General features: G+C 33.4%; 3 protein-coding genes across 5 annotated transcripts in view; all 3 read right to left on the bottom strand.

Annotated features, from left to right (window-relative positions):
• Positions 1-6,260, bottom strand: part of LOC122403588 (meiosis-specific coiled-coil domain-containing protein MEIOC-like) — a 9,790-nt gene extending 3,530 nt beyond the window's left edge. Inside the window, exons 1-5 of one of the 2 annotated variants that reach the window (XM_043407188.1) lie at positions 6,071-6,260; positions 5,353-5,475; positions 2,985-4,020; positions 2,101-2,594; positions 1,851-2,016 (exon numbers count right to left, since the gene is read on the bottom strand). In XM_043407188.1, coding sequence (XP_043263123.1) covers positions 1,851-2,016; positions 2,101-2,594; positions 2,985-4,020; positions 5,353-5,475; positions 6,071-6,136 — 1,885 coding nt within the window. In that variant the 5' untranslated portion in view covers positions 6,137-6,260. Of the gene's footprint in view, positions 1-1,850; positions 2,017-2,100; positions 4,021-5,352; positions 5,476-6,070 lie in introns of both variants that reach the window. The other variant, XM_043407187.1, reaches the window with a different exon arrangement.
• A 1,363-nt stretch (positions 6,261-7,623) lies between these two features.
• LOC122403610 (FGFR1 oncogene partner 2 homolog) lies at positions 7,624-9,620 on the bottom strand. Of its 2 annotated transcripts, none has more exons than XM_043407222.1 (5): positions 9,494-9,620; positions 9,133-9,180; positions 8,853-8,987; positions 8,280-8,531; positions 7,624-7,958 (listed from the first exon to the last, which is right to left on the bottom strand). In XM_043407222.1, the coding sequence occupies exons 3-5, from the start codon at positions 8,985-8,987 to the stop codon at positions 7,731-7,733; spliced, it is 615 nt and encodes a 204-aa protein (XP_043263157.1). In that variant the 5' UTR covers positions 9,133-9,180; positions 9,494-9,620; the 3' UTR covers positions 7,624-7,730. The 2 variants fall into 2 exon arrangements, with proteins under 2 accessions (XP_043263157.1, XP_043263158.1); XM_043407223.1 differs by lacking the exon at positions 9,494-9,620 and adding an exon at positions 9,311-9,339.
• Positions 9,621-32,525: 22,905 nt separating this feature from the next.
• LOC122403614 (single-minded homolog 2) lies at positions 32,526-70,107 on the bottom strand. Its single transcript, XM_043407228.1, has 10 exons — positions 69,918-70,107; positions 64,472-64,557; positions 62,258-62,347; positions 61,848-62,069; positions 51,023-51,234; positions 47,688-47,794; positions 36,848-37,330; positions 33,883-34,547; positions 33,560-33,804; positions 32,526-32,595 (listed from the first exon to the last, which is right to left on the bottom strand). Exons 1-10 carry the CDS (start codon positions 70,090-70,092, stop codon positions 32,526-32,528), a joined length of 2,355 nt encoding a protein of 784 aa, XP_043263163.1. The 5' UTR covers positions 70,093-70,107.
• Positions 70,108-72,089: the final 1,982 nt, after the last annotated feature.

The following is a 72,089-nucleotide window of genomic DNA, read 5'->3' as shown; positions in this document are numbered from 1 at the left end:
ACGAACACATTGCTTCGAGACTGTAAACTCTTAGAAGAAACAAAGACACGTATTATCAAATTAACCAAAGAACAATGGAAAAAATTGGCCATTTTTGGACATGGTTGCAATAAAAGTTTTTTTACAGGATAGGTTCTTATGGTTCTTGGGGAATTCGAAATGCATAATTATTTATGCACACAAATATTGTATACAAGGTGTACGGCGACCCCTGGGGAAAATTTTAATAGGAGATTCTAGACACCAAGATAAAACGAAAATCAAGAACACTAATTTGTTGATCGAGGCTTCGTTAAAAAGTTATTAACGTTCAAAGTTCCGCTAGCACTGAATTTTTTTGTAGAAAGTGGGTAGGATTTCGGGGGTAGATCTATTCACCAAAAATTATTGTAATTGACCACCGCAACCGAAAATAATTTTTCCAGAACGATTTGAAATTTTTTTTCAAATTTGAAAAATTTAGGCACCTTACTGAATTTTTTCTCGAAAGTGCGAAGGATTTCGAGAGTATGTCTATCCACCAAAAATGATTGTAATTGACCCCCGCAACTGAAAATAATTTTTCCAGAACGATTTGAAATTTTTTATTTTTGTCGAAAAATTTCACAGCTTCTCGAATTTTTTTCTCGAAAGTGGGTAGAATTTCGAAATTATGTCTATTCACCAAAACTGATTGTAATTGACCCCCACAACTGAAAATAATATTTCCAGAACGATTTGAAATTTTTTAATTTCATTTTTTAATAACTTTTTAATGAAGCTTCAGTCAAGAAATTGATATTCTTGATTTTCGTCTTATTTTGGCCTCTAGAATCTCCCATTAAAATTTTTCCCAATGGTGGCCGAACACCCTGTATAAGTTACCACTTACAATGAATATCCACTAATCTTCTCCGAAATCTGAAGAAATAGAAATTAGAAGTGTTGTTATTACTCTTCGAAAGGAAAAAATGTTGATTCAACAAATTGCGAATAAATTAAAATTATCATACCCACAATTAAACAAAGTGGGCAATCTGTTTTAGTTTGGGTATGTTTCTCCTTCGATGAAACCGGAAATTTTAAACAAAGGATATAAAATGATTCTAAAAGAACACATGATACTATTTAGACTTCGACTTATTGGCAACAATTTCATTTTACAACAATATAGCGATCCAAAACACACATCGATATTGTTTAAAAATTATTTAAATGAGAAAGAGGAGTACTAAAAACAATGATATAACCACCATAGTCGCCATTTGAACTCTGTTCTATACTTTGTATAGTAGAATCAAAAACTAGGCTTCTAGGTCCAAGAAACATCTCTGAAATCTATTACAGGATAGTTGGAAAAAATATACAGAAAGAAACAGCGGTAAAATTGATAACTAGAATACTGAAGATTTTCACCACTTCTACTATACTTCTAATAAAACTTCTGCGAATCTAAATACCAATAACTGAGAGCTCAAATTACTTTAGCAACGTCGACCATCTCGCACGTACACAAAGTTTAATTGACTGAATTGAACTATGTCGTTATCGTTCGCCCGTGTTACGCGCAGGGAAGGCAAGTAAAGACTAGCGCACCTAAAAGGGGGAAAGTAGCATGATGTGTGGAGGCCTTCGTTATCTCGTACCGTGCAAAATGGTGGGAGAAGGAATGGAACAATAGGAACATTTGCTGCTTCTCTCCCTACTCTGTACGGTACGAGGGTAATAGTGGGGCCCCACATCATGTCTTCCCCCACTTCTCGAATTTGGCGTGTAACTTTTTTCTAGCCAGACTGTTGGCGTATATAAGTACATATAGACACCCATTCGTAAAGGGTTAAAGTATTAAATAAATAAACATATGTACATACCATTGCCATTATATACAAGAATATATGGTGGATTTTCATTCTGGCGTTTAGTGGCATTTGCGATTTCTCTTTTACGACATTCCTGGACGAATTTGATTGCCTCCAACCAATACTCCATAGCCTTGTGAACGCGTTGATTCATAGTGGTCCCTCGCAGTCGTTCCATCTGTTAAAAAAGCATAGAATTTGTATATTAATATTATTTTATCACTATCAATATAAAAAAAAAAACAAATGTCTATTTAATTACCTTTGCTATTAAAGTTATGACACGTGCATGTTCTCTTAAATAGTCAACAATTAAACGATCTACGCGCGATGGATTTCCTTGGAGGCGAGGAATAGGTATATTGTTTGCACTTGTTACTCTCTTGCCAGGGAAATGAGCAGCCAATCCAGCTTCGCATTTCTTTCGCTCTTTTTCTAATTGTTTAAATTGTTCGTAAGTTTGTTCCAATCTAAAATGTAGTATACTCGAAGGAGCTGTACGTCTAGCTGCTCCACTTCCATTTCTAAGACTTAAACCTCCACCATAGAGTACAGAAAATAGACGCGGAGCTGGAAGCGGTACAGGAACTGGCATTACTGGTGGGAATACTCCAGATCTTACTGTACTTGGATTTGGTACTATTCCTGAATTGAAGAGGACTTCGGCCGATGAAATACCAGGGGTACTTTGTATTCTGGGTATATGATGTTGTTGTTTCACAATGTAATTAAAACTCTCCTTGTTCATCGAAGACCCTGCAATTCGATTGGTCAAATGACTCATGGAAGGCAAAGCTATTTCTTTGGTAAGATCAAATCCTTTCATTTTATATGCGTTAGTGCTATTAGGCTGCTTTAAATCGTGATACGATGTAGAAGTCTGTGGTAACATTTTCAAAGTCTCGCCGTTATTGGCAGTGTAATGTTGATAATTGTGGTATCCATATTTTGCAATTGATTGATGAGTGTGACGAGAACTTAGATTTTTTGGAAAACCAATCGGCGAATATGTCTTAGTTTCGATAGTCTTTGATTTTGGACTGATAATTTTCAATAAATTATTATCGATTCTATAATCGTTATTTGAAAGACAATTTTCATTCGTGTCTAAGCTATTGATTGACGATGCGGTGAAGTCATTTATACCTGGATAATAGTCAATTAGTTGTTTGTATTCTTGGTCCACAGCTTGTTCCAATTTATAACTACGAGCTTGTTGCTGCAGAAATTGAAATTGTTCGTTTGGTATAGAGATATTAGCCATGCTTAATCTACCCGAATCTTGTAAATCTTTATAGTCGCTGGCGTTACTGCGTTGTATATTATTTCCAAAACAATTATGCAAATTTGTATCGGCGGGAGAAAAATGTTGTAATGGAGAATTTGAGAGAAAGCCAGAATCGATACTCAAATCAGTCATTGCTGAACTTGGTCTGTAACTTTGATTATTGGCAGTCATACTATACAATTCATGCATAGTAGCCGTAGGATTATTATATGTATTAGAAGTTCCATTTTGTCCAATATTATTGTGATACTCTAGTTCGTTAAGAGTAATTGGGTCAGCTATATTAAAATTGAGATCCGGGTTTGTGCAATTTTGTATACGTTCGTAATTTCCGAACAAGTCTGACGTACATCCAGTAGTCGACAAATTTTCTGACCAGTTGGTAGTCTGTTTACTCGAATTTGTCTCATTCATTGTTGTTAACAAATCATTACATAGAGGCATAATACTTCCACTAATACAGGAATTTTCATCATTCGGACGTAATATGTATGACTGTGAATCAGATGGGTATGTATTTAGATATGCATTAACCCCATTATTATATAAATTTCCTTGGTCTGGTACTTGTCCCATGCATGTATTAAGACTCAATGTTTTAAGTTCTCCACAAAGATTGTTATAATTGCATTCAAGTTTAGTGTTATTAGAAACACTGTTTTGTAATTTGTTGAATGTAGAATGCATATTAAAATGATCTATGGTTGTAAGATCGAGGTCTGTGTTGTTCTCCATGATCGAAGACTGTGTTTCTGAATGATACTGAATATTGCAATTGTAGCTATTACTATGAGCATTGTCACCAACAATCGAATCATCATCAAGAATTTTAGAGACCAAATCATTGACCATAGGATTATTTAAATCCTGACTATCTTCGTCTTTTACATTCATCTATACAAATAAAGTATTAAAAAAATTATATTAGTATTGTAATAAGATTTTTATTTTAAATAATCTTGAAACAATATATTTAACTGCCACATTTTGCTATAAATTATCTTTGACCATTCAAACCTAGGACACCTTGTATAAGCATGTACACTATATGAATTTTTATTATACTCAATTTGAATATATTTCTTTTTATGCAAGGCAAATATTGTGAAATAATTAAATATAAATATTTCAAATAATTGTTATATTTAATTCAATAATATGAAATGAAATTTACTGTATGTTGATAGATTATTCTTTGAAATATTGTCACATTTGACAAATGAATTTGGTAAATAAAAGATAAGACAATTCTTGATATTTTTATCTAAGTAGTTATTTTCTAATATATGAATTGTTAACAAAGCAATTAAGATACATATAATGAATATAATATCATGCTATATTCTTATATTTTACTATACAGAGTGACCCAAAATTAGTGGTACAAATAGAGTAAAGGAGATTCTATGGTCAAAATAAGATGAAAATCAAAAATAACAAGGCTCTATTTTGGGGAAAAATGCATTCAAAAATATAGATGGCTATTGTGATTGGAATACAATGTTAGGTACTTTTCACTATCAACAATTACCTCTACCTCAAACTGTTATTAGGAATGAAAATATCTACAATGAATATAATAGCAATACTAGTGAATTAAACATTTTAGTTTTATCAAATTTAGTTTGTTATTTGATCAGTTTATTTTAATTGAAAAATTGTTTAAAATGTCGATCATTTTTGTGTATAGAAAATTAGACTGTGTAAATTTAATTATGTTAAACTTCTTGCACTACATTTTGCATTTTAATTTATTCAAATGCTGAGATGATTCTCAATTCTAATTGATAATGGTTTGTTATGTTTCTACAACGAACTACATCTTTTATGTGCTCCCATATGTATAGATCTAAGGATGTTAATTTCTGATTCAGAAATTAGTATACATCATGTTTTATCTAATGGATATATAAATATCTTTTAATAATGAATTCATTGCTTAAAGTATCTAAGTATAATATACCATTTAGAATGGTCTACCACTTATGATAAAAAGTAAGGACCCACAATTTTGGTATTGATTATCTCGGTTTACACATTTGTACTCCATTTTTTTTAAAAGTATTTTCCTGTTATAATAAAAGGATTTTCAATTGCCCAATAATGTGAATTGATTGTCAAAATTTGTTGAATGTATTTTTCTCTAAAACAAAGCCTCCAATGCATTAGAGAAGAAAGAATTCTTCTATATTATATAAACTTCCTTTGCTGTTATAAGTTCCTTACATTTTTCTGTGTGTTATATTCCATTAAGTCATAGTTCCAATAATTATATTCTGCATTGCATTGGTCAACTGGATAATTGTTTCGTGGTTCCAACATACTAATGTTGCGTTCGACCATGTTGTTCTATAAAAAAGAAAGGAGTCAAGTTCATATTTTGAACAAATTCTAGTAAAAAAAACAGCATTACATTTCAACAATATAGAAATATGATTGATTGTATAAATTTTTATTTGTTTCCTTAAAACTTTTTCCATTGCACGAATGTATTACAAATTTCGTTTTATGAGTACCATTATAAAATAACTGTCATGAAAATATCATGCTAAAGCAATTATACACGCGTAAACATGGATTATGACATGGACATAATTCCAGTATAGTAAAAATCTGTTTCTTCGTTAACAATCTACGTTCAGCACCGACAATTTTAAATCGGAGTTCATCGTGAGTAAAGTTACAGTATCATAAGCATTAGCAAAGAGCTACAATCGGGTAACTTTTATTAATTAAATTATCAAGTAATCGAAAGAATTTTTCTTCTATGTATTAAATGTAATAATTTTTTTTTCTCATCGACTAAATAGCATCTCTTAAACAATACAATTGCACATTTTTGTGCACATTATGTTGGGACTATCGCGCTGTGGCTTATAGCATAGGAAGATGAACGTCACATTTTCTACGATGAAGGCAAAGATGGATAGACGCGGTCGCTTACCTTATTAACACTAAAACCATTGTTGCCGATAATTGCAGCCAAATTGTGCACCTCGGACAGAGCCATTTGTTAAAGATCACTAAATATCACCTCCACTCCTTGCCATCACCCTTTCACTTGTGCGTCTGCTTACCAGCAGTATATACACCCACACTGACCTACACTCTCTTTTAAACGCAACTCGCTAACATCTCACGATGCACATTAACGGTGCTGCTATGGGAGGATAGAATGTAGATGGAACTGCGGTTATTATACTATATATGCATGCATATACACTGTATGCCTTGTAAAGTTGAGCGCATCGAGTACAGATAACGAATATCGAATACACAATGTTACTCGTTCAATTACTGTTGAGCTTTCGCACAGTATAATTTTTATTCCCTGAATGTGAATATTTAAGTAAAAATGATCGTTCTTCAATTGTTTCAGAAATACGAGAAGTAAATGATTTCTCTTTCCCCTAGACAGCATACCTATTATTACTAAACTTTTTAAGCGCATGCGCACAAGTGCGTGAGTATTCGAATCGGAGTTGGGCAAAATTTTATTCGGTTGACGGATAATAGACAAATATCAAGAATAAACATACAGCGCAAGTTCGTTAGGAATGCATGTCTTTTCCTACCACTCTTCCTCACTCCTGCTTTCGGAAGGAGAGAAATAATTAAATAAGGCTAGAAACAAGAAAGAAACAATTGCACGAAATCATGTCTTCCCTACGTAACACTTCGATTCCGACCCGTGAGTTCCTAACAAATTTTGACTGGATTCATCATTAATGAACAAATATCTATTTGAATAAGAATTTATTTGAATAACACACTCGGATAAACATTGTTTTTTATTATATGTTGAGTTAGAAAATTTATTGCTGTTTAAAAGATTTATCTATGATGCATAACTAAATTCTTCATCAAGGCAAACGATGACATTGTACCGTATTATACCTTAAAAATACATATTAAATTTATGGATACTTCCTTAAGATATTCAGACTATGGAGTTTATCTACAAAATATTTTATAATTCGTAGATGCTCGATTATTTTGTAATATATAGAAATAAAATTAAATAAAATAATTTTATTACTTTCACTTTCGCTATTTTCCGCAGTCCTTGTTGTGTTCCTAATGAACGAAAAAGTAACATTAGACGAAACGAATTGTTATTCATATTATTATTTGGATAAAGGTTGCAAAATTATTCGAATAAATCTTGTTATTTATGCAAATGAATTATTCGAATAAATGATAACAGAAATTTGTTACGAAAAACGAATAATTATTCTATAGATAAAATATGTGATTGAATAGAATTTATTTGGAAAACTATGAGATAAATTTTGATTCAAAACAATTCGAATAATGTTCAACTTTGGTTAGAATATTTCGAACTCATTAAGAAATATAGAATGTATATTTAAAAATTATCTTTATTTTAAGTGAAATTGGGACATTAAATAAAAAGGAAGACTCAAAAATACTTTTATTTAACAAAATTCATTAAGAACATTTAATGTGTACATATCATACCTTGCACGTGCACTTTATTACATGTAAGTTTACGATTTTTTTTTTATACTAATTACGTTACAAAATACGAAATAAATAATATGAACTTAATTTTAAGAGTAGTATCCATTGTAAAGTTTTTTTCAAAGCGCTACTGGATCCGTTTGAACGGTTTTATTTTCTGCTTCCGTTTCTTTATTAAGGGAACCATATTTATTTGCAATATTAATTATTTCTCGTAGTGTAGAATTTTCTTTTTTTAACTTATAATACATCTCCTTTTCTTTCAACTCGCTTTCCTCGTCTAAGGCAACTGCAGTTTTCATTATTGCGGTCATTTCATTGATTTTCTCTGCTTGACTTGTAATTATCTATAAATTTACATATAAATTATATGTAATTATAACAATTAGTAATATTTTAAATTAAATTTCGTATATCAATACATAGGATAGACGATATCAATACAATTGTACATAGTTTATTTTGCATTTTATTTTAAATTGAAGAGCAAGTATATGTATATGTTTGAAAATGAAATGGATTCAACAACATGAAATTAAATACAAATGATCAGATAATTTCCTAAAGGATAATTATAGACCGGTTAATTCCACATGTATGTTATTAAATAAAACTTTTATTGTAATTATTATAGTAGTATACGGTAGATATAATTGTAAACAACTTACATTAGCATATCTTGCATTATCTAATGAAGGAGTATCTGTTTTGCATAAACGTAATAAAGATGCTGTCTGTTTTCTATATTTAGACATTATTAATTCAAGAGCATGCTGATGATCTTCCAATGTATTTTTCAATTCCTTATTTTCTGCTTCTACTTCTTGCAAATATTTATTCTCTCTTTGTATACCTGCGATTAATTGTAAGTGTGGCCTCTGTTTCGCTTCGTTGTTTAAAAATTCTATCCCATCCTGGTACTATGAATACATAATACAAAATATCAAAAATGACATTTGATTTCTGTAATTAATTGTCATCATCATTTTTTTAAAGTATCCCGTCAGCATCACATTATCAAAGGAATAAATTAAATTAACAATAACATAACATAACCAAAATTAACATAAACAAAAGTATTAATATTTGTTTATACCATATTATTGTTTAAAATCATACTTTATGAATTTTCAATTAAAAATGACATTTAAACAAATTATTTGGATGCTGATCTTTACGAGTAAAATAAGTAAAAATGAATTAAAAGAATTAATAGTAAATTAGAAGTATAAATTCTTCACCTGTTTTATGTTATCAATTTGAGCACAAACTGATTCTATTTCACTTATCAAATTGTCCGCTGTATTTTCATGATCTGATATTCTAATTACTAATTTTTTAGCATCCAATATGATTTGTTGGAAAGTTAGCGACATCTGTAAATGTATACGTGTCAATATTAAATTAGAATATTTGAAACCTTTATTGTTAAAATTAAGTTTGCTCATCTTGTAACTCTATAGTAGTTTTTAAGCGTAGAATAAAACGTTAAAACATTTGATAAATAAATAAGTTTAGTACCTTTATTATAAAGTTCTAAATTATCATTAGTCAGTGCAAGCTTCCCATCTGAAAAAATATCTAATATTATAAATATAATTTATAATAAAAAGAGGAAGATAGATACACATTAGAAATGAATACGTGTATGAATATTTTTCATTTATTAGATAGAAATAATTGCAATATTTGGACATACTTTTCAATATGTTGCCTTTACTTTTCAACAATATAATTAAATTTTGCAATTTGTTAGTAAGAAGTTCAGTTTTGTGAGTGGCTAAAAATTGACGACTATGAAATAGGTTATGTTCGTGTCGAAACTGTCAAATTTGTGTCTTATAACATTTTTAACGGTAGTATTCATGCCAATTGCACTTACCTCTTGATAATAAGAAATTTATGGTATAAATTTTAGTGATATTATAATTATTATTTTATTTAGTTTTCACTTTACGAAGAATGACCGAGATCGACGTTGAATGAAAACATCTTTGTTAGCTATACAATTACGATTGTTTATTTTCAATCACTTCCGTAAGATCATCGGTTTACCAATGGTGAAAGGCTTAAATTCTTACGTCATATAGGTAAATATGCATTATACATTATAGAACAATGTTTGGCAACGATAATGTTTTTCTTTATTGTAAAGTCAACACATTTTTTTCCTATTATTAATGATTGTTTCTATTTATCATCTTATATATTATCATGGTATGAATAAATAACGTGTTATACATACAGAGTGTTCAGCCACTTCTGGGGAAAATTTTAATGAGAGGTTCTAGGAGTCAAAATAAGACGAAAATCAAGAATACCAATTTGTTGATTGAGGCTTTGTTAAAAAGTTATTAATGTTTAAAGTTCCGCCTGTAGAACGGCAATCTGTGAACAGTTGTGTTCGCGTGATAGTGGTTCTCATTCGGTATGAGAAACTTTACTTACTGATGTATCAACAGTCTTACAGTTTTGTGAATGAGAACCATTATCGCGCGTACACATCTGCACGCAGATTGCCGTTCTACAGGCGGAACTTTAAACGTTAATAACCTTTTAACAAAGCCTCAATCAACAAATTAGTATTCTTGATTTTCGTCTTATTTTGGCCCCTAGAATCTCCCACTAAAATTTTTCCCTGGAGTGATCGAACACCCTGTATTTTTTCACTGCAGGATTTATTGACGTTGAAGGCGGGAAAAGCGTTTAAATATGTTTGAAAATTTTAATTAGTATCATTTGTATGTACAAAATTTAAATGTCGTTAATAGAGGCGTGCAAGTAGTTCTTGGTCGTGGAGGAAAAGGAATTCATTGGATTACGCTAATTTATGTACTTAAATATAGAAAAAATATATCTATTGAATAATTACTATAGAATAGGTATATGAATATGAAATGGAATTGAATAATAAAACTTAGACTAGGATTTAAAAATAAAAATATAATTTCTGAATGATTTGGAAGTTGATGAACGAAAGAGTGGCATTTATATTTTCACAGCTCTACTTATAGTACTAAATTAAGTGGGGGAGCCAACGAAACTCATTCGTTGTTCTCACGATGCTCGATGAACTGTTTATGTTTTAGAGAACTCGAATTCTTTCTCCAATTGATAAGTCAATATTTCTTGGAACGCAACACTTACTTTAAATGAGCTCTACTTCAGAAATAAAGTTCTATGAAATACATTCATTATTGTAGAAGTTATAGTAGTTTGAAAATTACGTTTTTTAATCTCTTCCATAGTTACATGTATTTACGCACATCTACAGCTATCCGCCCATCAATACTAATTCAGTGAATAGTTTCTCAACTGATCGCCATTCATGAGAAGAGGACGCTAAAATCACCTCCGAATTTTTCGCTCACGTATGGCAATTGTTCGAACTGACGTACAAAAAGACAAAAATTAACGAGATATACTCTTCCAAAGTAATGGTTTTAATGGGTCGATGATCAACAATGACTAGCTTATGGTCACTGGTGGCCAACAGTGAGGTTGACATCAAGGTCAGCGGTCCAGTGAAGATCCAGAAATGGTCAAGAGGTGGGACCAATCGAAATAGTTTCTTTGTAGACAAGACAGTCTTAAATGTTAACTTTAACTTTGGCTCTGACTGGTCTCCCTACCCTTTCATCATCTTAAACATATAAGCAGGGCCATTGCGAAGAATTCTTCAGTCTCGTCGCGAATTCGGGAGTGTATAAATAGCCAGAAGAGTACCGGGGACCTCTGCCGGCCACTGCTGACCACTACTGGCCAGCACTGACCATGGCTGACTACTACTGACCACTACTGACCACAACTGACCAGTTCTAACTAGTGCTCCTACCACTACTGACTACTACTGACCACTACTGACCAGTGCCGGACGGTGATGACCAACGGTAAGAACTGTTTAAAAATTTTCTCCCCTCCTCTATTCTATCGTTTGATGCTAATTTTGCTTCAATGAACTGATTTTACCTTTCTTGTCTAACTGATGTTGCTATAATATGAATATTTTCTTACTTTACAGCTGGCCCAGTGGTAACTATCTATGTACTGACAACAAGTAGTAAGTCTACTCCACTTATTTATATTTAATTACTTTTATTTTTTGGTTGATGTGAATTCAACTTTATTTATCTGTCTGATTTTATTTGGTTATTATGAATGTTTCTTTTCTCTGTTTCTACTTTTACATTGTTTTTCGAATTTATGTGATTGCTTTGATATGTATAATATTGCAGGATATAATAATGTAATATTATATTCTTGCTCGAATTCTCGTAATATTCCACGTGCCGTGTGCAACCGATTCGGGCCGGGTGCAATATCGATCTACTGCACGTGTCGCGGAATATTCTCGATCCTCGAAGGACCGAGAATGTTCCACGGCACGCGCCGAGAACTTTTGCACCCGGCGCGAAAGAAAACCAAAGGACGAACGGGACCAGGGGTATATAAGCCAGGGCCCCGACCGCCTAGGAGCTCTTTATCCGTATATCACGAAAGCAGTCAATCAATTAACCAGCAAACAGACCACACGTAAAGACCACTCCGAACACAGACATACTTGTGTCATCATTGTTTCAATTAAACAAGTTAATTTGTTACGATCGCGTTACACCAAGACCGATCGTCATCCTGCGTTGCAACATAAAATTGGTCCTTCGTACCGGATCCAGTGCTTTGGAAGAAACTGAGTCCGGAAAACACATCACGAGAAGCAGCGTCATCAAAGTCAGTGGCATCAGGAGTGTCACTTTTGAATAAAAATCAACAATATTCATTTTAGAATGAGTGTCAAATTAGTAGCTTCCGATTGTTCTTTACATTTTTCAATAATTAAATTCACTTTCATAATTGAGTTGGCGACTTTGGGTATCTTCGATATCGATATCTTTCTTTACTTATTAAAATATATCAAGAAGATATTTTGCGACGAATACATTTTAGATTCAAACTAACCTCGTATATTATGATGTACTATTTTTACTTTGTCACTGCACTTGCCTGTAGTTGATGTATTTGTAGTTTTACAGATTCAGTGTTGGGCATATGCTTCTTGCAGGTGTCAAATTTTTGTTTGTTCTCTTACTAATCTATTAAACAAGTTTCTGTTACAGAACATATTCCTATGAAAGTTTTACGTTTATAGAAGTAACAATTAAGAATTGTTACAATTTTGTTTGATATTGCTTTGTTTGTGTTTCAGGAAATCATCGTGGGATAAATAGAAGATACAAGAAAAAATAATGTATTTCATGTAATTTGTTTCAGATTGCTTAGTTTATGTTTTAATAATTTAGATGTATAGTTAGGTAGAATGTAACAGTATGTTTCAGGAAATCTTCGTCGAAGGATCAACAAGGAAGAATCTATTTTCTATGTATTTTGTTAGATGATTAGATAGGTGGGCTGTAAACGAATTTAGATTTATAGTTAGGCAAATTCTTTTTCAAAAAACTCTTTCGTTGGTTGCACTTTCGTTTATTGCTTTTTCGACCAACGATCGCTGGTCACAAAAGATCTTTATTAATGGAGGGTGGTTGGGAATCGGTTAGGGTGGGTTTCCATTCGCAGCAACATCCACGTAGTGAGACCTGGGTAATATTATTTAGCGTTTAATTAATAATCGTATCACTCTTAGCTGGGTAATGCAATTATTAATTAAAAACTAAATAATATTAGCAAATTGGCTGCGATCCGCTTTGCATAGATCATCATAAATATAGAGCTTCTTCGCTAGGTTAATTTTGATTCTCATTGATTCATCAAAGATTCAAGAGTATTGTCACAGACGAGGTATACAGGTAGATCTTTCACCCAATGGATTTTTTTGATCCATTTTTATTCGCAACGTTACCAATAGATTCAAAAATGAATTTTAATCCCTTTCATAGTCAACTCACATGTACTTACGCATACACTACAGCTGTCTGCCCATCAATGCTAATTCAATGAATAGTTTCTCAACTGGCCGCCATCCATGAGAAGAGGCCGCTAAAATCAGCTCCGTATTTTCAGGTCGGTATGGCAGTCAGATTCGGCCGCGAAAGTCCATAACGTCAAAAGCACAGACGAGTTATACCTCGTCTGAGTCAAAAGTATACCTCATCTCTGGCGAAAGATTTACTCGTATACATCGTCTGTGAACTTGTGTCCATTTCTAAACCTGTTGGTAACGTTGCGAGTGACACGAAAATGGTAATGGGGTCTCGAGATTCCAGAAGAATGGGCCGAAAAAGTACATTGGGTGAAAGGTCTACTCGTACACCTCATCTGTGGTATGACGTACTTGAATATCTCGTCTGTGATATTATATCTGATAACGATAATATCTCATGGAAAAATTGTTTTCAAATATAATAGTTACTTATCGATAGATGTCGTCATATGCATCGGTCATACAGAACATTAGAAGTTCCAACTTATAGTCTGGATTTGTCGTGGTAGATCTAACCCCAATAGCATGAACGAATCCCTTTTTAAATTCAATGTCATTGACAGCCCGGCCTGTCAATGTGACGCGGAAACTCACAATCTCAATCATGTATTATGGCAGTGTCCTCTTTCAGAATCTCATAGAATTTTCCAACGAAGGTGGTAACTTCCCTTAACAATAGACTCTTTTCTCGCAAAACCCAATATTAAAGTTTTATTACCAATTAGTAAATTCTTGCAATCCTGTAATATTGCTGCCTAGGTTCCTAAATTTTGTTTTTTTCTCAATAAATACAATACAATACAGTTCCAACTTATTGTTAGAATCAGGGTCGGGTCAACCAGTAAACAAAATAAGCACGTGCTTATGGCATCAAGGAAAGAGGGCATCATAGAGTGTTTTCAAATGATACAACGACCACAAAAACAATCAAATATTACTCTAATACCATTAATATTATTATAATTATGAAGAGGTTAATGATACTTTTAGTCTACTGCAATGAAAAGAATTCTTATTTCATATTTTGCACTTATTCAGTATTAATGTCTTTTCACTCATGGAATTATGTGCGCTTAGATTCTACTTGCAATACAATTTTGGTATATAATTATTTAAATCCATGCTCGTTAAAGCGTGACTTGTAGAAACCTTAATGACAGTTTAGACAAATTAAATTTCCTAATACCGCTAGTGTTATTGGTTTGGTATATTTCGAAATGAAACAGGAGAAGTACTATCGCGACGCGTGGTACTATTCGACACGGTTTTAGAAATTACTCCCGCTACTCAAACGGTTAAAGTACATTTCCATTAACTTCTGCTCAAGCCTTAGACGTATGCGTTCCGATAATTGCTCCTACTCGAGTCAGTGTCATCTTCCAGAATATACATATGTATGTACATGTATAGGGTGTTCGGCCACCCCTGGGAAAAATTTTAATAGGAGATTTTAGAGGCCAAAATAAGACGAAAATCAAGAATACTAATTTGTTGATGGAGGATTCGTTGAAAAGTTATTAACGTTCAACGTTCCGTCCGTATTGAATTTTTTTCTAGAAAATGAGTAGGATTTCGAGGGTAGGTCTATCCACCAAAAATTATTGTAATTGACCCCTGTAACTAAATATAATTTTTTTGTATGATTTGAAATTTTTTAATTTCGTCGAATTTCAGTACCTACTCAAATTTTTTTCTCGAAAGTGGTTAGGATTTCAGGAGTATGTGTATTCACAAAAAATGATTGTAATTGAGCCCCGGAACCAAAAATAATTTTTCCAGAACGATTTGAAATTATGTTTTCGCCTAAAAATTTTCGCACCTACACACCTTTGTCGATTTTTCTTAAAAATTTGTTTGACGCTCTACAGAAAAGTTGTCTAATATTTTTTATAGGTATCCGTGGTCTCTGCTTCAGAGACAAATTTCAATGAGATACCTTTACTATTGTAGGAGTTATGGCCATTTGAAAATTGGACCAGTTTTAGGGATTTTTCTCACTTTACGATATCAAGGAACAACTTTTTCAATATTGTTAGAATTTCTACATATTCTCCATCGAAATACGTGTTGTTTGCATTTTGAAAAATTAAAATCCTCCAATCCAATCAGGAGTTATGACATTTTAAAGATTCGCATGTTTCAAGGAAGCATTTCTGGTCTCACATTAGATTTTTGGTAAAGAATTTTTTTCTTGAAAGTGCGTAGGATTTCGGTGTATGTCTATTCACAAAAAATGCTTGTAATTGACCCCTGTAACTAAATATAATTTTTTTAGTACGATTTAAAATTTTTTAATTTCGTCTACAAATTTCAGTATCTACTCAATTTTTTTTCTCGAAAGTGGTTAGGAATTCAGGGGTATGTGTATTCACCAAAAATGATTGTAATTGAGCCCCGGAACCAAAAATCATTTTTCCAGAACAATTTGAAATTGTTTAATTTAATTTTTTAATAACTTTTTAATGAAGCCTCCATCAACAAATTGGTATTCTTGATTTTCGTCTTATTTTGGCCTCTAGAATCTTCCATTAAAATTTTTCCCAGAGGTGGCCGAACACTCTGTATACCACCCTGGTATCTCGACTCGTCGAGCTCTTGTACACATCCCACTCGAATCGCGAGAGGAATCGATAAGTGAAATCTGTATCGAGCCAAGGAAGGGCGCGAAAATATTTCTCGCTGCCCGTTACAACGGATTCAAAATAATGAATAGAAGCGCAAGCTAATGAAAGTCGAGGAACAAGCCATGTTGAAGCAAGGTGGCCTTCATTTCGCTACGAAAACAAATTATTTTTAAAATTTTTATTATTTTCAACTACCGCACACTTGATACAAATAAATTTTTGTGCGAAAATTTTTTGTCAGGTAGAAAGGAAATGGTTGGAAAATCGCAATACCACAATAGCAAAATTCATTCTTATTCTGATATGTTTATAAGAAAATGATTTAACCAAATATTTTTGATGCTACATTTTAAAACATCTAATTCTCCGGATAAGGTATTAAAAGTGTATTCAACGAGTAAATAATTTGTTGGAATACACTTAAGAACATAAGTAAGTGGACAGACGATGAAAATTAATATCAATGAAATTTAATTACTATAGCGTCATAATTACAGGTTCAAGCTTTATTTATCATTTATCTTTATAGTATATAGATTATTTAAATAACATTTAAAATAAATATTAACAATAGGTATAAACCGAAATGTAGTTTATACAAAAAATCAACCAATTTCAGAGAGACAGAAGTAAGTGGACACTCAGTTGATATATTAGTGCGGGACAAGAAATGTATACAAATCGAACAAATTTTCCAGTACTTAATCAGGCTTTATAAAAGTAAGATTACATGTTGAATAATATAAAAATGCCAAAAACAACAGAAATTTCATATCAAATCCGTAATTTAATTCCTTCGGACTGTCGTAATAAGTTAAGTTACCGTGTTATGGCCCAGAAGTATAAAGTATCAAAGAGTGCGGTGAAAAAAATATGGAAAAAATATTTAGTACATAATACTGTTAAGAATTTAAAACGCTCTGGACGAAAACGTTGTACTACCACACACGAAGACCGTTGAATTGTTCGAGAATCTCGACGAGAGCCAACGATCTCCTCATAGCAGATTTTAAATGCAGTAGGATTGGATGTGTAGACAAAAACAATAAAACAAAGGTTGCACGCAGTGATACTGAAATCTTGTAGGGCAAGGTGTAAACCTCATATTAATAAAAAGAACGCGAAAAAACGTTTAGCTTTTGCTAAAAAGTATGTTAATATGCCGATATTGTTCTGGAAAGAGATAGTATGGTCTGATGAATAAAAATTTGAAATGCGACAATTGAAGACAAAGCATAATGTCTGGAAAAAGATAAGTGAAACATACAAGAAATCATTTATCACAACAACGGTTAAATTTGGTAGTGGTTCATTAACCCCTTGACGTACGATTTAATTTAAAATAGTTTATCAAACCCATACTATTTAATTTTGTTTAAATTTGTTCGTACAAGGAATGGCCACAAAGAAGAATAGATTTGTTTTATGAATACTTCGTAAATGTAAATACGTGTTGATTTTAATACATAAGACTTGATGACGAGTGAGTAGCCTTATGATTGTGAAACTTGACATCAAGAACTTATAACGCGTCAAATCCGTCATTGTACGGCAAGGGGTTAATGGCGTCGGGTTGTTTTTCAGGGCATATTAGCATAATCAATCAAAATTTGAAAGAGGCAATAATAAAAATGAATTTGGAAGAAATCATGTTGCCAAAAAGAGTATGAAATTTTTTAGTGATTCAAATATTAAGTTACTCGAATGGCCAACACAAAGTCCTGACTTGAATCCAATAGAGAATTTGTGGTGTGTATTGGATACCAAACTTCCTTTGGACAAGCAAATGAGTAAAATGGAATTTTGTAATAATTTAAAATTAGCATTTGACACTATTGACAAAGATTACATAGAAAATCTTGTAAACAGTATGCCGCGACAACTAATTGCGACAGAAGGTGGCAATACTAAATATTAATTAGTAGTTGTTGGTAGTGTTCACTTACTTCTGTCTCTCTGTAATTGTTTGATTTTTTGTTTAAACCTAATTTGGGCTTACCCCGATTGTTAGTATTTATTTTAATTGTTATTCAAATAATCTACGAGGGTCGTCTGAAAAGTTTTGAGTCTTGGCATGAAGGTGGCCCTTGTCGTCAAAACCATTCTGGTAATACAATGGTATACGCTTTGACAAAAGCCTGTGAAAATTTCAGCAAGTTGGATGCTCAGTTGTTGTTTGGCAGTCGTTTGTGTCAGTCGATGTCAGTATTTTTGTAAAGATGGACCAGCTCACACTTCGACGGTTGCCATGACCAAAATTCACGAATTGCGTTTCGAATTGATTGACCACCCACCGTATTCACCACATCTGGTCCCCCGCGACTTTTTCCTCTTTCCTAAGCTTAAAATATCGCTTGGAGGACAGAGATTTTACTTTGCAGGGCAAAACACCAACTACTATTTGGAAGAGTTAAAAGGGTTACAGCATCACTGGGGAAAGTGTATTGAGTTAAGAGGAGACTATGTTGAAAAATAAAACTATATTTAACCGGAAAAATACTTGTTTCTATGTTAGGCTCAAAACTTTTTAGACGACCCCCGTATATACTATAAGGATAAATATTAAATAAAACTTAAACCTGTAATTATGATGCTACAGTAATTAAATTTCATTGATATTGTTGGATTCCAGTAGAATTGACAACACTATTTTCTTAAGAAAGTCGTACAACTATTAGGTCGATTAAGTACTAGACTCTTTCTGCCGGTTCTTCAATATTGCAAGCTTTTATATACTATTGCTGGAGATAGGTAGAGGTAGGGACGATGGTCAAGGGACAGTGTGACTCAGGAAGGGTACGAGGTCCTGGATGAGTATGGATTAGAAATCGTGATTAGGATGTTTAGATGAGTAATGTTTGTCATGTGACTGAGTGGTGTTTGTATGGTCGTGTTGGTCATCCAACAATATCCTTTTTCATCATTTGTCCACTTACTTTTGTCCTTGACTGTAAATACAAAATTTTCTGTTTCTTTTATTCCTGGAAAAAATATCTGTGTCAACGAATCCATAGTAAAATTTAAAGGCAGAGTATGCTGTATTATTTACAACCCTAATAAACCTACGAATTGGGGTGTTCGGATATACGCTTTATCAGATTCGGTTACAGGATATGTTTGTAACATTTTTCCATGTTATGAAAGTATTGTTTTTTAGAACAATGTGACGTTACTCGTGCGAGCGTCAGATTTGATGGGATGCCACCGTTCGCAGGTGCGCGACCAAACGAAATCTGTGTGTTTGCGCTCGCGTCAGGTACTCGCAGGTCGCTGTTAGAACGGAAGTGGAGCACCTTCCGGCCGATACACGCAACATCGTCGAAGTGGGTGGCGATGGGGACTCGGGTAGGGATACAGACGATGCCACGGGGAGTAGGCAATAGCATGGGGATAGGCCGTAATTGGTATAAAATCATCGAGCAAACACATCGGACAAGACAGCCTGAGGGTTGTGGGCGGCATTACGTGCCGTTGCCCTGGTTACCGTGGGGCGACTGCTAAAGCACCCCTTCGCCTTGATTGCGCACAGGCCTATCCCCGCGTACGTATCTACCCTGTATGTGCGTGCACCTACGCGCTGGACTTGGATGTGTTATGGCGCGCGAAACGTGTTAGTACACTCCTACACGTACGCCACCGCGAAGCGCCACCTGGCCCCGGCGACTGCATTACCAGATTTACACGCGCGCGTTGCTACACGCTGGTCGAGGGGCTGCGTCTGCGTGAAACAATCCGTAACCGATGCGTACCGCAGCAAACGAGATCGTTCGGCTACCGTACTTCGGGAATCATCCTCAACTTCCGGTATAGAAATATGCACCGTTCCAGATATCGCCACGTAAGATTTTATCGGGGATCTTTTCACTTACGACCGTTCAGAACGATGTGTGATTTATCCTTGTATATCGATTCGATTCCATCGTTTCTTGAACGCGTATAAAATATTTTTTGATGTATCATTTTAACACATTGTACGCTGAGTAAATATTGACTGCTGAATGCTCGAGCGTCAGAGGTTACGCTGCTTATTGGGGAATGAACGCTCGAAAGAAAATGCATTAACCCATTCACTGCCTACTATGAGATATCTCGTAGTTTGCGCCATAAGTTTAGATTGATTGCAATTGCTCACGGAATAAGTTTATAGCCGTTTGAGTTAGGAATTATTAGAAAGGATCAACGAACATTTTACGTAATAATATTTTTTTTGTACCATTTGAGTACTATATCTGCAACTAAATATTATTAGATTTTGTAAAATTCCATGTTTTCTTTAAAACAAAATCTTGGCTCTCAGGGCAAGATATTCTAAATTTACCTGACAGTGAATGGGTTAAAGACTTTGTACATTTTCATAAAATAGTATATACAGGATGGTCCATGCAACTTGTGCCCCCCTATTACTTCCAAAGTATACGTTGCTTACAAAAATTATGTACAAAAAAGTTGCATAGTTTGAAGGGGTACACTATGCAATGCATTTGTTTTTTTTATAGGTGAAGGCGTTTCAGAGATTTGAAGGTTAACTTTGTTATTTTAAATGGAATATTCTATTTTTTATACCAAAATATGGAAGAATATCAAATTCTAAGCGAAAAAGGTGAATCTTCATTACCCTTAAACCTAATATCTAACGAGTAATTTCACTTTCTTTTTTTAAAGTTACTCGTTAGATATTAGGTTTAGGGTTAATAAAGATCAGTACTTTTTTACTCAGAATTTTATTGATATTCTTCCATATTTTTGTATAAAATATATAGCATCTCATTTAAAAAACAAAGTTAATATCCTGACATCCTTTTTTCTCTTTTGGTAGTTATATGAATACTTGTAGGACAAACATTTAAAATTTTCCCTTCTTTCCTTTTCTATTTATATTTTCCTATATTGGTTACAAAAGTTTGTTAAAATTGTTCAATTATTTTATTACAGGTTTAATTGTTCTTTAAAGTTTCATGTGTCAGATAAAGGCTAAGTGCTATAGTCCAGACGTTGTAGGCACAATAAAAGTTTTGTTGGATTTCTTTTACTATCGGAATAAAACTCGTTTTTTTATTCACCATACCTAAGGACAAAAAAATTTTTATTTCATTATTAACTTGATGCAGAAGAAATTAGAAGAATAATAGAATTACAGGAAATTGCAATTTATTATCATCCCAGCTATTTTAATTAAAAATGAAATGTTCCATCATCTTGAAACGATAGCTCTATAGAATTTTGTTGTTTCACTTTTCATAATAGCGAATATCGTATTTTCTTTGTTTAGAATGTTGTTATCGTACCGAATGTATGTACGTGTGATTGCAATATTTGATTATTTTAATTGCAATCATTTGGAGAATTATTGTATCAAAACGAAGACGTGTAAATTGTAGAAAATTTGCAATCTATTACATATGCTTTTTTATTTGAAGCAAAAATTCGGAATAGAATTGTGGTTGAAATTCGAAAAAATATTGTTAAAGTCTATCCCTTGGTAATATGCGAACGTCACGCTTTCTGTATTTGGATATACCTGAGTGTTTCTATTGCACACACAACTTGTCGAGTGTTTAGCTTAACCACACCCTACGGATTCGCGTTTATGTTCCTAATCGGCCTGGATTACGGATAGTTTCGCCCTGCTTCGCATAAACCACGGCACGGGACATATGTTGTTCTTCGAGCGTACAATCGCGACGAGCAATGTTGTTCTTTCATTCTCCTGCAAAATATACGTAATAAGATGCATTGCACGTGCCATCGAGAACATAATCCACGAAAAATCTGTTTAACGTGCAATCTACATTTATGCTACTGTGAATTACCATCGAAGATTACTATTCCTTTATTACTGTTGTAGGTCTTATGTGGATCAATTGTTTCAAACTGTTTCAACAATTACATTCTTTTGATTCAATCTGCCATTCTGTAGCCATAGCTGAGCAATTTCTTGTCTGATAGATGGCAGATAATTAAATTTAACTCATTCCTCTCTTGCAGTCTCTGGGTTCGCAACTCGAACCTTTACTACTTAATCTGTTTAGTAATGATATAGCTCTTTGCTTTTGTCATTGTGAATTCTTCTTAGTTGCTGATAATCTGAAACTGTTGCGTACCATCGACGATCCTATAAGTTTATTGCTCATTCAAGGGGATCTGGTCAGATTAAAATCTTCCTCAACTCAATCAAGTGTTCCATTACGCAATTCAGTCACAAGCTATTTAAACTTGTTAATTTTAACTATGTCATCCGTGGTTCTACGTTCTTTCTCATAAATAACATACGTGATTTAGGTATTGTTTTCATCTCAAACCTTTCGTTTGTCAATCACGTAACAAAAATAACTGGAGTTGGATTCAAGATTTAGAAACAGAGCGGCATGTATCATTTCAAAAACGTTTATAGTCTTCGATATCTCCAGTAGTATGACCATCATCCTATTGCTATTTTAATTATCGAAAAGTTGCAAAATAGACTTTTTTTTTTGCGATTCGTAGCACGCCTTAATGTGTTACAGATCGTAATTATTCATGATTATAGCAACAACTCAAACTCATCCCCCTTGTGATCCAAATGGACCTACGGAGCATAACTATAGCAATATTCGCATTTTTAAAGGTTTTGAGCTTTTGAGCAAAATGGAAAACAATTCAATAAATAATTATTTCGTTCCGTTGAATGTCTCATTTTCGTACGAAATTTTTATAAAATACTTGTTACACCCTCTGACCTCGAGTGATTAATTACTTTATAAGTTTTGTGTACCAAAGGGTTATTACCTGTAGATAAAGTAACTACTACTATTTTTATTCTTTAAAACTATAATAAACTTGTAAATGTGGAATGGTATCTTTTAGACAATGCGTGCAGTTGTAAAATGACAGATTCTAGTAGGCTATTTAATCTTGGTCGGTTTAGGTTCATAGCGTTTCGAGGTCGCAATGGGAACTATGAATGTAGGTGCTTAGTAAATTAGACTGTAGATTAAAAAAATTAAGTTGACTTCCATTTGACCTTGACACCTACACTCAAGGTTAAACTTTTTAAAATAAAAATACAGTTACCGAAAAAAGTATCCATGCCCCGCAATACGTTCAGTTCAAACAATAATAGCCTTTGTTATAGAAGGCTACTTAGTTATGAAAGACACATATGCAGTTAGGAAATTAATTCAGCTTTTTGACAGTATGAATTTTATTATAACTTGAATAAAAATATAACGTACAAATCTCAAATGCTGAATGAAGTAAGACAATCAGAGAGAAAAAAGTATTCATATACGTCATCTATTGACGAAATATACCAATAAAACTCAAAATCTTGGGAGAATCCTGTCTTTCTTTTATTTCTGTTCCTTTTGTTTCATAGCATTACGTCAATTCTTAGGGTGCTTTGTTAAAGAATCATAATTTTTATCATAATGAGTGCTAAAAATAAGGAAACTACAATAGAGATTGGTGATTGGTGAAATGGTAAAAAGGAGTCATGCCAATATATTGTTAATAAGTACAAAAATACAGGATTAATTGAAAATATGCGTTATTCCGAGAGACCGAGTAAGTTACCTGAAAGGGATGAAAGATTTATTACAAAGAAAAGATGCATCAATTGATGTACAAAAATTGAAGCGACCTTGAGTTTTTGTTGAATAAAAATATACAATAGACAAAGAAACATCTTTTCTTGTAAATAAATAAAAGAACATTTTTTATTAGATTAATTCCGATTCTGATTCCGAGCAGGTATCAGTACTTGCAATAATGATTTTGATCATTTTCTCTGTTTCGGGCAAATTCGGGCAGCTAAAATTGGCGTTAAATTAAATTTTAATGTGCCCTAAATTAATATACAAACAATCATCGAGGTATTTTTTTTTTAAACTCAATTCAAAGTTAATAAACCTTTAACACAAAAAATTGGACCCAATTGTTAATATTGTAAAAAGATTGTTTAGCAGTTTGGAAGGTACTATAATACTATACATAACTTGCAAAAATCAAATTGAAAATTCAAACTTTCGGTAAATGGCACATGTTTAAGAAAATGCACCGAAAATTGTAATAAATTTTTGGCATCATTTTCAATAACAAATTGGTGAATTCAGTAAAAATTATGGATAGTGTTAAAATCTACCTTCCTTTATTAACATTTTGGGATATAAGAATTTATAAAATATAGACTTTAGGTTTTTGACTTTTATCCATTGCTAGACACACTGTGGCCCGGTTCAATAAAGAATAGGATTTTTCGAAGTGTAGTAAAAGCGATTTTCAATCAATTTTTGGGCATTTGGGACTATTGTGCGTCGTAGTGTGATACGGACATTTTATCTACTTTTTTCATTTTCTAATTTTTTCCATTCTTGTAAGATCCATCTTATGATTTTTCATTATTTTAATGAAGTTTATTCATTTTCTGATTTTATCCATTTTGTAAAGTAAAGTTTATTGCGAACATAAAAATAAATTATATTCGTTTGCCTACTTAACATTGTGTAAACCACAAGATAAGGATATTTAAGCTTTTCTGATCAACTACTAGGTGGTTGCTTCATCAATTAGTGATTTTTGGTGATTAGATCAGAGGCTTGGTCCAATAAAGAATAGGATATTTCGAAGGGTAGTAAAAGCGATTTTCGATCAATTTTTGGGCATTTGGGACTATTGTGCGTCGTAGTGTGATACGGACGTCGCCGTCGGCATCGGGGCGCATCCGCGACGAGTGAGTACACAATTTCACAGAATCGTGGCTGCGTCACATCCGCTGGCCGAAGAATTTAACGAGGCGCACGCGACTCGCCCTCCTCCGGTGCGATCGCCGTTCTAGTCACACACGCCCGATAATAGCAACCCTCGTGAACATGAACACCCTTAGTCGATGTGTCCTCGTTGCACCAACGTCACGTCTCGTGCATATTCATAGATCTGCTTATGTCTGTCGTACGTGTGCAAAGTTAATGCCTGCTCGTCGTGCCTTGTCAGACGGTTTGCTGCAAAACTTTAGCGAGAGTCGATTGTCTCAACCAACCTCTGACAAGGAGAAGTCCCGTCATGCGATGTTGATTTTTTCATCAGCTTTTGTACAGTGACAGGATGCTAAGAAACTGAAACCAATGGTATCTGGTTTTTGGCACGGGTGACTTATCCTTTACGAGATATCAGACTTTGAAGATGTTACCGATGTTTATTTAATTAGTACGGTGGTTGGTGGGTCTTTTTGGACCCAGATAGCACTTATCTTTGATTCATTCTTTTGCCCCATTTTCTGAAACGTTAATGTTCCTGGAATTCGTTATGCGCTCTGTGACTGTATATATTTTATTGGTAGTTTATAGAGCAATATTCAAACGTACGATAAAAAAGTGAATGCAAAAATAAAGAAGGAATTTCTAATCACTCTAATATTATATTGAACAGCTACACGACGCAAAAGTGAATATAAGCACGAATGAACCTCATTCAGTGGCGGAAGTTCATATGTTGACTACAGGTTGGACTATGAAATTGACTTAGAGACATTTTTAATAAGTTTGAACTTGCGCCACTTAAAAATTAAAGGGATAAGAACATTATAATATTTGAAAAAGTCCAAAGAAATACACGTACAAAAAAGGTGCTCTCGACGTAAGACTATTCAACTTCTAAGGATAAAATCTTTCAGAGAGTTTTGATTTTGGTTTGGATTTGGATTTCGAGGGCTCGGAGCTCGAAATGGATTTCAGATCGTACACGTATCGAGAACGACATTGCGTCTGGGAAAAAATTAGTGACTTGTCTCGTGAAACCTGTCTTTGTAGACATCGCTCTAATGGCGGGGCGAGCGCAAAGCTGACGGCGATTATAAAGAGGCACGTGCCTCTCTTCATGAGCGACCCCATGCAGGCAAAGCACGCGACCAATGAAAGCTAACCCAAGAATCGTACAAGGCACAATTAATTTATTGTTCGTGACGACCTAGTGACAATCGGGGGAACGCCGTAGAAAAACAGGATCGTTGTTTTCCTCTATTTCGACGGGGAGGTTGCTGGATTGGATCCTGGGACGTGATCCTCGACTACCCTATTGTCATCGGGTAACCAGCGATTTCTTCCGTATGGTTAGTCCTTTAATATACAGGATGATTCTAGAAACTGGGACAAGTTGTAACTCTTTTCTAAGCAAGGATAAGCACAGCATTTCCGCAGAGGAGGAAGTTGAATCCGCCGTGTAGGATTATCTTTTGGTGAAACCATTGTTGTATGTATGCGTGTATGCCCAGAGAAAAGTAATATCGACGGTTGTGATTTGTTCGCCTATTCCACCTGTGATCTATCGATCATCGAAGACCGCGGCGCTCTGTGGCCGGTGCGCAAAAATTGTATTCCAAATAGGCGTGGTTAAATACTATGAGCCCATAAATACATTTATAACAGCATTTTGTATTCATTACTAAATATTGCAACACCATCATTTTGTTCATTGATATAGATAGTCATTCATTTTCATTGATAAAATTATCTCGCGTGACAAATGTCCATTATTATTATTGAAATACAGTTTTGTTCATTGATGACCGCTTCTGAATTTTATACAAGATTCTCTGAATGTAAATGAATTTGTTTGAAATATTACATACTGTACGATTTAATTGATATATTTTAGTTACTGCAATTTAGTTTTATGCATTAATAACCTCCTCTGAATTTTGTATCGGATTCTTTGAATATGAAAGAGTTTTTTTGTAACATTACACGTTGCATGATTTACTTGATACACTTTTTGCTCGTACAGGTGGTCAACATACATCAATTGTTACTGTATAATTTTGTCTATAATCTTTTGATTTTCGTATGAGATTTTTATAATAGAAAACAGTTATCTGAGACATTTAAAAAAATTAGAAATTAATTTTTGATAATTGCTGTAAATAGACTATTATTCTTCATGTAAACAAGTGCTTCGTGAGAAATCGTTATAAATAATTGAAAAAATAAAATGACGTATCATTAATTCCAGCAAAATGCAATTTATCTTTTCATTCTAAAAGACTTTTTCTGTTTAGACTACAGCTTGAATATTTAATTGCTTTTATAACATTTTTATTTTAAAGACCAAATACCTGCAGAAGAATGTTTATAAAAATATTTAGTGACTAAACATATTTCGGAGATTTCAATTAATATTTGCACTATAATTTAACGAAATTTTTTGTTTTAAAGTTTTATTTTCAATATTATTAAAGAATCACAATATTAATAACAATCGATTCTTTAAAGTTCAGTTAATTTTTCTACAAACTTTGGTAAATATTTTGTACTGGATATAAGTAATTTAAGGTGCGTCGTAAACCATCTAACGGCTTTGGTAGGATATTGGAGCGTACTTTCTGCCAGCCCGTATGTTTTGGCTTAATCTCCATAATTTAGTAGGGAGAAAATACGCTTTACTCTCTGGTAGCGTTATCTGCCTTTTATGGGTACCTGCAGGGAAACAGATTGAAGGTAATGGGAATTCCCCACGATGGAAAGAAAATCCTGCCACCTGTAAACTGCTGATGAATGGCCGAATGGCCCGCGTGCAGGTATTCAAAGTGCAAACATCAATAAACCATTGAAAACCTGTTCGTCGTAAAATTGCTCGAAATGATTTCTAGCAGGTACTTACTTCATTGATGAACCAATAACAGAATAGTGCCTTTAAAACCCAACATTCTATTTCTCTGAACGAATAACGTAATTAATTTTTCAATTCATTAAAATCTAAAATACTATTTTCATTTATCCGATTAGTTGTGTTCTATAGAAAAATATGACATAAACAATGGTATTTTTATGTTTGTTAGTATTTAAAAAAAATAACAAAAGTATCATAATATTTAATATTCATTTATACCAAACAACCTTATTTTTTTGTAAGTGTTTTCGACCAGAATTTAGCTCCGTTTAGCTATTTTGCTTAAAATCGAAAATATTCTTTTAAAGGATACTTATATTAATTAATCAATAGTTTCTAAACTAGCCATGCAATTCAAGATTAAATATTAATATTATTCAAAGAGAAACAAATTGTATTATGTTATACCACCACACGGTTGTTACATCTAATAAGTTGCAATATTTTTTTGGATTGATTACTGCTATATATCCCAAATTACGAAATGTTAGATAAATAATAACAATATTATCTTTCTTTCGAAAGACGGTTTATAGAAATTGTTTTATACTTATAATTTTATATTCATTATAAGTCATATACTAATTTAACGACAAACTTATTTATTCATATATTATTAAAAATGTATTTTTATTTGCAAACGTTAACACATTGTTGACTGGTGGCGAGTTCATTCATGTTTAAACAGCTATGCAATTTAAATTTCATGTAAACATGCGAATAAAATTATTATTTACTCAAACGTGTCCGTTTCCACAAATTTTTATGAAAAATAACGAATCAAAAAAGAAAAATCATGCAGCTAACTATCTAACGGTATTGACGAGCAAAAAGAAGATTTCCTTTTCGTATTTAAAATAATTTTTGTTACATATAAAGATGACCGCTTCAATTGAAAACGACTAAGAAAGAAAAAATTGTTTTGATGCTAATGAATATTAAATATTTCTTGCAATATTTATAGGACCTTTTCTCAATGAACGTGGCATTATTTTAATTTAAAACTGGCCAGCAAAGGCACTTGAAAACATACAGGGTGTTTCAAGACGATAAGACAAAAGAAATCAAAAAGTCCATTTCGAGATATAAACAGATAGTCCAATTATTTCGAAACATATTCGTTTTAAAACCAAAACTTTTCTGATACTGTCGCAAAAGTTGGCGCGTTAGGTAATTTTTGAAATTTCGAGTAATTATTTTTTTAGAAGATTCGATTCGATTGGCTACATTGTTAACTTTAACCAAGAACTTTCGATCAAAAATGAATTTCGTCGACTACAGTTTAGGACAAAAAGATAACACACCATACATTTTTCCGTATTCGGTACTATACACTGAAGAAAATAAGTATTTTAGTACGTTAACATCTTTGGACATGCCTCTATAATGTCTTGAATATCATTCACAATATTTATTTAAAAATGATAGTAACCTTGAACGATCTTCATTTATGGATTATTGTATTTTCCTTAAAAAGTTTTATAAGAAGATATGCAAAAGTTTATATCATGCCATTAAACAAAACAAATTTGACTTTAATATCTCCTCTACGTACAAAAAGACAACAAAAACCACTATTTTTTTCTATAATTACAAACCAGCGAGTTATTTAGGTGATTTTAGATGCTTCACCTTGTATATATGAAAACAAGATGGCGAAGAATCATATTACAAAATGGCAGATAATTTGAAAACATTAGTGATAAATTTTTGCGAACAAAAATAATTGCAGTTATTGAACGTAAAGGAAGTGGTTAAAAGAAACATCAAGTACTAAACATTATTAATTAAGTTTTTAGTTAAGTGCCATATCATTTTCGCTTCCTCGTATCTTCAATAATTGTATTAAAATAAAGTAGGTAGAAATATAAAAGAATATCAAAGAAATTGAACGTGTAATGTTTTAACGAGCAAAAATTAAATTTCGAAGCGTGTTAACTGTTTGTCCCGCAATGTAAAGAGGTTTCGCGTCGTAAACGAATGTGCAATAAGATGAACTGACGTCAGAGGAAAATATGATTATATTTTCTCGCGTAGGTATGCAGCGCGCGCTATACTTTTACAATATTTACATTGCTTATGTTCTAATTATCGTACAACGCGGTGACATCCACTCGCTACGAATTGTACCGCGCTCAATTTACATCGAATATAAATAATAATAAGGTTCGCCTCGATATTATGTGTACACGCGTTTTATACATGCGATAATAACTTCCTCGTACAGATATGTGCCGAGAAGAACAGTTCGAACGGTTACTAGATGTTAATAATAAAATATTTCGACGGTTAAGTGTACCGGGTGGCCTTCAGGATACGCTATACATATACACAAGTGTAAGTACTCGATTCGGTATGCGCGTGTTCGAACGAACGCGAATAAAAATATAATAATAGCGATATTTTTTGTTGTTCCTTTTTTTCTTTCTTTGAATAAGAAGGGCGCGTTTCTTTGGTCGGTTGGTACAAGCACCGGTCAGTCTTCGGATCTATATAAGAAATATCAAATATGTACACGTCTTAAGAGCTACGTCGACTACGTAATTTACAACGTCTACGATTATGTACATCGCGTTATGCTGATATCTTAAAAACAATTCGACGTCGTTTTCCATTTTTTTTTTCTTATATGTTATTTACAGAAACAACGTCTGTAAACTAGATCCGTCGGCGAGCTTACGTTTACTCGTGCTTGCAAAACACTCTGCGTATCGATTCGTACGAGATCATACACGTTTTTGCTACCTTCTTCGCGAGCAGCGGAATTTCTGTTCGACACGTCCAGCGTGAATTCTGTAGAAATTCTTTTCGTTAATTTTGACATACGAGTCTCGAGATCCTTCGTATTCTTCGGTGGATCATCGAATTTCGTTCGAATCGCCCTCTTCGAACTCGATGGCTCGATCCTTTTATCGGCGGTATTATGTAAATTAAATTAATTAATTTCGATTAAATATATGATCGAAGTAATTATTTTTGCGAGTATCGTTTGGTAATGAAATAAAGAAACGAGCTCGAATATAAATAACAGATCGATTATCAAAACGTCGCTTAAAGATATGTCACTATCTTTATCCGAAACAAAAGTCACGCTTTTGTGACTACAATATGATAGTCGAACACGATACTTAACTCGTACGAATGTTTAAGGAATTAACATTGTCATCGCGTTGTTATGACGTTCGTTTTCGCGAAAACTCAATATGCCTCGAACGAGAACGTTAAGTACTTTGATTAGGGCCTTTCAGGGATTGAGAGAGGCTATTTATCTTTTAGAGGCCTCTCACGTTCTTATAGAAATTTCCAGAATGTTAAAAAAATTTGTTTACGTAATAAGTAATATTTTTAGTACAGTACTAGCGTGACAGAGCAATATTATTACCTTTTGTCTCGTACCAGTTAGTTTGATTCATTACTAATGTTCATATAGCATATCCTATCTTAAACACGATCCTAATAATCGTTTGAATGATCTGTTCAAACTAATTATCTACTAACAACCTATTCATTGGAGGCTGTTCTAAAAATAATATCAACACGTCTGAGGATCTGCTTAATAAATCTTACAAATAGGTCTACCTAACAACACCGAGACGAAATGCAGTAATGTTGCTCTTTGTACCAAACACAGCACTTATTAACAAAATTTTTTAAATTATCTCTACTGTGTAACTTTGAGGCCTCCGTAAATGTGATGCCTGACTGGCACACCCTTTAATGGGGCCTGACTTTGATATGTGAAGAAAGTATAAGTAACAGATCCAAGGACAACAAATCGAAGAACGTAGACCGTTGATCGGTTTTTTAAATTCCATTGAGTATATCGATCGTACATTAATTTCCGTAGAGCTGTGTAAATTCGACAGCAGAAATGTTATTCTTGTTGCCACAAACACTGAATTTTAGCACTATCGTTGGCACCTCGTCGCTCAACAGACCCGTGATCCAATTCTCGGATTCACAAAATAGTCTATTACACGTCATACAAATTTTTTAATCTTACTTCTTTGGTCGAATTCGATGCTAAGAGTTTTTCGCAGAATTTGTATATATTTTTAGGTATTTTTACGAATTTTTTTATAAAGTGTCAGTTACAGTTGACCTCTTGAGAATGAGAGTATCGTAAGGCAAATTTAATTTTGACATTAAGTCCTCGACACTTTCAATTTATTTTATTAATGTGATTATTAGCAGTTTGGTGAAAGCACTGTGCTTTTTATCTTTTTCAAACTGTGTATTTTAAATGTATTGATATTGCAAAATATAATGGTAGGATTCACGATAAAAATGAACAGTTTAGACGCGATAATTATAGTCGTCTCGCTAGTAATTTATGTATTTTCCAATCCATTCGCTATTATAACTTCATCTCTGCAAATGGCTGCACTTTTTAATTTAGCATTTTATTTACTCTTTTATATTTTGTAGTTTTTTCCATTCTTGTATGATTCATTTTATGATTTTTCATTATTTGAAATAAAGTTTATTCATTTAGTAAAGTAAAGTTTATTGCAAACACAAAAATAAATTATATTCGTTTAGTTTGTCTACTTAACCTTGGGTAAACCACAAGATAAGGATATTTAAGCTTTCCTGATCAACTACTAGTGGGTTGCACCATCAATTACTGATTTTGGGCGATTAAAAATAGGCAGATATCGAAAATTATTAATTTTCGAATGTATAACTTTTATGTTCTTCAATTCTTTGAATCGTAGTTATAGCGAGGTTGCTAAAACATCCTGAAAGTCATCGTGATTGCTCCAACCAGATGTAAGAACCGAGGACCTGGTTGTAAAACACAAAAAATAATTTATTTGATCAACTAAATTATTAGTAAGTGGCCCTATGCATGTGCGACATCTATATTGCCACGATCTATGTTCTAAAGTAGGGTATCATTCGAATATTCATGCTTCGAAGTTATGCCCTTTTGAGGATCCAGCCCCCTTTTCTCATACTTGATTTGAAAATTATCAATAATTTTCTGTTCGAATTATGTTAATGTTAATATACGTTCGAATACGAAATTATATATATTTAATAGAAGTTTGCTACGATGGCATAGATCTATTACAAATTTTATATTAAAGAAAACTAAATTAAACGAAATAGAAACGAATAGGAGCAAAACTTTCAGTTACCGTGCGATTGCTAGTTGATAGTTTCGCTTTAATTTCACAATTAAGTGTCTGAGACACCTATAGTCGAATATTCTGGTATTGGTGGCTCGTCCCTTAAGAATTTAAATATAAAATAAATTACTGCTTTTATTAAAACAAAAATACTGTTCGTATCTCTTAAGTTGCTTCTCATAGGTGTAGGTAAATAGCAATATTCACGCTTTCATCTATCATGATTCGAAGCAACGAGTGCCGAAAATTCTATTTACTCTTATGTAAAACAAGTTTGAAAACGAGTCATCTAGTAGACAACCATTTCAAACAATCTTTAGAGTGAAATTGCAGCATCCTCATTCTCAAGGACTCAATAGCGTTGCAATCAGACTAATCGTGACGCCTATTTGTCATAGTCGTAAACTCTACGCACACTGTCACGTGATCCTTAACCGGTCGGAGATTCCGATATTCGGTTTTGTACTCTCCTTCGTTTTTGTTCCTTTCAGCCGAGTTGTAAACACGCCAGCGATTCTTCGCGTATAGTCTAAACCGTATTAAATATATTATTTTGTTATAATTAAAACTACAACAAATAGCTTCTCCACGTTCTTCGACACTTCCCTTGGCACAACCTTCTGTACGGCGCAACGTAGGCGACAGACGGCTCGGTGGCGTACGTCCTCAAACCGGCACTCACCTGGTGAACCTGTTCGCCGTCGTGGGCGTCGGTCAGGCCACCGTACTGCTGCGACTCGGCACCGTGATCGGCGCAATCGGCGACGCTCGAACGATGCTCCAGACTGTCGTCCGCGCGACGATTCTGATGCCCGGACGTGTCGCGATAGCACGCCTCGTCGTCGCAATTGGTGTTGAGGTGCTACGCGCAGGGCACCTCCAGTTGTTGTCAGTGAACGAACTGGTGATGGGCCTCGTAACGGTGTTGATGATGGATCACCAATGGCGGCGTGTCGCCTCCGATCGGGGCCGATTGATGAGGGTGCGCGTGCAGATCCTGCACCGCGCTGGGACTGTACTGTTGCGAATCGACGATCACGCTGGTGTAACCGGCCGGCGTAGGCTCCAAGTGATGCTGGGAGTGTTTGACAGGCGTATTCCCGGCGCTGTGGTGACCCGAGTGAGGCTGATACGGCGTCTCGTGGTGCTGGAGGTTGCCCGTTGCGTTCGCGGCGGTATTGTAGCTGTCGTTGTTGTTGAACACACAATTCGGGTACATGATCACGCCACCGACTTCGTTGAGGTTGGTCGGCGTTGTGTCGGGGATGTGGTGACGATGGTGAGGATGGTAATTAGGTGGAAGGGAGTGGAGACTCAACGGACTTGGTAAATGAGTATCTATGGCGTCCGTGCTGCCGCAGGAACTGGAGGAGGTTGAGTAGGGTCTCTTTTGCTGGGTACTTTGAGGGCTGTGCTGTTGCGGCTGTTGCAGGCTCGTCAGGGATGTCGCGTGATGCAGGAGGTGAGAGGGATGTTGACGTTTCTGTTGAGCATTCTGGGGACTGTGTTGCTGAAGGTTCGTCAAGGAATTGGCGTGGTGCAGCAGATGCGGGTGTTGCGTCTCCTGTGATTGTTGCACCGTCGCGAGAGGGTCTTGATGCATGTCTGGAATAAATAAATTTGTTTGTTCATTTTTTTGTACGATCGATTCTGAAAATTTTAGAAATATCGTCGTCTAATCATTCCCGTTTTTTGTGAAACGTTGCAGCTTTGTAGAGTGGTGAATAATGAAGTATTTAAAGGGTGGAACACTTTCGAAAGATACGTTTTCTAATCTTGAAAACTATTGAAGTCGCAAAGAAGCTTTTCAAACAAATTCTTTATGATTTTTGACAGAAAATAACAATGCGAAAAACAATTTTACCATCTTTATTCTTAATATTTCATCAATCTAAGTTCAAATTTTTAAAAAAATGTTCGTGGATAAAATTACGGTCAATTGAAAGAGTTGCGTGTTTTAATTGTATATATTAAAATAAATTGATTTATAAGAAATTTAGATCAACACGTGTAGAATAAAAGTTTCAGTGACTATTATTTTGTAACTATTTTCTTAGAATAGAAAAGTTAGAAGTCAGAACTACTATCATATCTACATCTGCATAGTTTCATCAAAATCAAGAGAAGACACTTCGCGAATGTTTCTTTTTAGCGTTTAAAGTATTTGCACGAGTTGCGTTTTTTCACTGGTAAAATTAAGAACGGTTGATCATAGAAGGAACGACACGCAATGTATTAATACCACAAATTATTTTTAAAGAAAACATATTGTACTTAGGTGTCTTTTCTAAGTAAGTGTAGTAATATTTATGTGCAAATTTTCCATGTTTTAAGATAGTAATAACGATACTGGAAGAAAAGAAGAGAACGTTTGCCTTTATACTCCATAGACACCTATGGGGGATTCTATCAAAACCAGTGCATAAAAATAATGAGCAGTACAGTACACGAATGGAGTAAAATTAATGTTATCATATTGCAAAGTTAGTTTGTAATATGAAGAATGAGGTACTTGAGTTATAAGACATAATGATAGAAATATTAATTCCTAACCCTTTGCACTCTACTGACGAAGCTACGATGACATATATAATATAGACACAATTCAATTCAAATTTAATTTATAGTAATAGAAACTAAATTAACGAAACAAACGAAAAAAATGTAAATGATAAAGCAATTTTAAATATTGCGAGGAAAACAGCGTAAAGGGTGCAAAAGAGTGCAAAGGGTTAATGTTGTAGTCGTTGTTTTATAGAATACTGTAGTCAACTGTATCTTCGAATTTCGTTATTTCTTTACATAATTATAATAACATTCTATTTTGTTTCCAAATGAATATATCGATCTTTTGTGTTTGTAACATTGGTTTTTTATTGTTTAATATTTTTCTAACGTTTCAACCTATTTTTAAAGCTATAAGCAAAGTACTTTCATTTTATTAAAAAATAGTAGTGTCCTTATGCAAAATTCGTCCATTGTATTAATGTAATTCTAAAATGTAAAATTTTAATAAAATAAAATATATCACGTGTCGTTTCTCCCATGACTGATAACTAGACTGCGAATATTTATGAAAATTCATATTTTTATTAATAGAATTAATGAAGTGGGAGCTTTGTAGAGGGTTGCCTCAACTCTTAAATACAGGGTGTTCAGCCACCCTTGGGAAGAATTTTAATGGGAGATTCTAAAGGCTAAAATAAGACGAAAATCAAGAACATCAATTTCTCGATTGAGGTTACGTTAAAAAGTTATTAAAAAATTAGATAAAAAAATTTCAAATCATTTTGAAAAAATTATTTTTGATTGCGAGGGTCAATTACAGTAATATTTGGTGAATAGACCTAACCTCAAAATCTTACGCACTTTCGAGAAAAAAATTCTTTACCGAAAATATAATTTCTAGCCAGAAATGTTTCCCTGAAATTTCATGCGTATGTTTAAAAAATCATAAATTTTTTTTGTGTAAATTTAAGGATTTTAATGATTCAAAATTCAAACAATGTGTATTAATAGAGTTCTGAAGCCCCATAAAAGTGGGCCGAAAAAATACATTGAAGGTGTGAACTATGAGAAATGTGAAGAATGAGAACTATTATAGCGCGCACGCAGCTGTTCGTAGATTGCTGTTCTACGGGCGGAACTTCAGACACTAATAACTTTTTAACAAAGCCTCGATCAACAAATTAGTATTCTTGATTTACTTCTTATTTTGGTCTCTAGAATCTCCCATTAAAATTTTTCCCAGAGGTGGCCAAACACCCTGTATACTAATTCGTATCTTACTTTAAGTATTTTTCTTAAATTATTCCATATTAAGTGGAAAATTTCCTATAAATGCATAAACATCCGCAGTCTACTGATAAAAATCGCAATCTTCGATGCGTTTAAAGTATCCTTACCTCCGTATTGATAGAACAGGTCAGGGCTGTAATAGGAGCTGTCTTCGTGAGCGTTGCCATTTACACTTGCGGTGTAAGGCGACGATATATAATGGCTGTGATTTGTCGAACCGATGTACTCCTGATTAGGGTAACCAGCGCCGACCGCGTAATCGTTATCCGGCGGTTCTTTTGTTCTGTTTCGATACGCCGGAAGACTAGGGCTGTGATTCTCCAAATCGTTCGCCCCTCCGCTGACCGTCGGGGTATCCAACGGCGTGTTGGGGGGATTGCCTGGGCTCGAGCACGAGGATATTTGCTCGCAATTCAGCACCAAGTCTGTGCTCTCCGGTTCCGTCAACACGTAGTTAACCGACACGATGCAGTGCGGCCTAGAGCTTCTGGAGTTGTGGACGATCGTGACGTACGATTGCATCCAGACCCAACCACCCGATTTCGTTAAGAACCTGTAGTACCTGGTCGTCACTTGGCTCTTGTACAACACTGAAAACACAAAAAAAAAAACAAAATTTTAGAGAATTCTAACGTTTTACCGTCTACAGTAACGATTTTTAAAATGAACATCGCTACAGTAGATATTTATACTGAGAAGGAAAGAGCAAGGCCTTCGGGTTACCGATTTCATTTAAACTTTGCACACTTGTAGACTTAGTTACCTGGTTTAAGAATATTGTATAACATTATAGGGGCAGATACAAATATCATTTTAATCTATTACGTGTCAATTACCACCATGGGGCGTGATAGTAAAGTAAGAGTCTACTATCCAGAAGGTTCAAGTGTTCGATTCCCAATAACTACATTACTTTTATAATTGGAATAGTCAAATTTAAACATAAAAACATTAATCTAATTATCTTTCAAATAAAATACCTTTATTTATAACATAAATTTTACTTTATTTGTGAAGTAAGATCTTAATTGCTTTCTTTGTTTTCAGCTACTGTGGATGGAGAATTTCACCAGATTATCAATACCGTATATTTTTATATACGTTATACATTTTAATAAATATAAAGACACTTTACTTAAAAGTTAATTACCATCTTTATGTGTGAATTTCATTATTCAAATTTACCTATATTAAGAGAAAAAAACTTATATATTTATTGGGAATCGAACTGGGACCTACTTGGGTAGGGTCTCTTTACAATCACACCCTATAGTGGCAATTGACACTCGATACATTCAAATTATATTTGTAGATAATAATGAAACCTCAATCATTAATATTTAAAAACTTATTGACTATCTACCCCTAGAATGTTATATATTTTTAAACCGGATAACTAAATCTACAAGTGTTCAAAGTTTTAACAAAATCATAACCCGAAGGCCTTGCCTTCTCCTTGTCAGAGTCGCTTCTATCTTTTGCCGACGGCTATAGTCGACAACCCGAAGAAAAGGACAGTTAGTGAAAAAAGCTTTGTTTTTTATACGAATCGTCGCAGGCACCCCAATTTGTATCGCATTTCACTGTTCACTGACTCCAAAGGGGATCCTCCCAGTTGGAACAGAAACGTTCAATCTACGAATCGCGTCTGGGATTCATGTTAAGAATCATTACCGTAGCTTATATCGTTTCAGTCGAGGCAATCTTCTTTTATAATTTCTTCGAAGATAAACAGAAATTTCACGCAGAAGGCAATTTGCTAGTGGATTTAGATCTCGGTGGAGATTCCGGCGAAGAGAGCTCGACGCAAAGAAAATTTTTGGGCGTAACGTCGATCGTACAATCCGCAGGCGCAGACATTAGTGGCATTATGTCAGGCTCCCTTCGAGTTGCGCTCGCGAAACTGCGAGTCTGTTCAAACAGTGATAGCAGTAACAGCCTCCTCCTCTCTTGCCCTCTTCTACCCAATCCCTTGCCCCCTCCATCTCTCTTCTTTCTATCCACTCTCGCGCTGCTGACGTTCACACACAGACACGTACACGCAGGCAGCCTCTCTTTTACTCTCGTAGCGTCGTAGCAGCATTGTTCAATCAATAATGTACACCGTGTATGTACTACGTATGCACATAGTTAGGCTTTAACATGTTGGCGCGCGGAGCTTCGCGGCGAAGAAAAAGAAGAGAAGAAGGAAAATGCGCTGTTATACTTGCTCCGCTGCCTCTCCTCGAAAGTCGGGACACGGAGGATGAGAGAAAAGGAAAGATCAAAGGATATTTCGTCAGCGAGGGCGCCGTCGAGTTAAGCAGCGTCAGCTGCTTCTGGCCTCACGAGAGTCTCTTCTTCGAGCACTCCGATACCACGTCGACGTCTCCAAGACCGTTTTCGGACTACGCGCGACAACAAGGAGAATAAGGCCTATTTTCGTTCACAGCTACCCCCTTTCGTCCGTTTAGATTTTTCCACTGGGAACAAGTCTTCTAATATACAGGCTGTTTGGCTAACCCTGGGAAACATTTTCATGGGAGATTCTAGAGGCTAAACTAAGACGAAAATTAAGAATATCAATTTGTTGATTGAGGCCTGTGAGGCTGTCGATACGTCACTAACAAGGAACCATCGCGAACGGTCCGGCTTCGATTTTGATGAAACTTTGTACTCTTATAAAGCAGCCAAAAATAATCGACACGTATTTTTTTTTAGTTGCGGTAACTCGAGTTTAAGGGGTGAAACCACCCCTTGAAGTTTTGGCTCGAAACGGCTATCTCGAAAACGGAAAGAGATACAAAAAATTGTTAATGGGCGAGGTTAATGGTTTCTTATGTACAATAACATGGTGTTAAAAAATTTTTAAAAATTCAATTTGTTTATAACAAAAAAAAATTTATTAACTTAATTTTTCATTTTATTGAAATTTTCATAATGACAAAAAATGACGAGCATTTTATTCCAAATCCATTGGTATGCGATTTTTTAAAATTGCCTCTTACAGTTTTGCAGATTTTGATGATTTACATCTTGCGCGCACATTCATTATGGTAGTAGCCGTTCTAACTTTGATTTTAATGAAGCACTGTAGGCTTGCACTAAATTATACAGTAATAAGTAGCGAGTAATAATAACAGTAACAAGTTTCTTAACAGCAACGAAAGGATTAATTATTTTTATTGCCCACCTATGACATCGTGGCAAAGGTGGAGCGATTTATAAATTATAAATATATGCAGTGTGTATAACAATTATTCTATATAGTTCCGACAATAGTGGTACTCGTCGAAAAAATGTTTGAAACATAAAGATTTCTTACACCATGCGCATTTAATTATTGCCACGTCACCGCAAATATGACATGTTGGCTCATTTTCAACAGAATAGCAGTACTCAACAGAATTCTGGAATGCATTTGGCTTTTCATCTATATATCCGGATTTATACCAGGAGTATTTAATAAAATTTTGGAACCTTGGCGATGAAAATTGATTGTGGACCAGAGATTGAAGTTTAATTATATTATTCCTAGCGTGGAGATTAATGTCGTGATTTAAAACGAGAACTATATCGGAAAATCGGCGGACGAAATTTTTCCAAGTGCGGAAACCGTAAACATCCAGTGGTTGAACATACTTTGTTCCACCTTTTGGTATTATAAAAAGTTTTACATTTTTACCCTCGGGAGTAACTTCGTTCACCGTCTTCTTACAGTGACCACTCCAGGAATCAAGAATTAGAACTGTTGCGGCCCCAGTATTTGCGAAGTAAATCTCTCTTAACCAGGTCTTGAAATGGTCCGTAGTTAATTTGCCTGACTTTGAAGCTACAAGATATACATTGTCAGGGCGAAATAAATGTTGTTCCACAATCGGCCCGAAATGTCCTGTACTCTCTTTCAGTACAATAAATAATGGTGACAGTAATTGTCCATCAGCTGAAATGGTTGGCTGGATGGTGTAACTATGAGTGGTGGATGACACTGATTGAACACCTCCTTCTACGATTTTTATACCTTCTTCAGCCAAAGTGCGCCCTGAATGTAATTCCAAATTAAAACCACTTTGATCGGAATTGTAAACATTGTGTGGTTCATTTCGGGCTATATATGATTTTACTTCATTCACGAATGCGCTGCATTGCAAATGAATATCGTCTTCTCGATTTACCATATTTGTGGTTACAAATCTGGTAATTTTTCTGGACACTAATCTAAACATCTTTTTAAAAGTATATAGCCAAGTATATCCGGCTTTAAATGTTTGTAAATTTTCTATATCCCTCGCTTGTAAAGCCCATCGCCGTAGATCTACTTCATGCACAATTACTCTTAACTGCCGAGCTTCCATAAATTTATTAAATGTATACTCTGCAATACGTTTTATCTTTTCCTTTTTTGTGCCACCCTGTTCAACTTGTAAAGCCCATTTACGAAGCATTCTTTCGGATTTCACGTGACGGAATTTGGAACGTACGGTGTCTAATTTTAATCGCTTCGACTTCCCGCTGTTCCAGTACGCCACAGCTTTCCTTTTATATTCGAATGGGATGTATTCCTTATTCGAATGACATACAACGTCTTGTTCGTATATGTTTGGAATATTCGGTGTCCTATTTTCCTCCTCTTCATCTACCCACAACCAGTTCAAATCAGCATCCTGATTTTCTTGGTCGATAGGCGTCCCGTCCATTTCAACACACGTTTCATGTTCAACCAGGAATGCCGTGTCTTCGACACTTCTTACAATTAAATCGAATAATACATCCCTTAAATTTTCTTCTGCGCTATTAATTGGCGTGGGTCCCTGGTTCCACTCAACAAACGCAGCAGACAGTAAAGTTATTACATTAATAGGATTAATATTTACCATCTTTCCGAATACAGTAAAAGCTGGATATATGCAACAAAAGATTGGCTGGATAAGTGCAACGTTTAAATGCCCAGAATCGGCACCTCGGCTGTATGGATAACCAACAATGTTCTCCCACTTATCTACCAACAAATATTATTTTCACATGACAAGGGCAATCAATTTAATTAACTTTACGATATGTCACGTTATCAAAAGGTATAATACAAACTCCATTTCAAAATACCCATTTTATCATGTTTATTACAAAAACCGTCTCGATTTTAAAGAATGTTAATAACAACAGAGATACAGATGCACATACTAATCTCATTTGACACGTATTTTTATTATACAAATTACACAGAATGCTTTCACAACAGTGAAGATTTAGATAACGTGCGTAAACTGCATGATAGGCGAGCCGCAGAAATGACAATATTTATTTATTCAATTTGTATTTTAAAGCAAGTACATCATGAGAATAATAAGTGTATCTTTATCTCCTGGTATACACACTGTATGTATTTATAATTTATAAATCGCTCCCCTTTTGCCACAATGTCATAGGTGGGCATAAAAAAAAATCTTTTTATTGCTGTTAAGAAACTTGTTACTGTTATTATTACTCGCTACTTATTACTGTATAATTTAGTGCATGCCTACAGTGCTTCATTAAAATCAAAGTTAGAACGGCTACTACCATAATGGATGTGCGCGCAAGATGTAAATCATCAAAATCTGCAAAACTGTAGGAGGCAATTTTAAAAAATCGCATACGAATGGATTTGGAATAAAATGCTCGTCATTTTTTGTCATTATGAAAATTTCAATAAAATGAAAAATTAAGTTAATAAATTTTTTTTTGTTATAAACAAATTGTATTTTTTTTAATTTTTTAACACCATGTTATTGTACATAAGAAACCATCAACCTCGCCCATTAACAATTTTTTTGTATGTCTTTCCGTTTTCGAGATAGCTGTTTCGAGCCAAAACTTCAAGGGGTGGTTTCACCCCTTAAACTCGAGTTACCGCAGCTAAAAAAAAATACTTGTTGATTATTTTTGGCTGCTTTATAAGTGTACAAAGTTTCATCAAAATCGAAGCCGGACCGTTCGCGATGATTCCTTGTGAGTGAGAACCACTATCATACATATGTACGCAGCTATTCGCAGATTGCCGTTTTACAGGCGGAACTTTAAACGTTAATAACTTTTTAACGAAGCCTCGATCAACAAATTGGTATTCTTGATTTTTGTCTTATTTTGGCCTCTAGAATCTCCCATTAAAATTTTTCCCATGGGTGACCGAACATCCTGTATACTGGTAATTTGCTTGCAGCTTAGGTCAAATTCAAATTTGACTGTTTTGCAAATCAAATGTTTATGAAATTAAATTTAATCCAAAAGATAAACGTTTTAACCATTATTCGAGTCATCTTTAGCTTGACAACAAAAATTATAATAGAGTGAAACTTTGATTAACCTGCTTCGTCAGGATCGAGACCTGTCAAATAATCGAGGTCTAGAGGAAAGAACGTAAAATACGGCTTACGTACAAAATAGATCTTATTTGGTAAGGAATACAAGTTTATATAGATTTTATATGTACGTATGTAAATATTTGGATTGAAGTTTGGATTCTTTTAGAAACTTGGTAAAATTGTATATTTTTTTTTTATGAAATTTGTCTTTTAATATTGGATCGATTTTAACACTTTGACTGCCACACCATCCATATATAGGTGACAGGATTTACCATTATGGAACTAGAAAAATTAATTCCCAAGTTGAGATGTTGGGGGAAATAAATTTGTATAGGTTTTATAAATTTTAGCAAGGTTGCAAAAATAAGTACCGAAACAAATTTTAGGTTATGTACTGTGCGTTTACGAGAAGTTTGGTCGTCGAAAGGAATGCGGGTCTGATTGGTGCTTAGATCCTCACTCTAGTACTCCCTTGTCCCTTGTGCCGTCCCGATAGCCAACTTCACGCGGACGCACAGTAGTTTACTTAAAATTTTAGTCTTGCAGAATATTATACGGTTTTGATCTGGCAGTGAACATGTTAAAAAGATTGAGGTCGGTTCTGTATTTCGGGCAGTGCGAGAAGTAGGTGGTCTATAATAATTGTTACGTTACATTATTTGGATAGAATGTGTGAGTAAGTGGTTTTTGCGTGTTCAATTGTTATTCTAGAGAAATCTTATCTTGGAAAGTACAGACAGAGAGGACTTTAATGTGTGAGGGAGCATAGTTGTTCCATTGCATGTTCTATATTATTATTAATGTTTGTTGTAACAACAACGGGTGAATTTACAGGTGATATTTTAAATTTTTTACTTTGTATCAAAACCAAAATTTTAGTTTCCGAGATATTGAGGAAAATATATTAGTACAAAGCATGCATGATTGTTTATTCTTTGATTAGTTGTAAAAGTGATTCTGTTTTTCGAAACACTCGAAAACCCCATATTTCTTTTAAAGGGCAGCCATGTTGGTATTTGCGTTTGCACAATTTATCCTCATCTATTTCAACGATTTCATCGAGTCCTTCTAATCGTGCTGAATTAGTTTCAAGATGACAAAATTAATTAAGCTTTGTGTATTATTATTAAGGCTGTTGGGCTTTAATTACCAAGAAATTCTAATACTATTTTATATTGTATATTATTTTCAGTAATATATTTCATTAGTAAAGAATTCATCAGCGTATGTATAGCCAAACTGCGATATGTTCTACTTACATATATTTTTTCCTTAAAATCTCAAAAATTAATACAGACCTGGTTCTGATGCAAAGGAAGAAGTATGACATTTTTTTTAACATTTTTAACTGTTTCTGATTTTCTGACTTACCAATCACAAGTGAAGGAAACTTGTGATTTCCTCAAGCATCAGCAGATGCTAAGATAATTATACATTCTTACATTTATAGCCTGAATCTTGTTTCTCTAATTTTTATATCAATATTTTCGATGGTTACAGTTTACAACACTGTTTAATTTATATTGTATACCATGAAAGTGGTCAGCAGACGATCTTTCTGCTTGTATGGATAATGGATAAGTAGTATATTTTTCATCAGTATTGTTCAATGTGTTGTAAAATTGTAAGGTTTTTGTCTACAAAATTGGGCCATAAACAGGCACATCTTTCATATGAAGACCACTAAGTGTGCGATTTCAATGTATTCATTAGCATTTCTCGTTTCGGAATTAATTCACGACCGATTACTTCAATCGAACGTTTCTTTATTTCTGTTTCATTATTTCTTCCAATCGTCAGTAGTTGATTTCCTTAAGTCCGAATCAAAGACAATTGACCTTAATGATTCTATTCTTCGCGGATCTTCAATTCTTCTTTCTAATGAAACTACTCTTTTCCTTTCGTGATTTATTTATTTACAATAAACGTTATACAGGGTGTTCGGCCAGCCTTGGGAAAAATTTTAATGGGAGATTTTAGAGGCCAAAATAAGACGAATATCAAAAATAAAAATTTGTTGATCGAGGCTTCGTTAAAAAGTTATTAACGTTTAAAATTCTGCCTGTAAAACGGTAATCGGAGAACAGCTGCGTACGCGTGATAGCGGTTCTCATTCAGCATGAGAGACTCTACTCACTGACGTATCGACAGCCTTACAGTTTTCTGAGTGGGAGCCACTATCGAGCGTACGCAGCTGTTCTCAAGTTGCCGTTGTACAGGCGGAACTTTAAACTTTAATAACTTTTTAACGAAGCCTCGATCAACAAATTGCTATTCTTCATTTTCATCTTATTTTGGCCTCTAGAATCTTCTATTAAAATTTTTCCCAGGGGTAGCCGAACAGCCTGTATATCACAGATGAACTGAAGCTTACATGTGTCATTTGTCGTTGTCACGATGATTTGCTATGACATCTTTGTTTAATACATGTACGATACCTAAACTGAATAATAGAATAAAAATTGTTTGATGAATTAAGTGGTTCACAATCCTTTTTTCCTTGAACCACTCGGGAGAAACGGTGTTTATGGACACCTTATCGGAATAACGTTCTTAAAAATGAATTAAATCGTGGTTTCTTAACTAGTGTTGACAATCCTGTCTTTCTCAGTTACGATACACCAAATAGGATTGATCCTTTGCAGATGGTGTTTGTATATACTGAACAATATAATTTGATCATTTTATACATATCTACCACTATCTAGTAACATTTAAAGTAACACAAAAATCTCATTCCCAAGGTGTTTTCCAAATACAGTGATATTTAACACGACGCGAGTCCATGAAACATGCTGTATTGACAATCAACGTAATATTGTATATGTTGAATTTTTAGAAAGCACAAACTCTAGTTTGAATGTTGTTCATTAAGGGCAATACTGACTTTCGTAAATCAAAGATTTTAACTGAAACAAAAAATTTAATGGTATTTTTCTGGATTCTGGTATATCAATATGTATGTATTGGCAACTTTTTGGTTTTTCTATTCGATTTTAATTATCTTAAAGATGTTTTTAATTATATTTTTACAAAGCAAACTTGTTAGGCATTTTAGGTAGCTATTCGTGTATTTTTATATAAACGTCATGGGTCAATATCAGTTTGAATTTTTGTTCATTTCAAATAAAATGATTTGTCTTTAAAGTAGTTAAGAAGTCTAGAGTACTTTTAAAATCGAAATAATTTTCATTTTAAAATGTTAAAGTAACTGTTCACAATAGAAATTAAAGTTGGATCATCTCACGAAACAATATATGCTAAAATTATTATTATTTCAATTATAATTAACGTTTAATTATACTGTACGTTATACTGTGTGGCACAAATAATGTGTTTTAAGTTATTTTCACAGAAATCGATAATCTTCTCATGTGTAATATATTCTTTTATTGTTTTCTGTAGGAAGTCATATTTAATTAGTATTTTCATCGTGAGTTTAATTTTAATATTATATGTTTTTTATTACGTACGTCATTTCTTTTACGACTAGTGAAATCTTATATTATACGATGCCAATATCTAAAACCTCTCGACTCTTGTATAAAACATTTATTTATAATTTTAAAGATAGAAGAATTATAGAATTATCTTATTTGATACAGAAAAATATGGATAACGATCTACTTGTATTAATGAATTGAACATCAAAGTTTAATAGCTGTAAAAGTATGTTTTTCTTCTATTATTTTAACTTTTTGAAAGACGAATTATTTTATTTGAAATAATCAAAAATTCAAAGTGATATTGACCCACAATATTTATTAATTTTGACGATATTGTCACGTTATATCGTTAAAAAATGTAATTTTAAATATTGATTTACTAATCTAGTCGTTTCCTTCATGGTATAGTATTTAAAATAATTTGAAAACTAAACGTGCACGTGTGTGCTAATACTCTTAAAACCTATTCTATTTCATTTAGTAAATGCCTAGTACTTTGGTCCTCTTCAGTGAAGTTATATACGGGGTGTAACAGGTATACATTTCATCCTCTACAGGGGTGGTATAGGAGTTCAAACAGAACAAAAAATATACACCAAGTTTCATCTGCTGTCATTGGCATAATACACAAGAAGAAATAAAAACTAATAGGTAGTGTTGTATAATTCCTATAAAAAAAGTTAAATAAACATTTCCTTTGTCTTTTCTAATATAGAAGAATTTAAATGAGATCTTAAAACCATAAATTTTGCAATTAATATACAAATATTCGTATTTGAAAGTACTGTGACGTATGCATCTCTATTAATTATTTTTATTCATGGTTGCTTCTTCTGAGGAAGACCTACATCGAAAGCCAATACGTGATATAAACTGATAAAGATAAGTGTGTGACTTGCTCTGTTGGTCTTGTGTAGTTATTTTTATTGGTTGTAGTTGGTAGCGTTGGAACGGAGATATGAGGGGGGATCCCGTGTAGAGTGCCCGGTAGTGTGTAATGGCGTTGTGAGGGAACACGTGTAGAAATATCTATGTACGTTCATTGTTAAAATAGAAATAAATGTGTTGAAATAATAATGAGTTGTTTAGAATTGTTTAGAATGAACCAAACACAAGCCCAACAGGTCTAACCCTTTAAATTGTATTTAATTCAAATTCTATTGCAAACCAGTACTTACATATTCGGTGAGATTGTCTTAGCTGGAACGTGTCGCATCCATGCACATAATGATACAGAGTTTTCTCGATCAGATCCTGTGGATTGTACCCTGTCAATTGGGCCACCCTGCAACAAAGCGGAGAAAATACACGTCGTTACAGTATTTTTTAATAAAGGGATAAACATTCACAAATATTTACATTTATTTACTTTTACACGGTTTTATGAGAACCGCGAAAACCTGATCAAAACTTCAAAATGGATAGTCGTTACAACTGTTTTTGTTATTTACTTGACTAACAAACATCAGAAATTATATGAAGATAAGTTTGTCACTGATTGTTACAACTTATTTTAAAGTTGTCTGTTGCTGGAGCGACGGTACTCCCAAAGTGAAGTTCTTAACATTCATAGTGATTATCAAAAGTGTACTTTTGATAGTACACTAGTATTTTAGTGATAACTACAATTTTAAATTATGTTTGAATGTGTATAGAGTTGATTGCTGCGTAAGTTATGTCTGCTAGAACACATCCATTACAAATTTGATTTTAGAAATCAATTTATAGTTAATGTTTTTGTTGCAACGATGTAAGTGCAATGTACACTTGTACTTGCTTTCTTAAATTGAAACACTACAGACATTGAATGTCTCCATAAAAAAGAAATCTAGTGACCAGAGATTAAATTATTTTGACGACCGTTCCATTAGTTTTACCAATTGGTCGTATCAATCCATTATCTTGAAAACATATTATCTAATCATTAGCGAATTGTAAATATTATATACAGGGTGTTCGGCTACCCTTGGGAAATATGTCAATGGGAGATTATAGAGGCAAAAATAAGTCGAAAATCAAGAATATCAATTTGTTGATTGAGGCTTCGTTAAAAAGTTATTAAAAAATTGAATTACAAAATTTCAAATCATTCAAGGAAAAATTATTTTCTGTTGCAGGGGTCAATTATAATCATTTTTGGTGAATAGACATACACCCCAAATCCTACACACTTTCGAGAAAAAAATTCGGGTAGGTGCTGAAATTTTTCGGCGAAAAAAAAATTTTTCAAATCGTTTAAAAAAAATTATTTTCGATTGCAGGGATCGATTACAATCATTTTTGGTCATTATATATAACCACAAAATCCTACCCATTTTCGAGAAAAAAATTCCTTAGCGAAAATCTAATGTGAGGCCAAAAATGTCACTCGAAAATTTCTTGCGTATCTTTAAAACGTCATAACTTCTGAACGGATGGAAGGATTTTAATGTTTCAAAATGCAAGTAACGCGTATTTTAGTGAAGAATATGTAGAAAAGTTGTTCCTTGACCCCGTAAAGTGAGAAAAACTCCATAAAAATGGTTCAATTTTCAAACAGCCATAACTCATACAATAGTGAATATATTTCAATGAAACTTTTTTCTGAAGTAAAGCTCATGAGTACATACAAAAAAGTATTAGACAACTTTTCTGTCGGGCGTCAAACAAGATTACTAAAAATAAAAAACGAATTTTTAAGAAAAATGGACAGTGCCTAAATTTTTTCGGCGAAAATGAAAAGTTTCAAATCATTCTGGAAAAATTATTTTCGGTTGCGTGGGTCAATTACAATTATTTTTGGTGATTAGACATACCCCCCGAAATCTTATGCACTTTCAAGAAAAAAATTCGAGAAGGTGTGACATTTTTCGACAAAATTAAAAAATTTGAAATCGTTCTGGAAAAATTATTTTCGGTTACGGGGGTCAATTACAATCATTTTTGGTGAATACACACACCCCTGAATTCCTACGTACTACCGAGAAAAAAATTCTTTACCGAAAATATACTGTGTGACCGGAAATGTTTCTATAACTTTTTAACAAAGCCTCAATCAACAAATTAGTGCCCATGATTTTCGTCTTATTTTGGCCCCTAGAATCTCCCATTAAAATTTTTTCCCAGGGGTGGCCAAACACTCTGTACAGTGTGGAGGTGTTCCATCTGGCTGGAAATATAGCAGATTTTCAAGAATTTAAATAATCAGAAGATAAGTATTTCTTCTAGCATTTTCAAATACATATTACCGGTCAAATTACTACCAATAAATACTGTTCTCATAATACTATCGATTTTATTAAATATCTCTTTAATATAAAGTGTGTTTAAGAAATATCATGTATAAAGATTTGTTCTTTTTTCCCGTGGATTAAGAATCTGTAAAGAAATACAGGTAACCCTCTTATGACACGGTAGATAGGTCCCCAGAAAATACCGTGTTGTGTGAAACCGTGTTATATGAGACCCAGAGCCAGTAGAAAAAGGGGGGTTACGTTTCAAAAATTGATTAAAAACAAATATTTTTTTTTAATTCTACATATGCAACTTAATTTTCATAAAAAATATAAATGTATGTATAACACAAAATTAAAAAAAAAAACAAAAAATATTATCTAATTTAACGCAACTTTATTTTAATAAATTATAATTTGTTTATATTTTTTCATGTAAAGCCACTATAATTCATTATTCCTTCGCGTCATTATTTTAAGATAATATAGTTTTTAAATATGTTAAGCAAAAATTATGTTATCCAGTGCTGCTATGCAGTCCTGCTATGAATCGTGTTATAGGATGCTGTGTTGTAGATGGGCTACCTGTATAAAAGTTTCTATTTACAAAAGACAAAGTTGACTTTTAGACAACCTTGGAAACACTCAACATATAAAAGATACCTATAGTGGTATTTACCCTCTGAAACCGAAAAACTTTTGTATCGATTGTTTTCGAAATATTTCTCGACTGTAACTATTCAAACCTGTATAAAATTTCATGGTTGTTCGTCGAACGGTGAGTTTTGGTCAGGTTTCCTCGATTTTCACCTACTGTGCGTCGTTTACATAACCATCGTCGGCGGAATCGATTTTCCAGGCGCGTATAAAATTTCATCCCTGGCTACCTCCGGTATTTATACACCGCCACGTGTTCGTTTCCCAGTGTGTACATGCCTACGATCCTGCCATGATACAGTCCTGTCCACGGTGGATATTTATTTCAAGCGAATAAAAAAAAAAAAAGAGAGGAAAGAAAAAGTAAAGAATAAAGCGAACCGTCCACGTTCGTGGTAACACGAAACTGATTTTAATGGCCGGCGACCCAGGACCCTTTCACCCCTGGCGTCGAAATATCGACGGCGCAACTTAACACCGAGCCGTAATTACAACGGCAGAAATAATCTAGCCTGTTTCGATCGACGTCGACTTTCTCCCATTTTCTGTTCCTCTTTAGGCGTCGAGCAACTAAACATGACTCGTCAAAAATCTCTACCGGTTTCGTCGTTAGCCGTTCGCGATACATGACGTTCGTTCCTTACCTGGTGTCGACGAATATCAGTTTCAGGTCCAACGATGCACGGAACATGAACATGTTCTGGTGTAATTTCACTTCAGTTATGGATCGTGTCGGCAGAGAATGGCCCACTGCTAGCAATCCAACGTTTCTGATGCATCTACCGGTACCGTCCTCGTACTCTGGCCCAACTAGACCTTCTATGATGCATTTTAGGTAGCCGGAACAGTGGATGACCTGCAACATACAAAGTCAATATTTTAATCATGGTGATCCAATTTTATATCAACGTTCATTTTGAGTTTTTGGTCATCTAGAAGTTTGTATTTGTATTTTACCAGGATTTGGACTAATTTTGTTATCTTCAATGAGAGAGGAAGAAAGCATTTGGAAATATTGGTGTAATTTATGCAATATTAAAAATTGGATTGTTAGGTTTTATCGTATAGGGTTCAGGATTGTCGATTGATAAAATAATTTTCGTATATTTTGGAAAGACATTATATTATATTATATGGACTACTTTTATTATGTTCAATGAAAGTGGGGAAAAATATTTCGGGGTATTGGTGGGATAACAATTACGGTGTGTTAACAATAATTTTTGCTGATATTCATGATAAAATATCATTTGCTCGTTATCTTCGAGAAATCGGAGTTAATTAGTGGCTGAGGAACAGTTAAAAGGTGACGAGCACGTTTTAGGGATACAAACGGAGCGTCGTAATTAAGCTTGGAACACTTGACTTATCGTTAGAGTTACACATGTGCACGCGATTATTCTTAACGTTATTCAGAAATCCTGATAGAGCATAAGTGCGACACTCGAGGTCGGTTCCCCGGGCGGCGACTGAAGTGCGGATTCTCACGGTGGAACAGATGCACTCCTGGCAAATTAACAATTCCTGCTTAATTAAATGGCCGATGAAACGAAAAAAAGCCTCGTTCACCCGTCATTCGCGCTCTCGCGTTTCCTCGCTGCGTCTCGAGTGTGCCGGCGGAATTTGTGAAGCAAATAGGCTTGTTCGTATGCCCGCGTTGCATATCTGTTCTCTCTCATATGCAATTCCTGTGCAACGCGCGAGTACGGGAACACGAGGGTGCCGCGATATCCGTCGAATGAAAATAATTTGCTACGAGGGCGCGCGACTACGCTCAATTTCACTCTGGAGACACTCCGCGTGCACCGGGCTTTCCTGATGATGGACTATCTAATTCGCGAGGGACCCTCGTTCGAGGTGTTACGAACCGATTTTAATTATATTCACCATACAAGCTTTTTTTTTTAAGAATCATTATTATAATATAAAATTCCACGGTACTTAAACAAATACTAAATAAATCATAATACTAAATATAAAAAATATTACTAAATATTAAAGATAATATTGGTATCAGTATTACTATATCGATTTTAATCATATTTACCATATGAGCTTTTTTTTTAGAATTATTATTATAATATAGAATTTCATGGTACTAAAAAAATACTAAATATAAATAATATTACTCAATATTAAAGATAATATTGATATTAGTATCATAATAATGTTATTATTTCATGATATTAATACTAATAATGATATTAATATTATTTCTAATATTCAGTAACATTTTTTAATTTAGTATTTTTTGTATGTAGTATCATGAAATTTTATAAAAAAACGGTTAATCCCTTCTCGTTCAATCTTCCTTTATTTACGTGTTTTTACAGGATATCGCTACTAAATCGGTCTCTGAAACCTATATTTTCTAAAAGAGTCTTTTGTTTCAAAAATATGATTTGCTCAACTCTATATAAGAATTGAATAGAGTACTTGTATTTTTATCATATAAATGGTCTTTATTCTGAATTTTCAAAAATAGTAACGAAGGATTAATAATCCCCTATTTAATAAAACTTTGATTTTTCGTTAAAATATTATTCAATGTTCTTAGTAGATTGACATTATGAAATTATCCTCCCATTAAAAAGAATTGCAATCGACGAAATAAGGGATAATCGAATAATATATGGAGTATAAAGTAGATGTGACATTCTTCCTTTAATACATAGATTAGCCTTGTCTGCTAGTCTGAAACATTGTGTTAAAAATAAAAAAACCAATATTACATTATACTTCTTATGTCGAACAATTCAAGCAATCGAAAAAACGATTACTTTCTGTTTACATTCCATCATTTTCGGTTATGTTAATCCCGTTTTGTCCAACCGACAAGCTCTGCCAATACACGTAAATCCGTGAAAACGCGTGCTCGCACTTCCACAAAGTTAAGCCAACTACGATTCGGTCTTTGTGCGCCTAAGTGCTATACAAAAACCTGCTTTGGCCCCTGTGCACCCCCTGTGTCCCCTCGGGGCACGCCTAACAGCTCGCTGGGGTTGCATTCATGACTTTGCTCGACGCCTATTGGGGTCTTCTGTGTGCGATTTCGTCGAGAGCTACGGTCATCATAGCACTGCGGGCTTGAACGAGCTATTTGCCAAACATTTTCCTTCTCGAGGGCTGTCTCCTTTGGTTAGCAAGTGCAAAGTGTCGCAGGTCCCTTCCTTCTTGTCCCTCCCTCCAACCCGATACGTTTCCACCCCTTCCAGTGTTAAGTAGAACGATCGGGACGTCGTTATTGCCACGACATATGTCGAACATTTGGTGAAACGAGGCAATCCACAAACACGAGGGTTTCCTGATTTCGGTGAATTGTCGGTGATGTTAACGATCGTAAATTCAGATTACCGAGTGTTGGCGAATTCTGGATCCGGCGATGGATTTAATCGGATCGATGAAAGTAATTTGGGTCAGCCATGAATAATAATGCGCCTCGTGATCCTGAGATAATAGAGTTGGACAATAAATGATAAATTCTTGGTTTTGTTTAATTCTTTCTACCGCTTGGTTGAACAATTTACCCCACTTTGCATCACCTTTTCATAGAAGATATATTTACTAATCAATATTAGTTTTTATAAATCATTTTTTTATTTTTATTTTATTTTATTTCTTTATTTTGTATTGTCACCTTTTCATAGAAGATATAATTACTAACCAATATTAATTTTTATAAATCATTTTTTTATTTTTCTTTTATTTTTCTTTTATTTCTTTATTTTGTATTGTCTGAAACTGCGGAATGCATATAATATAAAAGAATATGTTTACACTTTTTTAAGGAACTTTTATTGAAAGGTATTAAACAAAATTAGATTTTCCGCTCTTTGCCTTTTATTTATACAGAGGCGCATTTTGTGTATAAATGGAAAGTGAAACAAAATTAGCCCCGCCTTTAACGTGTTAAACTTTAGTGTCGCAAGACTTAAGGGTTTCCTATTGTTGGGCGATAAAACGTGTCGTTTTCAGAAACGTATGTTTTAGAAACAAATTAGTAATTAATTTTAAGTAATTTCTTAGTACTTAAATAATAAATGCATATGTATAATTATAATTTTACGGGACAAGAAGATATTAATGCAGGGTTTTGGATGATAGCCTTTATAAAAAAGATTTCGTACTTTCCTTAAAAAAGCTTATGTAAAGATTTTTATCGTTTAAAATAATTTTTTTAATTCTTTGAATTTCACTATAAAATGTTAGGGAATTTTTATTTGTTTAATATTTCTGTAAGGTTCCTCTTCAATTTTACATATATTTGTAAAAAGATATATATTGTTAATTTGAAAAGGACCATAAGCGACGGTTGTTACGCCGTTTGTTTTTATGAATGTTTATTGAGCAAAAATTGAAAAAATTTATCCATAAAATTATACTTTGAAGTCTTTGAACTAGTATGAAATTTAGCTCTATTGAAATTTTCATTATTAGGCATGTTATATCCCGTTATCGTCAGCAGTATACACGGTTGGATATTACATTATGAAACTTTAAACGAATTTATCTTGAAACATTGTTTTTTTCTTTTAATGGTGTATACGATAACTATAGGCAAAAGCTAAATGATACAATAAACTTCTATAAATGAACGCTATTTAGTAAACTTTTAACTTTCGAATTATTTCATGTTTGTTTAAATTTAAATTTGTACATTAATACTTTAATTCTGTTATACAAATTCAATTTGAACAGTTATTCTACATTCGATTGATAAAAGTTCTGGAAGGACATATATTTCTTAAGAAATATTTTAATGAAAAATATAAAAATTTCAATTATGTTCTCAAGTATCATTATTTAAGAGATTAAAAACAGAATACATATAGAGGAATAAGTATATTTATACTTAAGTTGACTCTTCTTGTATTATATATTTCAATTTTTTTAAAAATTGCTTGTAATTCAGAATTATTTTCATTGTCTCTTTTAGACGAATCACAAAACATCAATTTCATCTAGATTTGTTCTGAAATTGCCTGTTGTAGTATTATTATAATGAAAATATTTTGAAAGAACTTTTAACATTTTTAAAGCAGAATAACTGTTTCTGTTTAATTAGAATTTCTTTTTATTTCCGAAAAACTGAAATTTGTTGTTTATGCCAAAATGAGTGTAATAGAAGTTTCAAGGAATACATCTCATCTTATATCTACTTTCTTAGAATAGACAAGTTAGTAGTCATACAATTATTGACTATAGACTATTTTTTTATAGACTATAGACTAACTATAGACTATTTTTAAAGATATTGATTCTTCTATTTGGAATATCATTCGTTAGTTACTATAAGAACAGATAATTAATTTGTCTTCTTTGTCTTTTATAACCTTTTCATGTTGTAGAACATATAATAGTGAAAATTTTTATTTTTAACGTACAACATTTAGAAATGCTTAAGAAATGTTCTTTTAGGTGCTTGTCACGAATAAACAATATCATTTAGCAATCCATACGTTGGGTACATCCTAAAAGGATACCATGTTTTACGATTTCGCAGACTCTTATAAATTAACCCTTTGCTTTATTTCCAAGCAAACGTACTCTTTCGCCTATTTAATTTTATCTCTACACTATGTGCATAATTGAAAATAATGCTAATATATATTTATGTAGAATCAAATAAAATCTATTTTATTTATAATAGAATAAATTCATAAATAAACGAGAAAAATGAGAAAAAGCTCAACCAAATTACAATTAAAATTAAAAACAGATACATTTTTGTAGATATAATGAAAACGATTATCAACGTAAATAATAAAATAATTCAATTTCGAACGAGTAGCATAAATACTCCGTAATCTTTTTTACTACAAACCGAGAGAAACCATTATCAAATATGATATGTAGAAAATTTATTAAGTATTTAGATAATTTATTCAGTAGCCCTTTAAAGTTGCGTTCGACACAGAGATCTGAATCCATGTTAAGGATTTAATTGGACGCGTCAGCATTGTTTTGTCGGAAGCTGCAAAAAGGAAGTGATCGTTTGAAGCATAGAGAAGCTAATCGAGAGGAAGAAACAAAATCGAACGAAATAAAAATTTCCACAAAGGAACAGTGAACATTTTCCAACGGACCAGACGTAAATTTCCATATTCCGGATATGAAATTCACTCGGTTCGATGTTTTTATTGCACCAGAACGGATGCAGGCGGAGTGAATTTGAGGAGTGAACATCTACCTGGTGGCCGTTTTCTTTTCGACTCGCACGTGACCAGGACAATGCCGTCCCTACTTAGCTCGCCATTCCTTATCTCTTATTTAGCATTCGAATTTTTATTCGTTTTATGATTTCCTGTGCAAGCAATCTAGGCGTTATGCTAATCGTCATTCGGCTTCTTTTCTGGCCCTCACGGATTGCCTTTAAACGACTTGTTTGCCGCGAATATTCCGCGATTTATGAAAGCCAATAAACTCCAATAATTTGTAGCGTATTTTTGCTTTGCGGATAATCGTGGAAAAATTCTCATTTTCAAGTACATAATTTTTTATATCCTTCGCGTTATATCACCCTATCCAAATGTAATCAGAAGGAAAAGTGAAACAATTTTTAATCAGTATATTAAAACCAAAACACACAAAATAAAGCTTTTTTTTTATAAGCATACGTGCTTCATTAAAGATTCTCCTCTTTCTTTTATCTTTATAAGGACATTAATCAGGTATGATATAAAATGAAAATTTGATATCGTAAATAGTCTTTAGAAAAATATGAAAACATTTATAAACTGCTTTCTCTCAAGAACACACGAAGTATTGAGATTAGTTTTTAGAATACAGTGTCATAGAACATGAATAGTATTTCAGTATATTAATCGTAGTATAATATTTCATGATATTGTTCAGTGTCAGTGTATGTCTATTCTGTCGATCATAGTTATTTGACAGTAACCGAAAAATGTTTACTCCTAACAAAACACAGTTCCTAATGATAATAGTAAAAAATATACGATGGAAGGAAGTAACAGCTTATTTTTCTGACGTGTCTGTGTTTTAATGATTTCAACAAAGGTATGTACATAGTTACTTCTGTTATTATTTAATTTTTTATTTTTAAAATCTACAAATGTGAACCTTGAAAATAAAAAAAATCTATATTTTCTAAATCCCTGATTTTTTAAGCAAAATATAGCATCTACGTTACAGATTTTCAAATAGTATTAAAATTGTGAACAGAATGTTGTTATTCACTAAAAATTCTTTTTCTGCTTTGAGTTTCATAAGTCATTTTCTAACCTCTCTTAAGTTTTAGTTTCTACACTAGCTGCATAATTAATTTACAATTTTTGTTTCAAAATTGTACGTAAAAGAAGAAAAATACCTGAAGAATCTTTTTAAATACACTACTTCACTGATTCTTTTGATTTTTAATAAAGTCCCTATTTATTGTTTCTAAAGTTAGTTTTATTTTGTCCAATAATTCATAAATTTGTCAATCTTCTAAATGTTTCGAACAGTGTCGTATCATTATTTTATCATGTAACAGTGTTCAAAATGTTCTCTCTTTCTGAATGATTGAAAATGTTATTGAATGCAATGCATATTTTTACCTATCTACGAATAATATATATTAAATAGATAAGCTGAATATTCTGAATAATACAGACATGTTCGTACTTCACTTGTTTATGCGAAAATAAAATAAAAAGTCATCGTTGTCATGCAATACACAATACGTGACGTTGGTCTTTCACGAGCCTCGGCGTGTCATACACAAATCTGGGCACTTTTGAAATAACTGTTTTTCAAATACCATTTCAAATATCATATATGTAATCCCATTTCACGGTTATTTCATTTTTTAAATAAATAATAGTAATTTTTTAAATCACATTTCTTTAGAATGAAATAATTTAAAAAATTATAATTCTGTACTCGAAATAATGCATTTAATAGATGAAATTACAATTTTTTTTGCGCTATTAAAATGATAAAATGATAATGATTTAAAGAAAAAAGGCATTAGTTAATTTATAGCTAAAAGTAACACGAAAATTTTACATGCTCGTAAAGAACAATAGAAATTTATTCGTTATGTAAACAATAACACTGTTATTTCAAAGCTTCGTTGAAGTGTCTATTATTTCCTAGTTTACTTGATATTCTATTTGAAAATTATTATTAAAAATAAATCGATATTTCGATTCTTTCCTGATAACGTTGCGGGGAAGATAAAAGATTGAGATATTTTTATAAATAGGCATTTCCTATTTCTATTTCAAATAAAACTTCAAAGTTAGCTCATATATAAAAAAGAATTATTTTTATTTAACCATCGTTTACTTTGGATCAGTTCTCTAATTTGTGATTTTAAAAAATTTGCCTTGTTTGATATTTTTTATATTTCGTGCAAAGCTATACTATATTAAATTTATCTTGTTAAATTGGTGTCACGAGTTGCTTACACTGGATAAATTGTGAAATTACTAAATTCATTCCAGCAATTATCACTGCAATTTTTACATCTATTCAGCACTAAAATGTTGTGATTGTTTTGGAATTCCTGTATAGAGTTAAAATTGGACCATACGTTAGTTATTTCAAAACGTTATCCAAGTTCAGACCATGAGGCAAATGGAGATCAAATATGTAATACTTTTCCTCGTATTTAATTCCAGTTAATTACTATCTTAAATAGATCATACGTATATGTTCGTCATTCTTCTTAAAAAAATTTGATCGTTTTTACGATTTGCTAAGTGATCTAAATTAAAGTACCGCTGGTTTAGAACAGGAAACCATTTTTTTCTATTAGGCAGGTTACGTGTTTCCAGTGTTCAACAGTTACCAATGTCGTGTAATGTTCTTTGAAATAAGGAATTGTAGTATTTGAACACATCGTGATTTGAACACGTGATTATCAATTTATTTTTCTTCTTACGATTCTTTAAAACTATTTAACTTTTCATATATGATAGAAAATGCATGAAATGGTCACAGATTTGGCAACTACAATGAAACCTCCATATCCAAACGAATAACACTGAACCTTATATGTAATTATACGTATATACTATAAGTATACCTCTATAATGAAGTTTCACTTATGAAATATAATAACGTAACTAATAATAAAAATATTCAGTAATAAAATGTAGCAATTATGATCTATTTTTGATGAACCTGATTTATCAAGAAACGAGGATGTCGATGGTTGAGGACCCTCAGTGTTTAAAATTCTTTCACAGGAACTTTTTATAAAGATATAGTGATTGAAAATTGTTTCCTCTCCTTTAATTAGTTATAATGGTGTTGCAAAGGTTTTAATACTTCTGTAATCATTCACGTAACTTTAACGCTTCGTTTCACGAGAGGCTTGTACTCAATAATTTTGTTCTTCAAAGTTTGAGCAGTTCCAAACATTATGGAAAACTTTTTTCACGTCCACATTGTTTTTTTTTCTTTTCTTTTTAATGTGACAGACCGCTGATACTTGCGACCGCGGTTAAAGAGGTTTCATTCTACAATAATGATTCTTAAAATGACCCCTAGACGTGATTCGTAAGTGGAACATTTCTATCCCTCCCAACAGGGGGGATCCTGCTTGTGTGCCATTGAAGCGTGAAAGGCGATATTTAAAAAACAATGAAAACTGAAGTGTCGGCAACGATTTGTATACAGCAATGATTCTTAAAATGAACACCAGTGAAACGTGAAAGTCGAGGATCAACGATAGCACTGCGTGTAAATATTGGTATTGAATTTCGCCTCTGCTGTACGAAAGATGAACATACCGACCGTGGAGAAAAGTTCATTTTAAGAATCATTATCCCCTATTTGTCGCGTGATGGCGATCGCCTTAAACCTAATAATTAAAATACAGTCAAACTTCGGTTCACGGACGGTTCGAACAAGTTTTCCAAAAACAAAGCGTCTCGAATGACGTATCGTGTCTCGAGTTACAAACCGGACCTGAAGCAAAATCGAAGGGTGCCAAGAGACAGAAAAAAGTAAATCTCTTCCAAACAATATCACTTTCTCGCCTCCTTCCACTTACACCGTCAACTCCATACAAGCAGGGTAAAACATAATTAAGTTTTCATCTATATTTGACCTGCTCAGTATAGTATTTCTTTTTTGTGTGATAAATTGAACGGTTTCCATTGATTCTATATTAGGAACTAGTGCATAAAGTACTATTGTAAACAGTTAAATAAGCAATTATCTAGAGTCAAGGAACGAAATAATTCATTTTAGATTAAATCCTATGGAGAAAATTGTTGAGCTGCTCAAAATCTCGCGGCAATAAGCACGGGGCCAAATGACAACACCTATAATAATAATAATGTTGAAAATCGTGGGAGGATTCCCGTGTCTTCTGTTTGAGTCGAGTCGAGTCGTTTGTTCGAGCCGTATTACTGTAATTGATTTATGTTAAACTATGTAATACTTAAGGAATAATTAAAGTGGTTGTGTTTAATATTTAAATATTGTCTATATATATATATACAGGGTGTCTCAGCCGATTTTGACATCTTGATTTCCTCGATATTCTGGCACGTAGCGAAAAATGTTTCATAGGGAACTGAAATGGTATCGGGTGGGGCATATTCTTGTGTTATTAGTTTTTTCGTAGACGGACGCGTCAAGGATATATGAAGGTCAACTTTGTTTTTTAAAATGGAATGAGGTACTTTCTTTTGCATCAAACGATGCATCTAGACATTCTTTATAAAAAAGTACTGACCTATGTACGTCGAAAAGTAAGTAGATTAGGAGATATTTCAATTTAAATAATTCTAAAATTCGTACTGACATTAGCGTTTATTTATAAGTATGGTTCAATTTGACGACCATTTGCATCACAGCAGTTTTTAAATCGATGAAGTAAGGACTGATCTACGTTATTTAATGTATCGGTTGATATTTTACCACATTTACGTAAAACAACACTGACTGATACGAAACAGCGTATTATCAATGAATGTGGCAAAATATCCGCCGATACATTAAATAACGTAGGTCAGTCCTTACTTCATCGATTTAAAAACTGCTGTGATGCAAATGGTCGTTAAATTGAACCATACTTGTAAATAAACGCTAATGTCAGTACGACTTTTAGAATTATTTAAATTGAAATATCTCCTAATCTACTTACTTTTCGACGTACATAGGTCAGTACTTTTTTATAAAGAATGTCTAAGAAAGTACCTCATTCCATTCAAAAAAACAAAGTTGACCTTCATATATCCTTGACGCGTCCGTCTACGAAAAAACTAATAACACAAGAATATGCCCCACCCGATACCATTTCAGTTCCCTATGAAACATTTTTCGCTACGTGCCAGAATACCGAGGAAATCAAGATGTCAAAATCGGCTGAGACACCCTGTATACATTTAATCAGTTCCTATGCCAGAGGACCTGATATTTTTCAACAAAAATAATTTCGAACGACTTTCAGGAAAATATTAAGTTTGCGAACCGACATTTGACTGTAATTTGAAGAAGTTACGTTACCTTGTATCCTTCCGTGACCAGTCCAGCGTTCCTCTTCGCCAGGATGCACTTCATCCTCAGAATAAAGGCACGCTCTAGTTCGATTTCGCCTCTTGAATTTGGCGGCGAGAAACTGAAGCCCGTGAGGTCAGCGGGGCATTGCGGCAGATTTAAAACCGACTTCATCTCATCGTGATCGCTGTGGTAGATGTACTCGTATATGCTGTTCCCCGTCAATTCCACCTGCACGCATCGACACTTTCCGTCAGCGGATTCCGAGTATACGCGAAACTTCGATCTTATTTGTTCAAAGTTTGCAATCCACTCGCGAGAACAGTTACGCGTACAATCGCGTGAATAATGATCGGTAACCGTTGCGTTTACGTGAAATTATTAATTATTAATTAAGTAAAGGAAGGGATATCTCCGACCTGCGATAGTCCCAAGTGCACGCTGGCCGTTTCGCTTATGTACATAATTTTGCCGTCAGGCGCCACGACAAATATGAAACCGTCCAGGGTCTGAAACGAGAAACGGTCGATCAGAATCAATCCAAGTCAATGCTACAAAATTATTCTCCGTTTGGAATTTCCAACGTCTCGTCGCCACGTCAATGTCACGAAGACCGTTACGAAAATAGAGAATTGAAATATCAAGGGAAACTTAGATTGAGATTGACGTTCTTTGCAATTAATATTTGTAGCTGAACAAATAATATTTGAAGGGCCCATGGGGAAAAGAGGGAATGTCAATTTTAACAAATTTTTAATTTAACTATTTTTCGTGTGATTCTGTGCATGCTTCTTATTACTAATTGTATTTTTTTTATATATTAAATACAATCAATTTCATAGAAAGTTGGATTATTTTTAATATTGTTAGTGTTGATTATATTAATACAGTTTTTCACTAGTTGAGTATATATTAAAAATACGTTAAATCTATTCATTTTGTATTTCCTTTATACTTAATATATAAATTTAACTAGTGAAAAACTTTCTATTAATATAATTAATACTAATAATATTAAAAATAATCCAACTTTATATGAAATTGATTGGGATTATTTGAAAAGCCCTTAATATTAAATAATTTGAATTTGACGCTGAACCTCCAATCATTGCAGAAAATACTTCTAAACATATAGTTAACTCTTAACATAAATATTGTCGAATATAAATTAAAATAGAAAGGAATAATTAATCACAATAAAAATAATAAAATTAAAATTAAACTAGATATTAATCATCATATAATAAACTGTGATTTATCTAATAAAAAAAATTCTTTAGTTAATAATTTTATAACAATTGGTTGTAAAACCCTATAATTCCTCATTTATTAATTTTCAAATTATAACAAATAAATAAATAATTACTTAATGACTATGTCGCATTACAAATGTAAATGCATATTTCTGAGTTTTGTAACTATAAGAAATTGTGTTTTACCTTTTTTTAATTTAATATATCACATATTATGTACAATTATAAGTATATATGATAAAAATGAAGAATAATATCAGTTCTATTTTGATATGTATATGCATGAGAAAATGTGAAGTTGTGATATATTAAAAAATGAATTTTTCTTTTCTGAGAAGTGTTAAAATTTAATATTCCCACTTTTTCTGAGAACTCTATTTGTTAATACAATTGTAGTGTAGAAATTAAAAATATTCGATAATGCGATGGTGTATTTTTCTTTTTCTAGTATTTTTATTGATAGTAGCGTTATTTACTATTTTACAAATACTAGGGTTCTTTCATTGTAAACAATTTTGCAACACGTTGTAAGTTTGTTGTGCTGGTCACCAGTGATTACAATGGCAATCATGTTAATAATCATTAATCAAATTTTGTTATAGATCATTAATTAAATAATTTTTTTTTAGTTTGAACATACCAATATTACACTTGAAGCAGTTAACATTGATTAAATTATTATGTGAAAATTAGAAACATTGAGTACTTCAATAATATAAAATTTTCAGTAACATTAATAATATTTAAATGTTTGTAACCATTAGGGATTATTTATGTGATCATTTTAAAAAAAAACGGTATATCTTAAGTGTGAGTCACCGTAATTATAGTAATTGACAACACTTAATGTATAAATGTTATATAGTTCATTGGATTTATATACTTCTCTACATTCTTTTTGTCAAGAATTATGTTATGTCCTTCTACTATCATAACGTACAAAATTTGAACGATATCTTCTAAGTTTAAAACTAATGAATTATTGTAATATTAAAAGAGGTCAAAGAAACAATTGAATTCAAAATCAAATCAAATCCTCAACATTGAAATAAAACAGATACTTCCAATTTGCAAAATTCATCAACAGGGTTATTAACTCGAAAATCTATAAATTGTTAAACCTAACGATGACCTCTGTAGATCGGAAATTTATCACAATAAGCAAAATTAAAGGGGATTTGTTTCGACCTTGACAATTTTATTTTACATTACTTCAGAGTCGAATTGGACTATTCAATGATTTCAAACGTTTAATAAACTTAAGCAATGATTGCACTAACTATTGATATTATGCTTTAATTGATGTTCTTTGTCTTATATTGTAATATGCTGCACTATACTGATTTGAAGAGATTTAAACGATAAGCAAAATCCACTTACTTGCAAAATATGAGTACCCAGTTCTTTGATAGCAGTTTCTAGGGGGTTGATAGGCGGTGGGACGGCACCCCATTCGTCTCCGAGACCTGAAAAATTATTGTGCAATTGTGAGTCTTTTCTCCCACCAATTTTCTGGAGCTCGACCAACAAAATACAATGGAATATTTTATTAGCACAGTATACTGTTTGTTAATAAATGAGATAAAAATTAAAAAGTGAGCCACTCCTTTTTTGTTAGTGTTGAAAGCAAAAATAGCTTATTCGAGACCAGATAATTAATTATTTACCATCAGGAGAAAGGGCAAATCATGCTAGGAATTTGAAAATTTGTTAAATTAGAACAAGAGTACAGTAAATATTATATTTGCGAAGATCGAGTTGATTCGATATTTCAGAAATGATTCTGGATTAGGTCCTAAATTGACCGCCGAGTTTTACGATGAAAATTAAAAAGATAGTTGTTACAATGGTTCAGTTGTTCGTCACACATAAACAAAGAAAAAGATTAAGAACTACATTTCTAAGGGATAAACACGATGAAACGATATTACATTTGCAGAAGGAAATACATTCAATCTGTTTGGAGTTGACGAACCAAAAGAATGGTCTGGCATAAATTCAATCAAGAATTTGAAATAAAAAATCTCCAACCGTGAAACACGACGATGAAACGTTCGATCCAAAATCTTTCAAAGTATTTCGAAACGAGACGAAAGGAGTAAGTAATTCCAAAATGATCGATGGCGGAAAGAAAGACGTTTCGTCTGAGAGTATGGCACATATTGCGACACGTCTCCTTATCCTGACGATCCAATATACATGTTTCTAGGGACGTTTCATACTCAACGTGTAACTAAGCCTATAGCCAAGTATTCCGTGTCTGCGCATTAATTACAATACATTCAGCCGCGTGCAGCACGGTTGCAGCTACAGAGGCGTTTTCTGCAGCCGCGTGAAATTTCGCGGAAAATGGCTTGATCGTTGGCATCTCGTCAACGACGTGCTGTTCGCTAAATTTTATCAGATATCGCGTTTATCGACACGCCGCGCTAATAATAAATTTGATAGGATAGTTATCGTGCGATCATCCTACCGCAAGTAGTCCATAAGAGAATCGTTTATCGATGGAATTGCATCGCGACAAAACAATTTTAATCATTTGACACGCGTCTTGTCCGATAACGTATAATTTAGTCAGTTTTGATTACTGAAGATTTGTAAAACATAAATAAATAAGTACTCAAAATGTGGAAATTAAGGAACTTATACTTTTTTTATAAAGAAAAATCCCTAAAAAGACCAAAAATGTGGACCTATATCCGTTTCTATGGAACTTTTGTTATAAGAATTCTAAAACATCTGTTTCAAGAGAACTTTTTAAAAAAATATTCTTAAAGTAAAAGTTTTTTCTCATGCAAAATAAATAAAAGTTAGTTCTTTGGTTTTTGTTTTTGTACTTTGTTTCGAAATTGATGGTAATGAAATAAATTGCTGCACTCATAGAATTCGACGAATCGTCAAATTCGGTCTGAAAGCTCTTAAATAAAAATGAATTGAAATAAATTAGATAGTTTTGTTTCTAAAAGATACGATGTTCCCAAAAATATAACATAACATCGTCTCTGGTGTTTAAATAACTTAAAAAAAAATTATGAAAATCTATAAAATCTAAATAAAAAAGAAAATGTCGACCGTCTCGTTTGCCGACTTTTCACGTGGAAGTTTGTAACAATTTCACGCCCGTTTACCCGTTCCGGCGCTAATTTTCTACGCGAGTGAAAAAGACACCCCTAAAGTGTCGCAGGGAGGGCGTCGTGTCTTTTTTTCGTTCCGCTTCTTTTTTTCCCAACGAATAAAGACGCGGCTGTATTCTAGAGGGATGCAGCCACTTGAAATTCAATTCACCGATGTCGTAAGAAGGGAGGCGAGACGGGAGGAGCCATTGTAACACTATAACAGCCCCCATGCTTTGCTTACAAAGCATCAGGGACTAACAATGCATTAAGTGCGCAATCACATCCATCTCATCCGATACTATTTGCCCTTTGCGCTTAAGTGTCCGGTGCCTGAATTAACAAAGAATAGCGTTTCATCCGTTTACCGCTAAGTGAACCTTATTGCCGGCACGTGGTTCCGTCGCACGTAGACGTTTGCGTGGCAAACTAATCGATTTGTTTCCTATTATCAAGCGGTTTCTACGCTGGTCCTCAGTCAATCAAGAGTGAAGAGGTCTACTGAATTATCTCTTGAAAGAATACCACCGAATCCATTTAACTTTGGTGAGGATGGTTTGTGAAATATTACAATAGGTGATTTATGTCATTTTTTCTGGTTACAAAAATTAGACTTGCATTTGTATTAGACAAACTTATCCTATCATTATTAATGTTTGTAAATACAATAGTCCCTTGCTAATGTTCGTTACTGTTTCCTTCGATATTGTTCGCGAGGTCATCCCCAACAACACTTCGAACTGTATCGACGAGGTAAACGTTGCAAGCTTGGTCATTAACCCCTTAACGCTCATATTTCTCGGGTTAACCAAGAATGATCAGTTTTCTTTATTTGATTTGCTCCTAAACTATATAAAAATGCGGTTTTTGTTAACTACAATGTTGCGTCTAACGTAAAATTTGAAGGAAAACAAATATTATCATCCCTTAAACCGCCAGTCAGACTCGGGTATGAACGCTAAGGGGTTAAACGTTCATACATCAGACTAACCCAACTGCCTTGGAAGCATAGAAAACAAAGTTTAATAATAAGGAAGAAGAACGCACTAAAAAGATGCAAAACAATTAACCCTTTGTACTATAATTGTTTTCCTAGTTTGTTCTCGGCCAACTCTGATTTAATTTTTGTAGTTTTGATATCACATGTTAGGCGTGAAATCATTGCTTGCAGTTATTTAAAGTTTAATGTTACATTAACAAAACGATTGTTCAGAAAAAATGTATATCAAAATACGTTATTTATATTTTTTTAAAGTATGGTACTATTTAAAACAATCTCCTACATGTAAAAATGGCTTCTTGTCGCAAATTGCACAAAAGTAGACTGTTATTCGCCTTCCATTTTTTATTTTTTGATTTGAACATACTAGGCAATATGAACAATAATTGAATTTCGGATACACATATAACTGACTTTATTAAACAACTGGGATGATCATAAGTTTTGTACGCAATTCAGTGCGGTTGCATTTGAACATTTGATAAGGGAAACTAATATTATTATGCTGAAAAGTGTACAATACAAGACTTTTATGTACACACACATAATTTCAAAGCACTTTTTTAAATAAAACTGCTTCCCACTAATTTGTTCTATTAACTATACAGAGTGTTTGGTCACCCCTGGGAAAAATTTTAGTGGGCGATTCTAGAGGTCAAAATACGACGAAAATCAAGAATACAAATTAGTTGATGATGAAAATGCGCAGGATTTCGGGGGTATGTCTATTCACCAAAAATGATTGTAATTGACCCCCGCAACGGAAAATAATTTTTTTTTCAGCCGAAAAATTTAGGCATTTACCCCCTGCCGATTTTTCTTAACACTTCGTTTTTGATTGTTAGTAAGTTTGTTTAGCACTCTATAGAAAAGTTGCCTAATACTTTTTCGTAGCAACCCATGAGCTCTACTTCCAGATTAAATTTCAATCAGATACGCCTACTATTGTAGGAGTTATGGTCGTTTGAAAATTGGACCATTTTTATAGGGGTTTTCTCACTTTACGAGGAAAAGGAACAACTTTTCGAAAATTGTTAGAATTTCTACATATTCTTCACGAAAATACGTGTTGTTTGCATTTCGAAACTTTAAAATACTTCCTTTCGTTCAGAAGTTATGACGTTTTAAAAATATGCAAGAAATTCCGGGGAACCATTTCTGGCCTCACATTAGATTTTCGGTAAGGAATTTTTTTCTCGAAAGTGGATAGGATTTCGGGGGTATGTCTATTCATAAAAAATGATTGTAATTGACCCCCGCAATTGAAAATATTTTTTCCAGAATGATATGACACTTCTCATTTTCACCGAAAAATTTAGGCCCTACCTTAAAAATTCGTTTTTCATTTTTAGTAATCTTGTTTGACGCCCGACAGAAAAGTTGTCTAATACTGTTTTGTATATACTCATGAGCTTTACTTCAGAAAAAAGTTTCATTGAAATATATTCACTATTGTATGAGTTATGGCTGTTTGAATATTGAATCATTTTTATGTAGATTTTCTCACTTTACGGTGCCAAGGAATAACTTTTTTAATATTGTTAGAATTTCTACATATTCTTCACTAAAATACATGTTGTTTGCATTTCGAAACTTTAAAATCCTTCCATCCGTTCAGAAGTTATGACGTTTTAAAGATACGCAAGAAATTTTCGAGTGACATTTCTGGCCTCATATTAGATTTTCGCTAAGGAATTTTTTTCTCGAAAGTGGGTAGGATTTTGGGATTATATATAATGACAAAAAATAATTGTAATCGAAAATAATTATTTTAGAACGTTTTGAAAAATTTTTAATTTAATTTTTTTAATAACTCTTTAACGAAGCCTCAGCCAAGAAAATGATATTCTTAATTTTTGTTTCATTTTTGGATTTAGAATCTCCTATTAAAATTTTTCCCATGGGTGGCCGAACATCCTGCATATAATATTAACAATTCGCTAATGGTTAGATAATAAGTTTTCAAGATAATGGATTGGTACGACCAATTGGTAAAACTAATCGAATGGTCATTGAGATAGTTTAATCTCTGGTCACGATTCCTTTTTTATGGAGACATTCAATATTTGTAGTGTTTCAATTAAAAAAAGCAAGGACAAGTGCACATTGCAATTGCATCGTTGCAACAAAAACATTAACTATAAATTCATTTCTAAAATCGAATTTGTAAAGAATGTCACGCTAGAGGTGGCTTAAGAGTTTTGGGGAAAAATAGTTTTGTCACGCCAGAGGTGATTTCATAGTGCAAAGGGTTAAAAAGAATAGACTGACGATTGTTGGTGAATGTGTTAAAAGGCGTAACATTATTAAAAATCTTCTCTATTTTAAAGTTGAGCTATCATACGAGAATCATTTGTAAAAAACCTACTTCGACTTCTGAACGATTTCAGAATCTGTAGTATAAGTAGACGTTGAATATTTCTATTTCATTCGGTCTCAGTGTTTGTCACTTTCGCCTGGAATGCGATCGAATCGATCAAAGATAACATACTTCCCTCGATAACGTTCGCGTCACGGCCCAAGCCAACACTAACAGAGACAACCTCTAGTAAAATGTATGATAAATCAAACTCGATTTTCTCGAAAACGAAGCCGCGAATGAAAAAATTGTATTTCAAAATTTCTTCCTAGTTAGTTGTACTATGATTTTCCAGACCCTCTATATTTACCACTACGATATTAGTAATCAACGAATCGATTGTTCATATATTACCGTGCGGAAACACCGCTCGCATCTTCAAGTAGCTCGTCGTCAATCGAATGATGCTGGCCTTGTCCAGTTGCTTGGTGATGGGCGACGGAAGCGGCAACAGCTCGGCGAGCTTTAAATATTCTTGATTCTCTTTCACACGTCGCGAACGCGCTGCGTTCTTGCTTTTGTCCTTCATCTTGGCTTCCTGGGGGCTGGACGTACCAAGGATCGAATTATTGTTAAGATGATGATTGTGCGAGTTCATATCTAGATTATCCGAAGTGGGTTTGCAGCCTGTAAAAAAAAAAGAAACGAGCTGTAAATAAAACTGTCGCGTCAGGGTCGAATTTCGAAATTCTTTCGCTTTAGCATGGTTTAATTTAGCGCGTCGTAAGGTAACAGAAAGATTAGAAGTTTCGCAGGAAGAAAAGGGACGGGAGCACGAGAACTCACTAATTGCTTCTTCAGCGTCTACCAGTTAGTACTCTACAAAAGTAGGACACGGTTCTGCCACATTAATATCTATAGCGTCGAGACCTTTTTTCCTCGCGCTGCGGCACGCTCCATCGAGAACCAGATCGACCAGAAAATCGTCAAAACGTAATTATATTCGAGGAACGGCGTTTATTTTTGTTGAACGAAAGAATCGACACTGAGCGTAAACAATACGCCGGGGAAACGGAAAATTTCAGCGATCGCGTCGAGAAACGATTTTCCCTTGGTAACGTTGCCAATGTTGCGATCGATGAATCGTGGCCGAGAAATGATACAGTGCGAAAAGCGTAACGACGTCGAAGCTCCTCGTTATAAGAACCGAAAGCAAAGGGAGCAAACCGTCATTAAAACGCCGGCAAGAGAGCAACCTAACAACGTAGCTACCCATCTTCCGAGACTTCTCACGGATGGAAATTCGCTTGAATAATGCATTTTTTTCCTGCACCGTCGTTTCAGCCACCGATTGCGCGACTCAGTTGCAATATCATTCCGCGAGGCGTGTAAAAATGTGCTTTGACTTTGAAGAAACACGTCGATATTATTGTTGCGACTGGGTGAACTTCTCTAGAATGCTTTCTAACTATTAATTTTTAAAAAACAAGTGAAAATTCATGATATTAGATACAATCGTAATGAGCTATTCGTTATCCGTCGAATGTTTATGATCGTCTTCACGAATAGAATTTCGATTTTATACGTTGCAGAGATCGAATTGACATATTGGTAAAATAACAGTATATTTAGGTACTTATTTCGTTACAATTTCAATACATTTTCCAGTATAAGATTGGTAAATGTTCTATTATAGAAAAAAAGAATCACAAATTAAAAGTTATCGTTAGGCCTAGTATGATTATATAAATTATAGATAATATAAAATTGGTTATCACAACAAAAGAAAAAAGTCTTCAACGTGTTGCTATTTTTTAAGTTATCTACTTTTTTTCTTTTGTTTTAGTATGCGATATAGACAAACACATACTAATTAAGAATCTTTCACGTTTTGTCATCTCGACCAGAATGACCGGGATCATGGACTATGTTTGAGAGTATGCAGGTCATCAATTTTAACTTTCTTTCGCTCAAAAAATTTTTAAATGTCACTAAATTATGTATAAATAAATCTTGTAAATGTGATTACAAAGGGCGTTATAGTTTCTTTGCAAAAAATTCCCCTAGAAAGTTTAAAAAAGCGCACTTCACGTTCGAATATCCCCTTAAAGCGTATTTTATGATTGCACATAGGATATACTACTTATTTGAACTAATGTGAAATAGAATTCATATATTTCTTTCACATATTCATCTTTGATCACTTTTGTATTTATAATTTATTCTCAATTATCTATATAATATCGGTTCGATCTCTCCTATGTATAATACATTTTGAAAAGTATTGTATTCTTCTTAGCAATACCGGTGTGGACCCTCTTATATCGGTATTAAAATTGGTTCATGAAATAATGGTTACATTACAATATCATCAAAATAAATACCGATATAAAACTAAAATCTGAAAATATATCGGTTTTTGGTTTCTGATACGTTGCACGTTTACATATTGTACCTCTTTTCACTCTTTAAACAATTAAAAAATGGCCGGAATCATGGACACTGTGAACCTTTTTTAAAAACGACTATGTTGGACTATGACTGTAAAATTTTCAAATGTCGTGTAAATGAGGAAATTTAGAATTG

The sequence above is a fragment of the Colletes gigas genome, unplaced genomic scaffold (genome assembly GCF_013123115.1).
Source record: "Colletes gigas isolate AHSC1104 unplaced genomic scaffold, ASM1312311v1 Colletes_gigas_Sc00063, whole genome shotgun sequence".
Lineage (NCBI taxonomy): Eukaryota > Metazoa > Arthropoda > Insecta > Hymenoptera > Colletidae > Colletes > Colletes gigas.
Note: the sequence above shows the minus strand (reverse complement) of the source record. Positions and strands in the feature narration are given on the sequence as shown.

What these genes read in the sequence shown, in the direction of transcription:
- LOC122403610 (XM_043407222.1), bottom strand. Translation starts at nt 8,987, where the DNA reads ATGTCGCTAACTTTCCAACAAATCATATTGGATGCTAAAAAATTAGTA. An exon ending in AAATTGATAACATAAAACAG is followed by an intron (nt 8,532 to 8,852) that starts GTGAAGAATTTA and finishes ATGTATTCATAG; the next exon opens with TACCAGGATGGGATAGAATT. An exon ending in ATAATGCAAGATATGCTAAT is followed by an intron (nt 7,959 to 8,279) that starts GTAAGTTGTTTA and finishes GTAAATTTATAG; the next exon opens with ATAATTACAAGTCAAGCAGA.
- LOC122403614 (XM_043407228.1), bottom strand. Translation starts at nt 70,092, where the DNA reads ATGAAGGACAAAAGCAAGAACGCAGCGCGTTCGCGACGTGTGAAAGAG. An exon ending in TGGTCACGGAAGGATACAAG is followed by an intron (nt 51,235 to 61,847) that starts GTAACGTAACTT and finishes TGTATGTTGCAG; the next exon opens with GTCATCCACTGTTCCGGCTA. An exon ending in AAGACAATCTCACCGAATAT is followed by an intron (nt 37,331 to 47,687) that starts GTAAGTACTGGT and finishes TTGTGTTTTCAG; the next exon opens with TGTTGTACAAGAGCCAAGTG.